We start from the raw sequence: 72,089 nt of genomic DNA on the forward strand, positions 1-72,089 counted from the left end.
CCCGACCCTCACCCACAACACCATACACACAAATACATGCATCAACATTACATATACACCCCGTAACCCTCTGGAAGAGTGCAAAGACAAAATTAAATGATTGTAACAAGTGTAATCATCGAAAATCCAGAGAGGGAAACAGGTCTGTAAAAGATCATTATATACAAATATGTGCAGCAACTACACAAGTCTGGATAGTGTTCCATTCATTCTCCGTGGACCAGTGGTCCCAAAATGCATGGGCGAAGCCCACACATGATACCTGCCTCAAAACGGAGAGAACACTGCTGGGGCATCAGGTCGAAAAAAAACAGGCACCTCAGGCGGAAGGGGAGGGGAGGCACCTCAGCCGGATGATGGGATGACGCCACTGCTCCACGAGGGGCTCCATGCCCACTGCTTGCTCCTGGGGAGTGAAAAGCCACAGCCCCACAAGTCTCTCAAGTACATCTCCCATGTGAATGCCAAGTATCCTGGCTCTGTGCATGACGCTTATATTTTGAGGAATAGCAGCATCCCTTATGTAATGGGGCAACTCCAGAGGCACCGTGTGTGGCTAAGAGGTGAGCTCAAGGTCCCAACACAGTTTGAATAGGTGTCTGGGTTTGGGAGAGTCGCTAAGGGTTGGTGTGTGTCTAACAGTTGTCCCTCGATATTTGCAGGTGACTGGTTTCCCCAACCTGTCATGGCTACTGACCCCAGTGAGGAATCCCAGGACAAGGGCAGAGGAACGCTACAATGAGGCACATGGGCGAACTAGGAGGATAATAGAGCATACATTTGCCTCCTGAAGGCCAGGTTCCGGTGCCTCCATCTGACAGGTGGCTCTCTATACTACTCACCGAAGAAGGTGTGCCAGCTCATCGTGGCATGCTGTATGTTGCACAACCTGGTGTTGCGACTCCAGGGGCCTTTTCTGCAGGAGGATGGGCCTGAAGTTGGTCTTGTGGCAGCTGTGGAGCCTGTGGACAGTGAAGAAGAGGAGGCAGAAGAAGAAGATATAGACAACCGAAACAACATCATCATGCAATACTTCCAGTGAGACACAGGTAAGAGACTGGCACTGCTCCTCTCATATCATACTACTGTTGGACATTGCATGATTCTGCCTTTTTACCTCTGTGTATGGACCCTGACAGTTCACTTTGGCTTTGCATTTCACAGATCTGGGCACCACTTTCTGCCTTCTGCTATGTTTACTGCTGCCCAACAACTGTCGAACATTGGTATGTGAAAATGAAGATTGACATTGTTATTTTTCTGAGAGGTTGCAATAACACATTTGTGAAGGTACAGGCTGACTCCAGATTGATTTGTGATCCAAAGGTGTTTATTTCTGTGCTAATAAGTGGAGGGGGCTGTGCAATGGGCTGGGTTGATGGTGGAGCAATGTCCATGGTGGAGTCCAGTCTATTGGTATCACAGGTGCATTGTCCAAGGGGGCATAGGAAGTGGAGGAATGGCATTTCAAGGTGGACAGGGAACAGAGTGGGACAGAAGGGTGACAATCAGGAGAGTCTTATTTCCTGGTGGGGGTCCTGCCAATGTTCTCTGTCTTGTTCCTGGATCTCAGGGACTGTTTGCGGGCTGGTTCTCCTTCTGCAGGGGGTGGGGTGCTGGTGGCCTGTTGGTCCTGTGGTGGGACCTCCTGTCCACTAGCGCCTGCGGAGATGGAGGGCTGTTCATCGTTCAGGCTAGTGTCAGGGGCCCGTTGGTGTGCCACTGTGTCCCTCATGGTGTTGGCCATGTCTGCCAGCACCCCTGCAATGGTGACCAGGGTGGTGTTAATGGACCTCACGTCCTCCCTGATCCCCAGGTACTGTTCCTCCTGCAGCCGCTGGGTCTCCTGAAACTTGGCCAGTACCGTGCCCATGGTCTCCTGGGAATGGTGGTATGCTCCCATGATGTTGAAGAGTGCCTCATGGAGAGTGGGTTCCCTGGGCCTGTCCTCCCCCTGTCGCACAGCAGTCCTCCCAGTTTCCCTGTTGTCCTGTGCCTCTGTCCCCTGAACAGTGTACCCACTGCCACTGACCCCAGGCCCCTGATTGTCTTGGGTTGGTGAGTTTGCCTGGGGTCCCTGTAGTGGTGGACACACTGCTGATTGACATGTCCTGGGGACATAGGGATGGGCCTGCTGGGTGGGTGCTGTGCTGGTGTTTCCTGAGGGGGAAGTTCAGTGGTGGTTTGTGACAGTGGCAGGGAACCGACTGTCCTGAGGTCCCTGATGGGCCGGTCATCTTGATCCAGGCATGCAGAGCTGCTGTTGTCACTGTGGGCCTCTTCTGTGAGGGGACTGGCTATGTCTGGCACCTCCTGTCTGGTGACGTTGGGTAGGGGTCCTGCTGAGGGGTAAATGCATAGTTATTGTATCTGTGTGTGCCATCTTGTGCAATGGGTGAGTTACCCTCTACACCTGTGCTTAGCTTATTGTCTTTGGCCTTGTGTGATTGGTGATTTTGGGGCCTGGGTGAGTATCTGTACTGGACATGCTTTGGTGATAGGTGTCCATGCATTGGTGTAACATGCAGGCTTTGGTTTTGGGATGTGTGAATTGTGATAATGGGGTATCTGTGGGGTGTCGGGGTGATGGGTGTGAGGGTTGGGCTAGGTGTTTGTGATAGCATGCATGTAGGGTGGGGGTGATATAGTAATAAAGATTTGCCTTACCATAGTCCAGGCCTCCTGCTACTCCTGCAAGGCCCTCAGGATGCATGATCGCCAAGACTTGCTCCTCCCATGTTGTTAGTTGTGGGGGAGGAGGTGGGGATCCACCGCCAGTCCTCTGTACTGCTCTCTGGTATCTTGCAACCACAGAACGCACCTTCCCCCGTAGGTCATTACACCTCTTCCTGATGTCATCCCGTGTTCTTGGATGCTGTCCCACTGCGTTGACCCTGTCGACAATTCTCTACCATAGCTCCATCTTCCTTGCACTGGATGTCTGCTGCACCTGTGATCCGAATAGCAATGGCTCTACCCGGATGATTTCCTTCACCATGACCCTGAGCTCCTCCTCAGAAAAACTGGGGTGTCTTTGAGGTGCCATAATGTGGTGTGGGTGATGTGTGAGGTGATGTTTGTTGTGCTGTGTGATGTGTTGTGTTGGTGTGTGTTCTTTGAGGTGTGTGGCTGTTGTATAAGTGATGGTGTTGTGTGCCGGTGGATGCTGGTGTTGTGTTTGCTATTCTCTCTCTCTCTCTCTGCTTCTTCCAAAAAAATCGTTGTAAGGGGTTGTGGGTAATTTGGGTGTGTGTTTTTAAGTGGTATGGGTGTGGTGGACTAAAATCCATCGCCGATTGGATGAACAACAGTCGCCTGAAACTCAACTCCGACAAGACGGAAGTCCTCATCCTCGGGCGCACTCCCTCGGCCTGGAACGACTCATGGTGGCCCTCCGTCCTCGGACCCCCGCCCACCCCTGCCAGCCACGCAAGAAACCTCGGCTTCATCCTGGACTCCGACCTCACCATGTCCAAACAGGTCAGCGCCGTCTCCTCCTCCTGTTTCAACACCCTTCGAATGCTCCACAGAATCTTCTAGTGGATTCCAACAGAAACCAGAAAGACGGTGACCCAAGCCCTCGTCAGCAGCAGACTTGACTACGGCAACGCACTCTACACAGGCATCCCAACCAAAGACATCAAACGACTCCAACGTATCCAAAATGCCTCCGCCCGACTGATCCTCGACATACCCCGCCGAAGTCACATCTCCCCTCACCTAAAGGAACTCCACTGGCTCCCGGTAGACAAGAGGATCACCTTTAAACTCCTGACCCAAGCTCACAAGGCACTTCACAACACCGGACCCTCCTACCTCAACACCAGAGTTAACTTCTACACTCCAACACGTCAACTCCGATCCGCCAACCTCGCCCTCGCCATCGTACCCCGAATCCAGCGCAAGACATCCGGCGGCAGATCCTTCTCCTTCCTCGCCGCCAAGACCTGGAACTCTCCCCCCACATCTCTTCGCCAGACCCAGGACCTCCTCGCTTTCAGAAGGCTCCTCAAGACCTGGCTCTTCGACCGCTAAATCAGCAGCGCTCCCCCCCCCCTCAGCGCCTCGAAACCCTGACGGGTACATAGCGCGCTTTATAAATGCTATGATTGATTGATTGGTGTGAGTCTGTGTATCAGATGTGTGTATTTTGAATTGTCCAAAGTGGTTGTGTTTTGAAAATGTGTGTGTATTTTGAGCGCGGCGGTGTGTGCCGCCAATGGATTACCGTGATTAAATGACTGCCACGTTGATTAGTGGGTTGTGATAGTGTGGGCGTAGTTCTGTTGGCGTGATGGTGTAGGTTTTGCTATCACCAGTTTATCACTGACCTTTGGTGTGGCGGACTTTTGTGGGTGTCTGTAGTGTGGCGGATTACGAGATGTGGGTCATAATACCTGTAGCAGATTTCCGCCACGGTATCTTGACAGACGTAAGCACGACAGTAAGCGGGATTTACCGCCACGGTTGTAATGAGGCCCTTAATATTAGTTTTACAGTGATATTTCAAGATATACTTATTGCATCTTAATTGTTTTGACCTGCATCTTACCAGATAAATATTATATATTTTTCTAAACACTGTGTGGTGTATTTTTGTGGTGCTCTGCTGTGTTATTGCAAGATTTATTGCACAAATACTTTACACATTGCCTTCTAAGTTAAGCCTGACTGCTCAGTGCCAAACTACCAGAGGGTGGGCACAGGATAATTTGGATTGTATAGGACTTACCCTGACTAGAGTGAGGGTCCTTGCTTGGACAGGAGGTAACCTGACTGCTAACCAGAGACCCCATTTCAAACAGCGATTGTGTAAAAATCACAAATTACAAATCTCAAAATTGAGTGTTAGTACATCTGGCCCATAGTTCTGAACCATTCAGAGCCTGTCAGTGAGTTAACCACTCCATATAGCTTTTAGGCTGTCAACAGATTTGTTGTGTTCATCCAACACTTTTTGTTTTCCGACCAAAAGTACATGTGCTCTGTTTCATGCCTCAATAGGACATGCTTTTGCTCTTACCATTAGGTCCTAACCATTCTTCACCCCTCTTGTTGGTGTGTTCTCAAATATCTCTCTGACTTCTTACTAGATAAAAGCTCTGGTCCCTCTTTTATTCCCCTTCTAGTGCTCACCTGAAAATGAACCCATAATGCTTCTTAAACGTTTTCCACTCTTCTTCAAGAATAAAGTTTGTTCCAAAAGATTCTGACAAGCTAAAACCTTACAAAGCCAGCATACTGTCAATTTTTCTTTTGTTTTGAAGATGCTTTTGTCAGTATGGATCATTTGGTCTAACAAGAGTGCAGTGTCAAACACTGACAGGGACCTGAATTTGTGGGGTTTACATTTTTTTTGTCCCTAGCTAAAGCATGATATAAAAAAAATACATCCTAATAAATATTTAATTACATCAAAAATCACCAAACAACCACATCATGGGTGTTCACATATGTATACCACAATGTAGTACAAATATTTCTGTTGATATTCAATTATCAATACATTTAGTTTCTGAATTCAAGTCATCTGTATCTTTGAAGTATATCATTGTTGCAATCCTTTTTTAATTCTTCCTCACTGCCCTTATAAAATAAACACATATAAAGACATTCAGACATTCTGTCCCTCATTACGTGTTTGGTGGTCTTTTCAGAACACCGCCATGCTGGCGGGTGCCAAAAGACTGCCAGTGTTGGCGGTATCACGACTGCCGTAATACGACTCACAAGCTGAAGACTGACTAAAAACGGCGGCAGGAGAGAGACGGTCCCACCACCCACACCTCCAAGCCGGCCCTCCAAATTACAACCTACAAATCAGCACAGTGGTCTTTGCATGGCGGTAAGCCAATTGTGGCCGAAACCGCCGTGGTCAAAAACTCAACTCCACCAGAACACATCACATTGAACAGTACGAATACCCCACACCTGACACACATACGCACACCACACACACACCTGACCGCTGCACTATAAAACACATCCCCACAATCCCCACAAGCTCTTGCATCATGCATTTTTCACAGAGAAAAGGAAGAACGCACAAATAGAAGGAACTGCACCTGGATAGCATAGGCACCACCACACCTACCACGCAGCACACGCTACACAACTGCAGCCCTGCATACTACAAACACGTTGTCACTGCATACAGCCATGCTACATACTATAAGCACACTGAACCACACCACCCCAACTCACCAAACAGCACAGCCCGCACCCCTGCACATTACACACCCCGCCACCCACAACACATTCACCATGTCACAAAGGAAACACCCACGATTCACAGAGGAGTTGCGTTCATGGTAGATTAAATCATCAAACTGGAGCCAAAGCTATTTGGAGCACAGATCCAGCATACATCCATAGACAGGAAAATGAAGTAATGGCAGAGGATCATCGACAGGGTGAACTCAGTGGGAAACCATCCACAGACAATGGTGGACATCAGGAAGAGGTGGAACAACCTATGTGGGAAGGTCCAGTCCATGGCAGCAAGACACCAGATATCCATCAACAAGAGTGGCGGTGGACCCCCACCTCCTCCTCCATAGTTATCATTATGGAAGGAGAAGGTCTTGGCAATCCTGTACCCAGAGGGCCTGACTGGAATAGCAGGATGACTGGACTCTGGTAAGTCAACAACACTCTCCGGGCACCAGGTACTCCTGCACAGCATGAATCCCCACCACCCTTACACCCCCTCACAACACCTTTACATGCACCAATCCACCCTGTACCCAATACCCTCCCTTGCATGCTACACCTCCCCAATACCACTAATCCCACATAGGCCACCCAAGTGCACAGATATCTCTAACTGTAGCAAGTACTACAACTACCACAAGGCAACACTCCCTACCCTTGTATAACTGCTACTTCCACTCCACATTAGGACACCTGCACGAATAACCATGTCACCTCCTTCACCTACAGGATACTTGGACTGCTCACTAGTAAATGGCAATGACAGCATTGATGACCACAACATTCTATACTACAAGCATACAACAGCGCTATCCATCAGCGCTTAAACATTGCCAGTGGACAACAGCTGTCATTGCCATCACTGGAAAGCATGTCATGGCTATGATTGCAAAATATGTATGTGAACAACAAGTACATTTCAACAATGTAACACACTTCCACTCCATCCACAGGTATCCCTACTACTGCCACCCAGCAGAGGATGCCAGAGACAGACAGTCACCCCCTGGAAGAGGGCCCAACTCTGGATTTCTTGAAAGGGATTCCTCACCTGGCCCACCCAGGAAGGCTGGTCAGTCCACCACCATCAGCCTCATCCTGCCCACATCTGAGTCTCCCACCCCTGTGGCTACTACAACACAGGAAATCCCTCCTCCCCAAACCTGTGACCCAAGGACAAATCAATCTATAGTGTGCCTTACAGTACAGGAATCTGAGTCGAACCCTAACATCCAAAACAATGAAGGTCCTGGTGTCAGTGGGATTGGGCACACTTTGACAGGGTCACAGGCAAAGGGGCAAGGGGCAGTGGGAAGACAACTGTGGGTCAAGGGGTGAGGCACCAATGGGACACGACTGGTGAGGGGGCCATCTCTACAGTCCTGGGAGCATACCAGCAATCCCAGGACAGGATGGGTCAAATACTGACAATCTTGCAGGAGAACCAGAGGCTGCAGAGGAATACCACCAGGAGCCCATACAGGCAGTGGCAGGCACACAATGCCACCAAGGTCTCCGTTTGTGTGGTGCTCACTGAACGTACCAGCATCCTGTGTGCATCCTCCACCCACCAGCAGGCCCCTACCAGTAGCCAATCAACACCTGTGACATCAATATCTGCCATAGCTACTGGAAAGGAGGCCCAGCCAGAGGACCCACATGCTAGTAGCACCCCTGCTCCTGAGGATCCCCGATGCAAAGAAGGTTGTCCATCCACACATCCTGCAGGATCTGAGGCCAAGACCAAAAACACCATCAGGAAGTGATCTCTCTCCTGAAAATTCTCCCTTGTGTGCCACTAAGACACTCAGTTGACTGTCCACTGCCAAAACTCCATTTCCCCTTGGCCTTTGATGACTGGACCTGTGGAACCAACAGCAGGGCCACCTACCCTGATATTTTCAGACCCCAAGACCCCACTCCTCAGCAAATGCACTTTTGAATCACAATTAACACATTTCAGCACAGTACTGGCTTATGTGTCATCATTGTCACAGTACCATTTATTGTGAAAGATATCATTTGAAATGTACAAATAGGTGTCACTGAGTCTGACAGATGGACAATTTTTGTATGAATGTCCAGCACGTGTGTCATGACATCCTTCCTGTACTGTTATTCTATGCCAAGGGTGCCAACAGTCATGTCAGAAAGCAGAGCGGAACCACACATCTGACCTGAAAATAGATCAAGATAGGCTAAAGCTTCAATGATGTCTCTCATGTTGCCCATCCCATATACGTACAGGACACAATGCAATCCACAAGAATCATGTTGCAGTGGGGAGGTCACTACATATCTACAAGGTAGGTCTGTAGGTCACACACATGCAGAGTATAACTGCTTCTTCCATTCCACATTAGGACACCTGCATGTATAACCATGTCACCATCTTCACCAATAGGATTCTTGGACTACTCACCAGTACATAGCAATGACAGCACTGATGACCACAACCTTCTATACTACAAGCATACAACAGCGCTATCCATAAGCCCTTAAACATTACCAGTGGACAAGCAGCTGTCATTGCCATCACTGGAAAGCATGTCAAGGCTATTATTGCAAACAATCATGTGAACAACAAGTACAGTTCAACAATGTAACACACTTCCACTCCATCCACAGGTATCCCTACTACTGCCACCCAGCAGAGGATGCCAGAGACAGACAGTCACCCCCTGGAAGAGGGCCCAACTCTGGATTTCTTGAAAGGGACTCCTCGCCTAGCCCACCCAGGAAGGCTGGTCAGTCCACCACCACCAGCCTCATCCTGCCCACATCCGGGGTCTCCCACCTCTGTGGCTACTACAGCACAGGAAATCCCTCCTCCCCAAACCTTTGACCCAATGAAGGTCCTGGTGTCAGTGGGGTTGGGCACACTTTGCCAGGGTCACAGGCACAGGGGGTAAGGGGCAGTGAGAGGGCAACTATGGGTCAAGGGATGAGGCACCATTGGGACACTACTGGCCAAGAGGCCATCTCCAGAGTCCTGGGAGCATACCATCAATCATGGGGAACCCTATGCTGAAGTCATGCCATGCCAACAAGAAGTACCACATGGCTTTGCCAGTATAGCAGTTACACCTCCCCTGATGGTAAGTCAGCATCCCCTCAAAATGCATAACACAGATGGATGGATGTAGTGAACTCATATCCCCTGATGCAAAACACAAGGAGGGACAATATCACTAGGCAGACAGGGATACAGGCTCCATTAACATGAGACCACACATACCTGGCATTCATTGGAAGAATTGCAGAATCAACTCAGTCCTGGAGTCAGCTGCATCCTCATCATCAGCCTCCTCGTCAGTTCCAAAGTCATAAGCCTGATCCACTGGTCCAGCTGCCACCTCCTCCTAATCCAACAGTGGAATGTGTTTTCTCAGGGCAAGATTGTGTAGCATGCAACATGCTACAATGATTTAGCAGACTTCTGTGGTCTGTACTATAGGGTACCACAGGACACATGTAGGCATCAGAATCTTGCTTTCAGTAGCCCAAATGTCCTCTCAATTACATGCCTCATTCATCCATGGGCCTCATCATAACCATCTTCCCCATCTGTTGTAGGGTACCTCACTGGTGTCAGGAGCCAGGGCAGGTTGGGGTAGCTGGTGTCACCAGTGTGCACAAAGGTACAAATCATTAGGGAACTATGAGAGGCATGGAGCTGACTGTGAAGTGAAGTAGCATACATGTTAGACATAGACAGTGGTACACTTACCAATGAGCCAGGCCCCCTCTCTCTGTGCGACATCATTTGTGGGACACTGCTGTTCCTCAGGATGCAACATACATGTACAGATCTCAAAATCTTTGCTTTCACATGGGATATGTATTGGTCGACAAGACATACCACCAGCACATTGATCGAATAGTGATGCTTCCTGTTCCTGTAGAATTACTTATTGGTCCTGGGAGGAACCAAAGCAATGTGGGTGCCATCAGTGGCCCCTATTACATGTGCAACATGTGCAATGTACTAAAAGGCAGACTTCACAGTGTACAGATCAGCATATTGTGGGAACCTGATGTAGCTGCTTGAGTAAGGCATACAGTACATCCTGTAACACTACACTGAACATCGGCTGTGACATTCCTGCAGCCAGTCCCACTGTCGCCTTAAAAGATCCTGAGGCGAGATAATGCAGGACAGATAACACCTGTACTGTTGATGGGATGGCATAGGGATTACGTATGGATGGCAGGCAATCCGGATCCAACTGGGTACACAGTTCCCTGAAGGTTTTACAGTTCAGACGATAGGTGTCTATAATGTGTTTGTCTTCCATGGTAGCAAAGTCAACCAGTGCATTTCTCAATCTCCCCATTGGACTGTATCTAGGTATAGGACAGAGCAAATTTCAGGACATCTGTTACACTATTGTTACTAAAGTACAGCACAAAAGTGGAAAACAGGACAAGTCATGTAGGGTATTTGAAACCTGACACAGGGAAACAGTTATTCACAAACTACACAACTAGGACATCCTGGCTGTCAATTCCATTGCTATACTTGTCACAAGGGGTCTGTACAGAGATGGAAGTCAGACACAGTAACCTCGTCCCTAAGTCGCATTCAGTTATCAAATGTCCACATAATGAAAAGATTATACATCAGACATATTGACAGGTGACACTCACTTCACTAGTGAGTTCACATGAGTTGGCATCGTACATCAAGCAACTAGTGATTAACATCAAGCTATGATGCACTAGGATGATATAGATATCTTTAAAATATATAAAATGCCAGCCACCTGTCCAGCATGCAGAGGACAGATGGAAGTGGTCTTATTCCGCCAGCATTAGTTGTCATGGCGGGAGGCGGTCAGAACCACCGTCCAAATCCTCATTGGTTAACATTGATGTCTATTGGAAATTGGGGCCAATGATGATCACCGCCTGCGGTGACAGTCATGACCGCGGCAGCCGTGACCACCATTTTCTATAGCCCAGCTCACTTGATTCCTGACACTCGAGCAAGCAAGACCTCCACTGCGTGAGTTGCTGTGTTCTGTATCTGGAAGCCACAATGGCATATCCTGCAGGAGATGGGCCCCAGCCTCCACCCCAGAGGAACTGGAGAAACTGGTGGAAGGGGTCCTACCCCTGTATGGACAGTTGTATTGGGCTCCAGATAAACAGGTCAGCACAATGTGGAATACTTATCAGCTAGGGTGGTGTTTGATGGCAAAAGTGAGTAAATATTGACATGCAATGATTGACTGCTGGAGTTGTGCTGTATGAAAGATAATGGCATTGTGGACTCTGTATGAGCATGCGCTGTGCATGCTGTGTGTGGGCCACTGCTGTAGGTGTACTGAAACTCAACATGAATATCTAATTTTGTCTGTGTTGCCCATGCAGGTCATTGCCCATCAGAAAAAGGGGTTATAGAAAGCCAATGCCAAGCAAGTGTGGACCCTGGGGGTCCATAGACGGCAGAGCACCCAATGTAGAAAGCGATGGAAGGACCTGAGGCGCTGGGACCAGAAGACTACTGAGGCCCAGCTAGGTACGTCCTTCCAACAAGGGAAGGGTTCCCGTCTGACCCTGACCCCCATAATGGCTTGCATACAAAGCAGTGGCCTACCCAGAGATAGATGGACAGAGATAGATAAGCACAGCAGCCATAAGGGGTTAGTACAGACTGTTTAATATCAGTTGTATGGGCCTCTATTGTGTCAGTTAGATTACTTAGGTACTAATGAGGTGTGTGTACATTACCTAAGAATATAGTCCTTGCTATTACTTCCACTGTTTAGAAGTGGTGTAAGTTACCTTTTAAACACCATGCAAGCAGTCATATGTTAGTGATATACCTCCTTGTCCAGTTACGTTTAGACACACTCCTATGTTGAGTGATTTCCAAACCCTAATTCCCTATCCCTGAGTCTTCTTTAGACTGTCAATGTCATCCAGTTAGGGCTGATATTAGGTTATAAGTCCTATGAGTAGGGAACTTCAGCTGTGAAATCATTGCATTGTCAATGGACTTCTGTACATCATGAGTCATTTACCAACCTGTCCTATATTTTGTGTGCAATGTACTTATCCAGGACAGTTGAAAAACAATGGGGGTGATTCCGACCGCCAGGGCCGGGGTCGGCGGGAGCACCGCCAACAGGCTGGCGGTGCTCCTAAGGGCATTCTGACCGCGGCGGTATGGCCGCGGTCAGAACCGGAAAACCGGCGGTGTCCCGCCCGTTTTCCGCTGCCCTGAGGAATCCCGCCATGGGGGATTCCGACCCCCTCACCGCCATCCTGTTCCTGGCGGTTTCGACCGACAGGAACAGGATGGCGGTGAGGGGTGTCATGGGGCCCCTGGGCCCAATGGCATGGGCACTGCAGGGGCCCCCGTAAGAGGGCCCCACTTTGAATTTCAGTGTCTGCTTAGCAGACACTGAAATTCGCGACGGGTGCTACTGCACCCGTCGCACACCTTCCACTCCGCCGGCTCCATTCGGAGCCGGCTTCCTCGTAGAAGGGTGTTTCCCACTGGGCTGGCGGGCGGCCTTTTGCCGCCGCCCGCAAGCTTGGAATGACCCCCAATGTGTCAAAAGTGTCAGATTGGTAAGTATATGTGGGTAGTTGGTAGTTTTTACCATTGTCGAATGACTGATGGCAGACTGCAGCATATCCAAACTAGTCATTTTGTTGGGATTAGGAGGTAACAGCTTGAATATCAGGTTATGTCTTCAAGACCAATATTTGGGGACAATGTGTCATAGCCATTCCTCGCCACGCCAGAGGAGGAATAGATTACTTGTTGGTATGTGTACTAGATAGGTAGGTACTGACCCTTTCCTCCCATTGTTTCTCTCCCACCCTCTCTCCCTGTTCTCTTCTATCCTTGTGTGCATCAGTATCATCAGGCAAAGGAAAAGGGGCACAGGCGAGTGGGGAAGCTGCAGCCCACAGGACCCAGGAGGCAGAGTCCACTGATGCTGAAGGGACCAGTGGGACGGATGGCGAGGGGAGCAACACGGTAGAGACCGGTACAGCTACATCATCTTCGGATTCCTTCTGCGATAGAAGCTCTCTGGTGGTGGCGGACCTATATAGGTCCATCCCAGCACCATCCTTGTCCGTCATCCCCTTACCAGCACCGCACTACCTGTAGCTCCCCACCCAGTTGTCTGTGCCCGCTCACCCAGGAAGGTTGGGCACCTCCTTCACTGCAGGCACCTTTGCCCCTGCCCCAGTCAGCCCTGCTGCCCTCAATGAGGAGGCTATTGACCTCCTGAGGTCCATCTCTGTGGGGCAGTCAACCATCGTGAATGCCATCCAGGGACTGGCATCCCAGATGCAACAAAGTAATGCCTACCTGGAAGGGATTCACAGTGCCTTGGCTGGCCTGCAGAGATCATTTCAGGGTCTGGCCTCCTCTTTGATGGCAGCCAGTACCCCTTCATCTTCCATTCCCCCCTCCAGATACCTGTGACCAATCCACCTTCCCTCTCCTCTCACCCATCCAGAGCACACATACAGACCAGCATTCACCCACTACAACAGAGAAGGTGCACAAGATGAACACAGGCACCACAGGACACACCACAAGCATGCACACGTCAAAACACATCTGCAGACACAACAGCCACAACCTACACTGTCTCCCCCACCTCCTCCATCACAGTCACATCACCACTTACACCTGCTATCACTACATCAATACTCCCTGACCCTGCCACCAGTCCTGTCATAACCACAGACACTACAAGAGCAGACCCGCAGCCCTCACCCCATACACCACATCCACACTCACCATGACAACCTTCACGACCACATGCAGCACATCCATCTTACTTGCAGTCACCAGCACAACATACACTCACACATCTTGTATACCATCTCCCTGCATCTCTTCCCTCTCTTCCCAAAAAACATAAACGCCCTCACTCACTCACCCAACATACACCCACCACACATAAGCACACATTGCACACACCTGCATCCACGTCAAGCACACCAACACCTCCTACAACCACTCCCTGTCCCTCCACCCCTAAACCTTTTACCCATGACCACCCCGTGTACCTAACAAAGTTTTCCTTGCCAGTCTTGACCTGTTCCCTGCTCCTGTCCCATCCTTTGATGCCCCTAAGCATCATGTCTACCTGCCTCAATTAACACCTTACACCTCACAGTCCTCCCATGGCCCATATAGTAGTACCCATGCCCCTCCCCTTCCAAAGAAACCACCCTTCCAAAGCATAAGGTCCCTACTCCTACCCCAAAATCCAAACCCCCTCCCAACAATCAAAATCTAAGCCTAAACCCCTCAGATCTTAATCCAAGGACCCCCAGTTCCAAGCCCAAGCTCCCACCACCGCCCTCTCACCCCTGAGGTGCTTGTCTGCCCTATTGGTGCCCCTGCCATGTGAAGGACACTTTGGAGGCAGGAGTCAAGTTGGGGCATGTGACTGTGCCCATTGTGCCTGGGGCAGTTCAGATATTTGCTGGACTGGCCAGTAGGCCTCACTTGTACATAGTTTTTAATATTTATTTATTCAATAAATCTTCCCACATAGATGTGGATGTCATGGTTGAGAAATTGTCCTGGATTTCCTTCAACATGATTGTGTTATATCTGTATAGTTTGATGTTGGTGGTGCTCTGTGCTTCAATGTGTATAGTGATGCATCTGTGATGTCCTTTGTATGTTGGTTGGGCATGGCGTGTCTCCTAAGGCCTTGTTGGATGTCTCTACTGTTTATATGATTGTGTGCTGTTGCTACGTATGGCTGCCAGTATGTGTTGTCGGGTGGAGTCTTTCAATGTGCTTTTCTGACAATGCATTTGTGGGTTTGTGTTGTTGTTGTCATTGTGTGATTGTGGGGTGTTGTGTATGGATGTGTTTGACAGTGGTGGTGGTATGCGGTGTACTGTGTGTATGGCACATGTCTGTTGGCCGTGGTGTGTGTATTTAGCATATGCAGTTGTGTAGTTAGTGTGTGTCTGTAGATGTGTGTATTTATATGGATGTGTGGGTGTGTAATACTGCCCTTCCCTCCAGTGTGTGCTAGGCGGGGTACTTATAGCTGTTGTCTTCGTCGTCGTCACTGGTCCTGGAGGTGTATGGCTAGATACAGCAGTGGGAAGACTTCCATTTCGGGTTCCATGGCAACCGCTGACCTGTGTGCGCACCTGGAGGTGAGTGTCTCCTTTTATACTGACCCATTCTGCCAGCGGTCGGCCCGCCCCAGAAATCCTGTCGGTCTGCTGACTCATAATATGGCTATCCCGTCCGCCAATATCTAAATCCCATAGGATATAATGTGACGGAGTAACTCGTTCACCAATATCTAAATCAGGCCCTCAGTCTTTTGCTTTTCTGAGAATCATAAGAGGACTATAAGTTTCAGTCATGAGCCAATGACAACAGTTTGGCCTTTTGCTAACAGGGGCTGGATTCCTTAACGGGCCACTAGTTCCATGTGCACTAGAGTAAGAAATTTGAAAGATCAAACTAAAAATAGTGTTTAGAAATGACTAGCTGTTAAAAGGCTACTTGAGATTACGAGGGACTGGTGCAAATCCAAATTTCAGGCTGACCACAATGGAAAGTACATCAGCTACAGAACCCACGCAGGGTCTGCTGAAACAGTGCCTTGGATGGAGCAACCGTCGACATTGAGGAGCAAATGCGAAGGTAATGCGTCAATATTTTCCATGCTGTGGGGTCACTGCATCATCGTCGGGCTTCGCTGAGTTAAATGCAATGCTTCATCATCGAGCCACACTGAGCATCGTCATCGGTCGGCACAGGCTGTGGATCTGCTTTTGTTGAGCAGCCTCTGCGTCAGCATAGAAGGGGCGTTGTGTTGGTTCCAACTGGTGCAGTGGTGATCAGTTTTTATCAGGAAACAAGCTGCAAAAACCACTGAGGCACTGGGCTGGAGGGGGCACCTCAGGTAGAATTCACAGATGGCAAAGTCCAGCAGCACCAGGAGAGCTGCAGGCAGTCTTTAATATCCCTGAGACAGCAGGAGAACAGAAGGTAAGCCAGCAAGCCCTTGGAGAAACATGGGTTCAAGGATAAAGAGAGCAAGTCCAGTCCTTCTCACTCCCAGGCAAGAAGCAGCAGGCAGCAGGCCAACATAGCAACGAAGGTAGCAGAGTGGCCATCATTCCTACAGCAGAGCAATCAGCAGGCCGTCAGGTAAGCCTTTGAAGTGGGAAGACTTCAAAGTGAGGCCTATGAAGTGTACAAGGTCCCTGCCCTTCCTTCCCTGGCAGCTTCCCTGCAGTGAAAGCAGCAAAAATATGTATTTGCCATATCAGAAATATAGCACAGGCTAAACTCCTTTCCTGACGCATGACACTGGCAGTTAAAATTATCACAAAAAGGCAACAATTGTTGTCCCTTACAGATTGCATATGAATGCAGCAAGTAGAACGCTTAAATTCAAAACTAAAAAATGGCATTGAACGTTCAATCAATCAATCAATCAGTGTATTTGTAGAGCGCACTACCACCCGTGAGGGTCTCAATGCGCTGGGGGGGGGGGGGAGGGTGCTGCTACTGCTCAAATAGCCAGGTTTCGAGCCTCTTCCTGAAATCAGCAGGTCTTCGGTCTGTCATAGGGGCAAGGGAAGGGTGTTCCAGGTCTTGGCGGCGAGGTGGGAGAAGGATCCACCTCTGGTAGTCGCTCTTCGGATGCGGGGGACGGTGGTGAGGGCAAGGTCGGCTGAGCGGAGTTGGCAGGACGGGTGTAGAAGTTGAGTCGTCTGTTGAGGTAGGCTAGACCGGTGTTGTGGAGCACCTTGTGTGCGCGGGTGAGGAGCTTGAAGGTTATCTCTTTGTTGACGGGGAGCCAGTGTAGGTCTCTCAGAAGGGGAGTGATGTGGCTGTGGCGGTGGGCATTGAGGATCACGCGTGCAGAGGTGTTTTGAATGCGTTGCAGTTGTTTGAGGAGTTTGGCCAGGGCTCCTGCGTAGAGAGTGTTTCTGTAGTCAAGTTTGCTGCTGACGAGGTCCTGCGTGACTGTTCTTCTTGTATCTGTGGGGATCCATCTGTAGGTTTTGCGGAGCATGCAGAGGGAGTTGAAGCAGGATGAGGAGACGGCGCTGAGAGTGTCGAGTCGAGGATGATGCCCAGGTTGCGTGCGTGGTTGGTGGGTGTTGGGGCTGCTCCCAGAGCGGTCAGCCACCAGGAGTCGTCCCAGGCTGAGGGGTTGCTCCATCTTATCTGAGTTCAACTTCAGTTTGCGTTGTGTGGCATTGTTTGGTGGTGCTCTGTGCGTCAATGTGTATAGCGATGCATCTGTGATGTCCTTTGTATGTTGGTTAGGCGTGGCGTGTCTCCTAAGGCCTTGTTTGGATGTCTCTACTGTTTATATGATTGTGTGCTGTTGCTACGTAATGCTGCCAGTATGTGTTGTCGGGTGGAGTCTTTCAATGTGCCTTTCTGACAATGCATTTGTGGGTTTGTGTTGTTGTTGTCATTGTGTGATTGTGGGGTGTTGTGTATGGATGTGTTTGACAGTGGTGGTGGTATGCGGTGTGCTGTGTGTATGGCACATGTCTGTTGGCCGTGGTGTGTGTATTTAGCATATGCATTTGTGTAGTTAGTGTGTGTCTGTAGATGTGTGTATTTATATGGATGTGTGGGTGTGTAATACTGCCCTTCCCTCCAGTGTGTGCTAGGCTGGGGTACTTATAGCTGTCGTCTTTGTCGTCGTCACTGGTCCTGGAGGTGTATGGCAAGATACAGCAGTGGGAAGACTTCCAGTTCGGGTTCCATGGCAGCCGCTGACCCGTGTGCATACCTGGAGGTGAGTGTCTCCTTTTATACTGACCCATTTTGCCAGCGGTCGGACCGCCCCAGAAATCCTGTCGGTCTGCTGACTCATAATATGGCTATCCCGTCCGCCAATATCTAAATTCCATAGGATATGATGTGACGGAGTAACTCGTTCACAAATATCTAAATCAGGCCCTCAGTCTTTTGCTTTCCTGAGAATCATAAGAGGACTATAAGTTTCAGTCATGAGCCAATGACAACAGTTTGGCCTTTTGCTAACAGGGGCTGGATTCCTTAACGGGCCACTAGTTACATGTGCACTAGAGTAAGAAATTTGAAAGATCAAACTAAAAATAGTGTTTAGAAGTTACTAGCTGTTAAAAGGCTACTTGAGATTACGAGGGACTGGTGCAAATCCAAATTTCAGGCTGACCACGATGGAAAGTACATCAGCTACAGAACCCATGCAGGGTCTGCTGAAACAGTACCTTGGATGGAGCAACCGTCGACACCGAGGAGCAAATGCGAAGGTGATGCGTCAATATTTTCTTTGCAGTCGGGTCACTGCATCATTGTTGGGCTTCGCTGAGTTAAATGCAATGCGTCGTCATCGAGACGCACTGAGCATCGTCATCGGTCGGCACAGGCTGTGGATCTGCTGTTGTTGAGCAGCCTCTGCGTCAGCGTAGAAGGGGCGTTGTGTTGGTTCCAACTGGTGCAGTGGTGATCAGTTTTTATCAGGAAACAAGATACAAAAACCACTGAGGCACTGGGCTGGAAGGGGCACCTCAGGCAAGGGTAGAATTCACAGATGGCAAAGTCCAGCAGCACCAGGAGAGCTGCAGGCAGTCTTTAATATCCCTGAGACAGCAGGAGAACAGAAGGTAAGCCAGCAAGCCCTTGGAGAAACATGGGTTCAAGGATATAGAGAGCAAGTCCAGTCCTTCTCACTCCCAGGCAAGAAGCAGCAGGCAGCAGGCCAACATAGCAATGCAGGTAGCAGAGTGGCCATCACTCCTACAGCACAGTAATCAGCAGGCCGTCAGGTAAGCCTTTGAAGTGGGAAGACTTCAAAGTGAGGCATTTGAAGTGTTCAAGGTCCCTGCCCTTCCTTCCCTGGCGGCTTCCCTGCAGTGAAAGCAGCAAAGATATGCATTTGCCATATCAGAAATATAGCACACGCTAAACTCCTTTCGTGACACATGACACTGGCAGTTAAAATTATCACAAAAAGGCAACAATTGTTGTCCCTTACAAATTGCATATGAATGCAGCAAGTAGAACGCTTAAAATCAAAACTAAAAAATGGCATTGAACGTTCAATCAATCAATCCCTCAATAGATCTTGCGGAGCATGCAGAGGGTGTTGAAGCAGGATGAGGAGATAGCGCTGAGAGTGTCGAGTCGAGGTTGATGCCCAGGTTGCGTGCGTGGTTCTTGGGTGTTGGGGCTGCTCCCAGAGCGGTCAGCCACCAGGAGTCGTCCCAGGCTGAGGGGTTGCTCCATCTTATCTGAGTTCAACTTCAGTTTGCTGTTCCTCATCCATTCGGCGACAGCCTTCATTCCTTCGTGGAGGTTGGATTTGGCAGTGAGGGGGTCCTTGGTGAGGGAGAGGATCAGTTGGGTGTCGTCGGCTTAGGAGATGATGTTGAGGTTGTGCAGCCGGGCGACACGGGCGAGCGAGGCCATGTAGACGTTGAAAAGTGTAGGGCTGAGGGACGAACCTTGGGGAACGCTGCAGATGATCTTGGAGGCTTCAGAGTGGAAAGGGAGGAGGCGGACCCTCTGGGTTCTGCCAGAGAGGAAAGAGGTGGTCCACTCCAGAGCTTTGTCCCGGATCCCTGCATTGTGGAGGCGTGCACGTAGGATGCGGTGGCAGACGGTGTCGAAGGTGGCCGAGAGGTCCTGGAGGATGCGGGTCGCAGTTTCGCCGTTGTCAAGCAGGGCCCTGATGTCGTTGGTGGCGTCGATGAGGGCTGTTTCAGTACTGTGTTTGCTGCGGAACCCTGACTGGGATGGGTCCAGGACATTGTTTGCTTCGAGGTAGTGGGTCAGTTGTCTGTTGACGATCTTCTCGATGACCTTGGCCGGGAATGGGAGCAGGGATATCGGGCGGAGGTTCTTGAGGTCTCTCAGGTCCGCCATGGGTTTCTTGAGTAGGGGTTTGATCTCAGCATGCTTCCATCTCTTGGGGTAGGTCGCGGTCTCGAAGGAGATGTTGATGACTTTGCGGAGGTGGGGTGTGATGGTGGCGCTTGCTTTGTTAAAGATGTGGTGCGGGCATGAGTCTGATGGAGATGCAGAGTGGATGGTGCCCATAGTTTTGATTGTGTCATTTTCGTTCACGTTAGCCCAGACAAGCAGGGGGTCGTAGTTAAAAGTGAGTGGAGAGTCTGAGGAGTTGGTGATTGGCGGGGTGGTCTGGCTGTTGAAGCTGTCATGGATGTCTGTGATCTTGTGGTGGAAGAAGGCGGCGAGGGTTGTGAAGGTGGGATGTTGTTTGTGCTGGAGCTGGGTTGGAGAGTTCATCCACAATGTTGAAGAGCTCCCTGCTGTTGTGTGCATTGTTGTCCAGGCAGTCTTTGAAGGAGGTTTTCTTGGCAGATCTGATGAGGTGATGGTGATTGCGGATGGCGTGCTTGAAGGTGGCATGGTTGTCCGGTGTCTGTTTGAGGAGCCAATTTCTCTCCAGTTTCTGACAGGTTTGCTTGGAGGCTTGAAAGTCCGAGGTGAACCAGCTGGCTCTCTTGTTGGCACCTTTGTTGGAAGGTTTATTGAGCGGGGCAAGAGTGTTGGCACAGTCGTCGATCCAGCGCCAGAGGTTGCAGGCTACGAGGTCGGGATTGGTGGGTTTGGTGGGTGGTTTTCGGGCGAGGCTGGTGTTCAGCTGGACTTGGCTGATTTTACTCCACATGTGGCGGGGGATCTGTTGGGTGCGGTGGTGCGTAGTGGGTTTCTGGAAGGTGAAGTGGATGCAGCGGTGGTCCGTCCATGGGAGTTCGGTGGTGTGGCTGAAGGTGACGTGGGGGCTAGCGGAGAAGACGGGGTCCAGCGTGTGGCCAGCAGATTGTGTTGGGGTAGTGACGAGTTGTCTGAGTCTGAGGGTGGCGAGGTTGTCGATTAGGGTGATGGTGTTGGGGTCGTTGTTATTCTCCAGGTGAAAGTGCAGGTCGCCGAGGAGGACGTAGTCGGCGGAGGCTAGGGCGTGCCTGCTGACCAGGTCGGTGATGGAGTCGCAGAACTGAGGCCATGGTCCGGGAGGTCTGTAGATGCGGGTTCCTCTGAGGGTGGTGTTGAGGTTGGTGTGGATCTGGAAGTGCAGGTGTTCGGCGGTGCTGAGGGTGTCGTTGGTACAAGTCGTGACCCTGATGGCGTTCTTGTGGATGATGGCAATTCCACCTCCGACTCCGTTGGTGCGATCCCTGCGGGTGATGTTGTAGCCATCCGGAATAGCTATTGCGATGTCTAGGGCCGAGGAGGTGTTCATCCAGGTCTCCGTCAGGAAGGTGACGTCCAGGGTGGAGGTGTCGAGCACGTCCCAGAGTTTGACGGCCTGTTTGTGTGCAGAGCGGGTGTTAAGTAGGATGCATCGGAAGTAGTTGCGGTCAGGCTCAGCAGGAGGTTTGGCGATTTGGAGGCTGGTGAGTCTGCAGTTCCGGCAGGTGAAGGGTCTCTGGGTGTGCTTAGGAGAGGCCAGGAAACAGGGGTGTGCTCTTCCGGTGTTGAGTGCGCAGAGGGTGCTGGCGGTGTAATGGCGTTGCTGGCCGTGCTGGTCTTGGGGACCAGGGGTTATGGTGCTGGGCGTGGTCTGGGCGTGGTCTGGGCGCGGACGGGCGCAGACGGGCTTGCCTCAGGCGCGCCCGCTGCGGCTGCCATATAAGGTGAGGTGGGAGGGAGGGGAAGCAGGGAGGAGGGAGGGACAGCGAATGGGCGAGCAGGGGGACGGGGCCGCAGGGACGCAGCGGCGGGACGAAGGGAAATTGAAGTGGAGAGAGTGGGGCTGGGCCGCAGGGACGCAGCGGCGGGAAGAAGTGAAATTGAAGTGGGGCTGGGCCGCAGGGATGCAGCAGCGGGCCGTAATAAGCAAAAAACAAAAGGGAACTTTAAGCAGCGGCAGCACCGGCACGCAGAGTAGGGGAGCAACCTGCCAGAAGCAGGTTCAAGGTTCGCTCCCTTCACTGCGCAGCAGCTGCCATATAAGGGGAGGGGGAGGGAGGGGCAGCAGGGAGGAGGGAGGGACAGCGAATGGGCAAGCAGGGGGGCAGGGCCACAGGGACGCAGCGGCGGGAGGAAGGAAAATTGAAGTGGAGGGAGGGGGCGGGCCGCAGGGATGCAGCGGCGGGAATAGTGAAATTGAAGTGGAGTGGGGCCGCAGGGACGCAACGGCAGGAAGAAGTGAAATTGAAGGGGGCGGGTCCGCAGGGATGCAGCGGCAGGAAGAAGTGAAATTGATGGGGGGCGGGGCTGCAGGGACGCAGCAGCGGGGCCGAAAAAAGCAAAAAACAAAAGGGAACTTGAAGCAGCGGCAGAACCGGCACGCGCTTATACACAAAAAAAGTCATACATTTAAGAGTTAAAGTTCTAGGGGTAAATTGTAGCAATAGGAATGGCAGTGATAGGTGGCAAGTAATGGTGCATTGGTACTTCTAATTTTCTTCCACAGGTATTTGCACAATTCACACAGAAATCTAACATTCTTTATAAAGACACAGATCGCTGAGGAACTCCTGGCCACTGGAATAATGTGAATAAATTATGCAGCAATAAAAGGCATTTTATGCGATATGATGAGACACATTCTATGATGGCATTACTTTGTTATTTGTACACTTGGTAACAGTGTCTGGTAAAAGAGTTCACATTATTACTTAACAACTTAACATCCAAAATACATCAACAAGCAACTGCCATATTCCCAGTCAACCTTTGCAAAAAGCCTTCCAGTGCACAGGAACCCGAGTTGCCATAGTCTTTTTAACTTTTGATCTGTTTGAGCTACAAACAGGTTTTTGCAAAAATCTGCAGATTAAGCAACAGATGATGAATTTTGCGGGAGAAGCAGCAAATTTATAATTATGCAAAAATTGCTGCAGACGCAGAATCACATAATTTCAGTGGCCCTGCCTCAGGGTAGGAAAGTGCATGCAGTGCCATAATTCTATTGTATATTTGCCAGTAAAAATTAAATATATATAGAACTATCAAGAAGAGGAGCATGACGTCTGTTCGGAGCTTATCCTATGTCCATCAAGGCAGGCAGATACTCCTCTTTCTGTAGGCTTTAACCCTGTTATGTCTTGTATGTCAAGTGCATACCAGTAGCAAATAGACCACTGACCACTGAAACAGATGCAGAGAGAACTCCAGTCAGACTGAGGCAACCTCGTAGAGAAGTCTACTCACCACCAAAAGTCCTGCTGTCATGGGTCACAAGAGTCTTATGTCTGCCTAATGCCCCAATGGCAGCTCACTGAAATCAACAGAAAGAGACAGTTTGTAAGTAAAGGCTCAACATCTAACTCATTAAATGAAGGATATCCAGTATGCTCACATCACAGAACCTATCCGCTCATTGAATGCAGGATGTGCAACAGTGAACAACTGAACCAGGTGCATATGCACTCAGTTGGACCCCAGAGTCAATGATAAACTGCCAACTATTTCTTTAGAGAGTTTGCTCATCCAAACCTATGCTATCACTCTCCCCAACTAATCCAAAGTAGAATATGGGGGTCATTCCGACCCCGGCAGGCCGGGGATGCGGGAGCACCGCCAACAGGCTGGCGGTGCTCCTCAGGACATTCTGACCGCGGCGGTTCAGCCGCGGTCAGAACAGGAAAACCGGCGGTCTCCCGCTGGTTTTCCGCTGTCCTGCAGAATCCTCCATGGCTGCGCCGCCATGGGGATTCTGACACCCCATACCGCCATCCTGTTGGCGGTATGGGGTGTTGTGGGGCCCCTGGGGGCCCCTGCAGTGCCCATGCCAATGGCATGGGCACTGCAGGGGCCCACGTAAGAGACACTGAAATACGCGATGGGTGCCACTGCACCCGTCGCACATACCCACTCCGCCGGCTCCATTCGGAGCCGGCTTCCTCGTGGGGAGGGGTTTCCCGCTGGGCTGGCGGGCGGCCTTCTGGCGGTCGCCCGCCAGCCCAGCGGGAAAGCCAGAATGGCCTACGCGGTCTTTCGACCGCGGAGCGGCCATATGGCGGCTCCCTCCAGGCGGGCGCCTCCCGCCGCCCGCGGGGGTCAGAATGACCCCCCATGTGTCTATACAACTGATTAGTTGTGCACAACAAGACTTCATTGTTGTATTTGTATTTTAATTTTCCCAAAGTTTTGTGTAAAAAAAGGCAGTTCTGGGAGCACCCGGGAAATCAAATTTTACGGGCTCCTTGTATAAATGAGGGCCTTTGGTATCCTTGGGATTTCATACTGTAAGCCCTCAAACTGAAGGACAAGCACCCTTACCTTAAGCACCTGGCTCTCAGGCTAGTGAGGCAGAGCACTCGAAGACTGCCTCAGAGAGATGCTTTATACTGGAAGCTCAGAACTCACAAAAGGTGTTTTAACACACACATAACCAAATATTACATATTGAAAATTGAAAACACATAAGCCTTTTAATAAAATTAGCGTGTTTAACCCCCTCTTAAAGTGGTCTCACAGAAAAGCTAGGATGCAAATTACCTCCTGTAAAGATTATTCACAAGAGTAAACTAGTCTCAAAAAGTTTGGCCCTCATTAAAATCCTGGCGGTCGGTGGTAAAGCGATGGTAAAACCGCCAACAGGGCGGCGGTAAAAAAAATGGAATTATGACCATGGCAGAAACCGCCAACATAGACAGCCACTTTAACACGCTGACCGCCACGGCGGTACAAACAAACAGCATGGCGGTCACCGCCAACAGACAGGCAGAATACAATGTACCGCCCACACTATTGTGACAGGCCAATCCGCCACCTTTTCTGGGGTGGATTCAACGCGAACAAAAACACGGCGGAAACAGGACTTGGAAGGGAAAACACTCACCTCTACACAACCCACGAGGAACCAGGACGCCATGGAGCCTGAACTCCAAATACTCCCTGCGATTGCCTTCCTGCTCCTCTACCGGGAGCACGACCGATGGCGGCAATGACCACGGTGAGTACAGCACCTACGACACAGGGGAGGGAAAAGAGAGTGACACACACATGCAACACACAACACCCCCACCCCCACCCTCACCTACAACAACACACACTCCAATACATGCTGAAACATTACATTTAGACCCCCCAATGCCCCCGGAAGAAGGCAAGGACAAAAGGAAATGATTATAACCATTGTACTCAATAAACATCAATTAGTCAAAAATGTGTATACAGTATAAACAAATATGTACACCTAGAATTCAAGTCCAGGTTCTGCACCTATATAGTCCGTGGACCACTGGGCCCAAAATGCATGGGCGAGGCCCACACAAGATACCCAATCGAAACGGAGATAACACTGCAGGGGCATCAGATCGAAATAAAACAGGCACCTCAGGGGGAAGGGAAGGGGGGCACCTCAGCCGGATGAGTGCACGACGCCAGCTCCACGAGGGGGCTCCATGCCCATTGATGTATCCTGGGGAGTGCAAAGCCACAGTCTCTCAAGTCTCTCCAGTGGGTGGTTTGCCCACTGCTTTATCCTGCGGAGTGCAAAGCCACAGTCTCTCAAGCCTCTCCAGTGGGTGGGTTGCCCACTGCTTTATCCTGGGGAGTGCAAAGCCACAGTCACTCAAGTCTCTCCAGTGGGTGGTTCGCCCACTGCTTTATCCTGGGGAGTGCAAAGTCACAGTCTCTCAAGTCTCACCAGTGGGTGGTTTGCCCACTGCTTTATCCTGGGGAGTGCAAAGCCACAGTCTCTCAAGTCTCTCCAGTGGGTGGTTTGCCCACTGCTTTATCATGGGGAGTGCAAAGCCACAGTCTCTCAAGTCTCTCCAGTGGGTGGTGTGCCCACTGCTTTATCCTTGAGAGTGCAAAGCCACAGTCTCTCAAGTGGATAAAAGTCTCCACTGGTTCTGGAGGGGGCTTTCTGCCCAGAGTGCTTCATCCTGCCAAGGACTGAGGTAGTGGATGCCTTTCTCCACTGGTTCTGGAGGGGGCTTTCTGCCCAGAGTGCTTCATCCTGCCAAGGACTGAGGTAGTGGATGTGATACTCCACGGACGGTGGGGCAACATGGAAGCTGCCCAGCCCCTGGAACTGACCACCAGCCACATACGGATGACCACTGGGGATGGCAGCCATGTCTGCGGTGGTGCCACTGGCTCAGTTTGTCGCGGGCCACTGGCGGGGCTGGCAGCGGTATCATTAGCGGCAGTGCTTGCGGCGGTCATTGTGGCGGTGGTGCTTGCGGCGGTCATTGTGGTGGCGATGCTGGTTGTGGTCTCACTGACTGCGGTGCTGGTGGCTGGCTCACTGACTGCTGTGCTGGTGGCTGGCTCACTGACTGCCGTGCTGATGGCTGGCTCACTGACAGCAGTGCTGGCGGCGGTGTCAGTAGCGGCAGTGCTGGTGGCGGGCTCACTGACTGCGGTGGTGCTGAAGGGCTCTGTATCTGGGCTGCTGGCGGCGGTGCATGTGGCGGTGCCGGTGGCAGTCTTGTCCACCGTACAGGTTGGCAGCGACATTGACTTGCCTTTCTGCTTCAGGCCCTTCCCCACCATGGATGCTGGCGCAGCTGTCTTGCCACTCCCCACACTTGTCTTGGCTGAGCCCTTGGTGGCAGGTGTTTTGGCCTTATCCCTCCGGGATGTGGACAACATTTTCTGTTTTGGGGGTGGGTGAATGTCCTTGGCCTCGCTCCTTGGGACACTGGCAGCCCTGTTGCTTGGCACACTCCAAAAACCGGGTATTGCTGGCACCACTGTGCCCGGTGATGTGGTGGCTGAGGTGCTGGGTTGGGACCTAGAAAGGCGGGCCCTAAGGGACGGACGGGGTGGGGGAGGTGTAGAGAAGAGGTCAACATTTAAGAGGAAAAGTTTTTTGGACACACTGGGCCTGGTAGATGGAGGGGGTTTGTGAGTGGAGGAAGAGGTAGTGGTTGTAGGAGGTGTTTGTTTGCTGACTTTGGGTGAAGGTGCATGGGCTGGAGGCTGTCGTGAGGTGGATGGCTGTTCGGTCGTTGTGTGACTGCGTTTGTGGAGTTTGGGAAGAGGGCTCACAGACACACTGGGAGAGGACACTGGGGATGTGTGAATGGTAGTGGGGGTGGTGAGTGCATGTGAGCGGTGTGTGGTGATGGGCGTGTTGGTGATGGAGGTAGTGGCTGAAGATGTAGTGCATGCAGGTGTGAGTAGAGATGTGACAGGGAGGGAGGAGTGAGACGTGGAGGAGGGGGACACAGTGGAGGCAGTGGATGTTGGTATGTGTGCATGGGCATGATGCTTGTGTGAGTGCTTGTGGGATGTATGGTGCTTATGTTTGCCAGAGCCACCCTTGTGTGTTGAGGTGTGTGCATGCTGGTCTGATGGTGTGCTTGGGATAGGCTGAGGTACTGGGGATTGGGTCTTGGTGGAGGATGTTGGAGGGGGGAGGCTGGACACAGGGACAATGGCTGCCATCAGTGCAGAGGCCAGAGCCTGAAATGCTCGCTGTTGGGCTGCCTGACCAGAATGAATGCCCTCCAGGTATGCATTTGTCTGTTGCAACTGCCTCTCTACACCCTAGATGGCATTCAGAATGGTAGACTTCCCAACAGTGAGGGATCTCAGGAGGTCAATAGCCTCCTCACTTAAGGCAGCAGGGCTGACTGGGGAAGGGCCTGAGGTGCCTGGGGCGAAGAAGATGCCCACCCTCCTGAGTAAGCGGCCACAGGACACACGCTGAGGGGCTGCTGGGGGGGCGGTGCTGGTAGGGGGGGTGGCGGCTGTACCTGTAGATGCGGTGGGCACAGAGGGTCCCGCCACCGCAAGGGAGCTCCCTTCAGAGGAAGAGTCGGTGTTGCTGGTCTCAGCTCCTGTCCCCTCCATGGAGCTCCCCTCGCCCTCCGTCCCACTGGTGAATTCAGACTCCGTTGTCTGGCCCTCCAGGGCCATGTGGGATGCAGCTCCCTCCTGCTCCGGTGGCACAGCTCCTCCGCCTGATGATGCTAATGCACACAAGAGCAGGGAGACCACAAAAGGGGGGGAAGAAAGAAGAAAGACATGTTCAGTGCATACAATACCGCTACCGTCGGCGGACACTACAGACACAGCAGCCCTCTGCACTACGCAATGCACTTGGAGTTCCCTAATTAATCACAGGGACATGGGGTGCATGGGCTATGCCCGATTGCTGCACACATGGAAGTCACAGGAGCCTGACTAGGTGTAGATGGCTCTTACCACAATTGGGGATGGGGTGCCACTTAGCCTGCCTCACAAAGGGTCCTCCACCTCCCCCACCCAGAAACCTCCAATGCATGCAGAGTTAGCTGAATGTGAGTGTACTCATCCCCTTGTGGCCCTCAAGCGCCCATCCAACTTCAGATACGCCACCGCCCGGATCCGGAACATTAGGGGGGGTCATGGTGCGACTGGCACCCCTTCCACGTTGGGAGGCCATCCCCAGCTGGGCCTCTGCCGTCTTCTTGCTCCAGCGGCGAAGGTCCTCCCATCTTTTACGGCAGTGGGTGCTCAGTCTGTGGTAGACCCCCAGGGTCCGGATGTCCTTGGCGATGGCATGCCAAATATCCTTCTTCTGGTGGGCGCTGACCTAGAGGAATAGTACAGGGGAAAATGCAACACTTTTACTGTCTGGACCATCACAGTCATTGTCCCACGTTCCCACCCTTGCCCTGACGCACATACACTCACTGTCCAATCATGCAGGCCTCATCTCCCCCCCATATCTTCCATCCACACCACTCCAAACAGGCATTGCCCATACAGCATGCTCACAGCATACTCACCTGTTTGTCTGGAGGACCGTAGAGTAGCGTGTACTGGGGGAGGACCCCATCCACTAATTTATCCAACTCCTCCGATGTGAAGGCAGGGGTCCTTTCCCCAGACACATGAGCCATCGTCGCTTCCAGACTGAGGTCACAGCAGCACTTGCAGTGTAGGCCCTCTGCTGTTGAATATCAGGTATCAAGTGAGTGAACAAAGAGGAAATGGCGGTCACGTCCGCGGCGGTGCTTACAGTCACCGCCGGCGTACATTGTCATTGGCTCCTGGGACCCATAGGACCCAATGTTAACCAATGCAGGATTGCGCTGCGGTCTTCGACCGCCTACCGCGACGGTGCAGAACGCCAGCGCAGTTACCTCATATCCCTTTGTCCCACATTACAGGTCAGGCAGCCGCCATTTCAGGTGGCCACATAGCATTATTTTTTAATGCGTCACACATATATAGGCCTGCATACACACAGAGACAGGCACATAGCATATTGACAAATGAGTGCAATACAATTGTTTTTTTCCTACCTCAGTGTTGGCTGACTCTGTGCTCGCTGTTCTCATCCATGGGGCACATCCGCTGGGGCAAGTGAGGATATGGCGGCATCCTCCGGTGTACAGACCGCTGGTGGACCTGTTGACAATGGAAGAGCGACATGTAATAGTCACCTACAGACTAGATCGTGCCACAATCCAGAAACTGTGTGCCCAGTTGGAGCCAGACTTGATGTCAGCTATCCGCCATCCCACAGGAATCCCCCCTCTAGTGCAGGTCCTGTCAGCACTTCATTTCCTGGCAAGTGGGTCTTTTCAAACAACAGTGGCCATTGCATCAGGGATGTCCCAGCCTATGTTCTCCAACGTGTTGTCCAGAGTGTCCTGCTGAAACACATGCACAGCTACATCTTGTTCCCTCAGGTGGAGGATTTGCCTACAGTGAAAGGTGACTTCTATGCCCTGGGACATATCCCCAACATCATAGGTGCCATTGATAGTACACATGTGGCCTTGGCACCCCCCCAGGAGTGAACAGGTGTACAGAAACCGGAAGAGCTACCATTCTATGAATGTGTAGATGGTGTGTTTGGCTGACCAGTACATCTCCCATGTGAACACCAAGTTTCCTAGCTCAGTGCATGACGCTTACATTCTGTGGAATAGCAGCATCCCTTATGTAATGGGGCAACTCCAGAGGCACCTTGTGTGGCTATTAGGTGAGGACAAGGACCCTATACTGTGTGAATAGTTGTCTGGGGTTGTCCCTAAGGGTTAGTGTGTGTCTAACAGTTGTCCCTCGACATTTGCAGGTGACTCTGGGTACCCCAACCTGTCATGGCTACTGACCCCAGTGAGAAATCCCAGGACAAGGGCAGAGGAACGGTACAGTGAGGCACATGGGCGAACTAAGAGGATTATTGAAAGAACCTTCGGCCTCCTGAAGGCCAGGTTCAGGTACCTCCATATGACAGGTGGTTGCCTATACTACTCACCAAAGAAGGTGTGCCAGATCATCGTGGCCTGCTCTATGCTGCACAACTTGGCTTTGCGATGACAGGTGCCTTTTCTGCCGGAGGATGGTTCCAGAAGGAGGTCTTGTGGCAGCTGTGGAGCCTGTGGACAGTGAAGAAGAGGAGGCTGAAGAATAGGACATAGACAACAGAAACACTGTGATCCAGCAATACTTCCAGTGAGACACAGGTAAGAAGACATCACTGCCTCCTACATCTGATAAAATTGTTAGACCTATCATCTGTCTGTCACTTTCACCCAGTGTATGGACCCTGATTTGTCACTTTGCCTTTCAATTTCACAGATGTGGGTCCCACTGTTTGACCTCCGCTATGTTACCTCATGGACTAGAGCTGTGTGACATAGATATGTAGACATTAGAATGGACATTGGGTTTTCCTCAGTTATTGCAAATACACAATTGTAAAAGCACAGACTGACTCCAGATTGTTTAGTGATTCAAGGGTGTTTATTTAAGTGCAAAATGGTGGATGGGGTTGTAAAATGGTCAGGGGTGATGGTGGTGGAATGTCTATGGCAGAGTCCAGTCTATTTGTCTCAGAGGTGCATTGTCCAAAGGGGCATAGGAAGTGGAGCTAGGGCAGTTTAAGGATGGACAGGGTGACAAAGTGGGACAGAAGGATGACATTCAGGGTGGTCTCATTTCTTGGTGGTGGTCTTGGCATTTTTCTCTGTATTTTTCATGGATCTCAGGGACCACTTGCAGGGTGGTTCTCCATCTGCAGGGGGTGGGGTGCTGGTGTCGTGGTCCTGTGGCAGTGCCTCCTGTCCACTAGCGCCGGTGGAGATGGTGGACAGTTCATCATCCAGGCTAGTGTCAGGTGCCCCTTGTTGTGCCACAGTGTCCCTCCTGGCGTTCACAAGGTCCTTCAGCACCCCTGCAATGGTGCCCAGGGTGGTGTTGATGGACTTGAGTTCCTCCCTGAACCCCAAATACTGTTCCTCCTGCAGCCGCTGGGTCTCCTGAAACTTGGCCAGTACTGTTGCCATTATCTCATGGGAATGATGGTATGCTCCATGATGTTGGAGAGGGCTCGTGGAGAGTGGGTTCCCTGGGCCTGTCCTCCCGCTGTTGCACAGCAGACCTCCCAGTTCCCCGGTTTTCCTGGGCCTCTGTCCCCTGAACCGTGTGCCCACTGCCACTGCCCCCAGGTCCCTGCTGTTTTTGGGGTGGTGGGTTTGCCTGGGGTCCCTGTAGTGGTAGACACACGGCTGCTTGAGGTGTCCTGGGGACAGAGGGATGGGCCCGCTGGGTGGGTGCTGTGCTGGTGTTTCCTGAGGGGGAAGGCTCTGTGGTGGCCTGTGAATGTGTCAGGGAACCGACTGTCCTGAGGTCCCAGATGGGCCAAGCTGGTCATCTAGATCCAGTTGGACAGAGCTGCTGTCATCACTGTGGGCCTCTTCTGTGCGGGGAGTGGACATGTCTGGAACCTCCTGTCCGGTGACGTTGGGTAGGGGTCCTGCAGGGGTGTAAAGGCATGATTATTGCATCTGTGTGTGCCATGGTGTGCAATGGGTGGGTGAACCTGTACCCCAGTGCTTACATTCTTGTGTAGGACCTTGTGTGATAATTGTTTTGGGGTCTGTGTGGGTATCTGTAGTGGGCATGCATTGGTGATGGGTGTCCATGCTCTGTTGTTGCATGCAGGGCTGTGTGTTGGTATGGGTGGTTTGTGATAGTGGGAAATATGTGAGGTGTTGGAGTGATGGGGGTGAGGGTGGGGTATATGATAGCATGCACATAGGGTGGGGTATATGGTAGTTAAAGATTTGACTTACCAGAGTCCATTCCTCCAGCTACTCCTGCGAGGCCCTCAGGATGCAGTATAGCCAAGACCTGCTCCTCCCATGTTGTTAGTTGTGGGAGGAGGATGTGTGGGTTCGCCGCAAGTCCTCTGAACCGCAATGTGGTGTCTTGAGACCACGGAACGCACCTTCCCCGTAGGTCGTTCCACCTCTTCCTGATATCATCCCGTGTTCTTGGGTGCTGCCCCACTGCATTGAGCCTGTCCATGATTCTGCACCATAGCTCCATCTTCCTAGCTATGGAGGTGTGCTGCACCTGTGATCCAAATAGCTGTGGCTCTATCCAAATGATTTCCTCCACCATGACCCTGAGCTCCTCCTCACCCTGGGGTGGTGTGGGTGATGTGTGAGGTGGTGTGTGTTGTGATGTGTGGGGTAATGTTTAGGGGTGTGTGTTGTTTTGTGCGTGGATGTGTATGAGTGATGATGTTGTGTGCCTCTGAATGCTGGTGTGGTCTTTGCTTTTCTGTCTCTCTGCTTCTTCCAAATTTTTCTTTGTAAGGGTTTGTGGGTAATGTGGGTGTGTGTTTTATATTGTATTGGGTGTGTGGAAGTGGTGTGTGTATGTGTATCAGGTGTGTGTATTTTGATTTGTCCAATGTGGTAGTGTTTTGTAAATGTGTGTGTATTTTGAGCGCGGCGGTGTGTACCCCCAATGGAATACCGTGGTTGAAAGACTGCCACGTGGATTCGTGGGTTATGATAATGTGGGCGTATTCCTGTTGGCGTGACGGTGGAGGTTTTGTTTTCGCCAATTTATCACTGACCTTTGGAGTGGCGGACTTGTGTGGGTGTCTAGATTTTGACGGATTCCGAGCTGTGGTTCGTAATAGCTGTGGTGGAATTCCACGGCCGCGGCGGTGTGTTGGCGGTCTTCTGCACGGCGGTCAGCGGGATTTACCGCCAATGTTGTAATGAGGGCCTTTGTGTGTTCCCGTCATCTGTGAAGGGCCATGTGATCAATTCCATGCCTGTCAGGCCTGACATTGGAAACCAGCAATAGTCTGTAAAAAGGCCACTTGTAATACCATTTGAGTTTTCATACTCAAAATGGTTTGTTAGGTGCTTACCAATTAAAATAAAAGCCTGCAGCCTTCGGAAAAGTGATTCACAATGAATAAAACAAGTCTATTGGCTTGATATGACAATGAGGTCCCCAGGGCGCAGGGAACACCTAAAGCAAAATTTAGGTGACTGTAAAATAGAGCAGAATATACTTATATGAAGTTTCCAGCAGGAGACAAACATTTCTTTTGGACAGACCCACAAAGAACACTTTTAGCATCATGTCGCACATAGTTGACACACTATGCATGAATTATCAGGCTCAATCCTGGCTATTCAAAAAAGTAGCTTACAGCAATGAGTAAATGAATATGTGTAAGTTACTCTCTAATTTTTGGTATTTGCAAAACCAGATTGTAAATGTACTCAAAAGTGTGGTATCACATGTCACCTCCCCCTAGGGTTAGGGGCGGAGTCAAAATATTTGTAAATTGCATCTGTATAGTTACTACATGTTAACTTTTGACAAAATCTTATGTCTGATGGAATCTCTGTACTCAGGCAGAAACTCATCCCACTAGGTGGAGACTCCTCATGGTAGTGACATCTGTGCACTCATAGTGGAATCTCCACTCCTGGGATGGAGATCTCTGCAAGTCTGTAAATAAGGATATAGGAAAAGTAAAAACTCCGTGGCAGGAATCCAAGATGGCGGCCGGATTTCCCGGCTGATCGCCACTACCGCTCTAGCCCATCCCCAGACCACACGCGGCTCTCGCTCACCTGCGGCCGCGGATGCCGCGGACGCTGTGCGACGGCAGCACGGACCACTGCGGGCGCTTTTCGGCTTTCTGGTGGTCCCTGCCAGGATCGGGTCCGCAACGGCAGGCACCGGTGGGCCCCGCAAGAATATGCGAGCGTGACGCTCGCTCCAGACCCGCGCTCTTACCCCTCTCGGCTAAGCGCGATTCCCGCCGCTTCCTGGCATTATTAGTTAGTGTTTGGGGCGTGTGGGACGCTCGGATGGCGCCGAAGATAAACAGGACCCCTCGCTCCTTACGGGCACGGCAGAACCAAGACCCAGGAGGAACCAGAAAGGATAAAAAGCTACCGGTCCCCGGATCAAAGGAGCACAGCAATCTTCAAGTGAAAGGGGGCCTGCACAAAACAACCGACATGGAAAAAGACGCACGGTACTCTGTTCCAACAATGTTTTCTAGCGTGATGCGGCCTAAGCAAAGGTCCACGGAAAAGGCAGCTTGTGATGCGCAACCAAACGTGTTAGGAGTCAATGATGAGCATGTACCTGTTGCATTTACATCTCCTGAAGTATTCACTCCTATGTTCGATGCAGGGGGGAGGGAGCCACCCTGTCAGGAGACCGCCAGTACAAGCCCAGGAAATAGCGGGGAGGGGGTGGCCCTCTCCCCAATGGGGTGTGCGAAGCTATCCGAGCAGGAACTTAAGGAGTCAAATCAGAGGTCTCAGGAATCCATTCCAGAGAAATGTGTAGTACAATCTAGTCCATCAAGCTGCAAGTTAAATTTGCAACAAATTGACGATATGGCCAAGTCCTCAACGATATACGAGACTACCTCCCCAGCTCCTGCCCAGAGGGGAAAAGAGGCGAAACCAACAAACATCGATCAGGGGCCATTTGATACAGCAGAGAGTTTTTTTTCTCTCTCTGATCAGTCTAAGGACTCAGATTTGGACGAAGAAATTCCTTTAACAGATTCAGATATCGAGAGTAGCTCTGCTGCAAGTATCTGGGTATCGAACTACTTAACATGCAGAAGAAAATCAGCTGAGCAAACTGAAGCCAGGAGCTGCTCAGGGGCCAAGCTTAGGAGAGACCCGATCAAGCCTCAAGAGGAGGATGGTGAAATGCAGTGGGATTATACGGCCACCCAACAGGCCTTTTCGAAAAGGGATTCGGCCTGTAGTACTCTGGTGCCCCCCCCCCATGGGCGACCTTGCAGAACCTCCTTCTTTGGATCTTATCTACAGGACAATGGTTCAGAATCATGAACAGACTCAGAGGGAGAGCAGGAAAATGAAAGCAGCTAGCAGACAGCTACAACTATCTATTAAAAAAGTGGTCAAATCCTGTCAGGATATTGGTGTACGCATCGCCACCATGGAGACTCGAACGGAGGAGCTGGAAATCGAAGTTAAAGCAGCAACAGCACAGACGACGACAGAAGGGCAGCAGATCTCAGATATTCAATGGAAACTGGAAGATGCTGAAAACCGTCAGCGGCGGAATAACTTGAGGATCTTGGGTATAGCAGAGGACCTCGAGGGGCAGGATACTAGGGCTTATATAGTTTCACTTTTTAAGCAAGCATTCCCAGACTTGAATGGTTGGGATTGGGAAAAGGAGATTCAGAGAGCACACCGTTTTCCGCTAATGAAGAAAAAACAAGCTTTGACTGCTACTAATAGAGACCAGAGTTATCCACGGGCCATTATAGTGTATTTTGGTAATTTTTTACTGAGACAGGCTGTGTTTGAAAAAGCCCGCCCCAACTCAAAGGTGACGGTGGGAGGTGTATCATTCTTTAGTAGGCCAGACTTCGCACATGCCACTGTAGAAAGACGGTGGCGACTTAGGCAGATGATTGCTCAATTTCAAGAGTTGGGGGCGGAAGCCTACTTGCTAAGCCCTGCGCGTCTAAAAGTTGTCTACAAAACAACTACAAGATTTTTTCTTTCAGAAATTAAGGCGGGGGAATATGTACAGCAGTTGAAAACTGGTCAAGTGCAGGGGGTACGGGAGAAGGGGGGGAGGGACTGCTGTGAATAGTTGTTTATATGTAAATGTATGTGATACTGATTGGGGTGTTTTTTTGAACATCTATCGGTTAAGGGTTTTGATCGGGAGGGTGAAGATGAGGGGCCGCGTGTATTGATTGGCAAGCCATAAGTGTGTGAAGGTGTTTTATGTATGGGTGGGCTAACGGGACTGGCAATTACCATCTTACAGGCTCAGAAGCCTGGCGATTCCATTTGTAGGGGTATGGGTTGGGGGGTGGGTTAGAGGAGGGCGGGGGGGCCACAGGGACAAAAAGGATAATGGGACACGCAGTAGGGGGTGCGGGGATGGCTCTTATCAGCGGAAAAGGTGTCAGGGTGTGAAAGCAGCAAAGTTGAATAAGGCATACAGGGGAACTAGAAGTATCAGCATCCATAAAAAATGGGACAGCAAAGTGAAATACGTATCGCTACAGTGAACGTTTGTGGGCTCAATAATAACAAGAAGCAGCAGTTTGTAGGAGAGGTTTTCAAGTCATGGAATGTCGATATTATTTGTATGCAGGAAACACATATTCCAGGTACACAGAAGCAGCTAATGGAGTTTTATGGGTGGAAGCTAGCGGTTTTTACACGACAACACACAACCACTAGAGGGGTAGCGATATTAACTCGGATCAGTACTCTGGTTATACATAAACAATTTGCTGATAATCTTGGCAGGCTTGCTCTGTTGGAATGCTCGGCTAAGGGACTAAGGTTCACTCTATGTTCTATTTATGGATCTAACACAGATGATCCTGAGATACTGGACTGGCTTAATTTAGAACTTACGAATTGGGCAACACCTATCATAATGTGTGGAGATTTCAATATACATTTAGATAGTAAAGAACCCATTCAGGAACAAACACTCTACCTGGGTAGAAAAAACAAAGTTTTTAGGGCACTTCAGTCATTGGCCATTAATCATGGCTTGATCGACGTCTGGCAGTTGTGTTGCCCGCAGGATTCAGGGTCCACCTTTTTCTCTGCTCCGCATAAGAAATTAGTCAGGTTAGACTACTTTTTTGTGACAGCCTCTCTACAAAACCAAATAGGGGTCAATAGACTTCCTAGAATTATATCAGACCACAACCCATTGGTTTTGGCTTTGGAGACAGGGAGAAAGGGCCCGCAGCCGAGATCTTGGACATTTGTTAGGACACTATTAGCTGATCCAGTGTATATCCATAAAATGAAGGAATGGATCCCTGAATTTTTTAAGATAAATCAGGGTTCTGCTTCTTGTCAGATAGTTTGGGATACTTTTAAAGCTGCTGTCAGAGGAGAAACCCTGAGTTATGGGTTAAGAAAGGAGAAAATACGCATGGATCAGCTAAAATCAGTTCAGACAAAGCTGGTTAAAGCTGAGCATCGACTAGGGGAAGTGATCCGTAGTGGGGTAGATATCTCAGACATTCTGTGCAATGTGAATATCATCAAGGCAGAAGCCGCCAAGATTTTCATGGATAAGGCTGCTGCAAAATTTTTAGTATACCGTCAGAAATGCTATGAGTATAGCGGGAAAGTGGGCCAACAGCTGGCCTTAAGAATAAGACAAAAGCAGGTATTTGGGAGTATTAAAAGCTTAGTGAATGAAGAAGGGCGGATGGTACATAACGGTCCTGAGATTATGGAAGTCTTTAGACAATTCTATCAAAAATTATATACCCAGGAAGAACAACCCCAAGAAGAGGAAGGGATCGATGCTGCGGGCAATGAGATATCAGGTCAGTTAAGAGAGGAAGATAAGGCAGCTTTAGAAGCACCTATGACACTGGAGGAATTGGATGTAGCAACTCGTGCCTTGGCAAGTGGGAAGGTGGCAGGGGGGGATCTAATTCCACTAGAATTCTATAAAGTTTTTTTTGTGGAGATATGTAAACAGCTACTTAACTTATTTATTGAAGTACAAGCAGGGGCTCCTCAACCGGCCTCCTGGGGGGAGGCTAAGATAGTAGTTTTTTAAAAAAAGGACAAGGAACCCACTCAGCCTGGTTCATATCGCCCAATCTCTTTAATTAACAGCGATGCCAAAATCTACGCTAAAATACTTGCTAGCCGCTTGAGTTTGGTAATTTCAGGCTTAGTATCTCCATGGCAGCATGGCTTCATCCCGGGGAAAAGCACGGCAGATCATATAAGATGAGTTATTACGTTACTTGATGTTAGTGCAATAGCCAGGCTTCCCATGGCAGTAATCTTGTTAGACGCGGAAAAAGACTTCGATCGGGTCCATTGGCCCTTTTTATGGTCTGTCCTGCGTAAAAATAACATTGGTCCCGGGTTTGTCAAGGCAATTAAACAGCTTTACCAAAACCCAACGGCTACGATACAAGTTGCCGGGCTAAAGTCGTCCTCAATCAATATTCAGAGAGGCACGCGACAAGGGTGTCCGTGTTCACCACTGCTTTTTGCGCTATATATTGATCCCTTGATCAGGAATATGATCCGGAATGGTCGGATCATGCCAGTCTCATTGAAAGGGGGGTGTACTAAGATTTTAGCATATGCAGACGATATCGCGGTGGTGACCACGGACCCCAGGACTGCTATATTGGAAATAGAGCAGGAAGCCCTGCAGTTTGGGAAAAGATCTGGTTATTTGCTGAACAAGAGTAAATGCCAAATATTGGTGAACGAATCAGTAGATTTTAAGGACGAGCGGGTGCTGACACAGGTACAATATTTAGGTGTTAAACTTACAGCAAACCTTGACAAAGTGGTGAAAATAAACATGGGCCCAATTTTAACAAAGACTAGGAAAGATCTTGCTCGCATTAACAATCTACACTTGTCACTCATGGGACGCTGTAATATGATAAAAATGGTGTTTTTACCCAAAATACTCTAGCTCTTTAGAACAATCCCCCTGGAGATTGGGCAAGATTGGTTTAAATTAATAGAGGGATTGGTTAATAGCTTCATTTGGTCTTATACAAAGCCGCGCCGGGCTTTCCATTATATGACTCTCCCAAGAGAGCAAGGGGGGTGGGCACTTCCCAATTTTAAACTTTATTATTTGGCAGCAGTGCTTCAGTATGCACAGATACTTTATGTTACGGATAGACCCGGGCAAGATGCCCTCCCTTCGATATATACCCTGATTCTGGGCAAAGAAGCAGACGCAGTCTTCCTGCGGATTCTGGAACCCAGCTACTATAAAAAGGTTAAATTTAAGATAATTTATGCTGCATTTAAGGCATGGACCCAGGTTAAGTGCAAGATAGGTATAGGACGAATCTGCCACTACACTCCCTTGTGGATTACCCCCACGCTTCCAGCAATATTTAAAGATCACTATTGCTTGAGGTGGAGTAATCGGGGTATTCACAAAGTCGGGACTTGTTTCACTCTGGCAGCCACCTCAAATCTTTTGAGGAATTTAGTGCGGAATTTGAGCTGGAACAAATAGACTTTTTAAATTTTTTACAGATTAGAGCCTTTTTATTAACTAGTATGACCCAAGGTTGGCACACGGATAAGATTAAGCTAATGGAAGTCTCACGACACCCCACTAGCTGCGGTATTAAAAATCTGTATCCACTGCTTTTAAATTCTATACAAGATGACCTGGCGACATTGGTTAAAAAATGGGAAGCACGGGTTGGAACTAAAGAGACAGAGGTTTGTGAGTCTATGGAAATGGCACGGACTGTTTTAGTGTCTGCTGGCCCGCAAGCTCAACACTTTATGGTATTGTATAATTTATATTATACACCTGCTAAGATTGCGAGCTGGGGCAAAGCGGCGGGAATTATGTGTCCACGATGCGGTTGCCCGAAAGCAGATCTCTGCCATATGTTCTTTCAGTGTGTAAAACTGGGAAGTTTGATTACTGGGATATCCGATATATTGAAGAAAATCTTGAAACAGTCTATCTATCTGACACCTCAAATGGTTTTACTGGGAGTTGATCATTCAGTCTGCAATAGTCGAGATAGATACTTTCTGTTCATAGCAATGTCAGTATTTCGTAACTGCATAGCATCTCTGTGGCGTGATGTCGATCCCCCACGGTTCAATCAATGGTTTTCACAACTCTTATCTATGTATCACCTGGAGAATAGCCTGTATGAACTAAAAGGAGCAGCGGCTTGTAAAAGATTCACTAGAGCTTGGGCACCTCTCTCCGTATGGCTCTTGGGCCCCGAGAATGTGCCGACTATATAAGTAAATTTATGAGATTCCTAAGAGTAGAAACTATTATCATTGACTCTTGTTCAGAATGTTTGCTTCACCTGTACGACAATATTGATGTATTTATGCTTCCTTTTTTTTGCGTTTTTTTCCTCTTTATTATTGCAAACATGTAACCCGCTGCGTGTCCTTAAAATAAAAAATAAAAAAAAAGAAATAAAAAAAAAGGAAAAGGAAAAACTCCTGAAAGAAATCAGACATACCTGACACACATTCTTTATGAACACATAAATACTACCACAACCATAGCATTTGTTTCTTTCCACTTCAACTTTGGGTTAAAAAAACCACTAATGCACCTTGGACACTCCACAATGTTACCAGTGTTGAAGAGGAAGATAAATCTCGCTAGGGAGGAAACAATCTTTGTAGTTTGTGGTTAAATACTACAAACATCTACGTCTCAGTTGGCCGTCAGTGGAACCCAGAGGGCAACCTCATGACAAGAAGTCACTGACATTGACAAAAATGGCAAAATGAGAGGAGGTGGTTGAAGATAAGATTCTGCTAGATTCAGCTTGTGAAAATTCTTCCTGGACGGCCAGCTGGAGCCTGTCTCCATCTCACCCTCCCTTTTACTTGCTATATATATATATACTTACTGCTACTTCAGGACAACATTAATGTGGTGCCAGGTAAGATCATAACCCCTAACCTACTTTCCATAGCTGGCAAGTTTTCCAGCCCCATGCATGGTTAGGCATGGCAGTCCTAGGTTGTTCTTTGAATTATGTAACTTGAAGTCTTGTGTTTATACTGGGTTTAATAGGAGCACAAATCCCAGAGTTCTAAGAGAAAAATGTCACTGACCTAAATAGTCATGAATGGACCTGAAACATTGGCAGCAATGACTATCTCTTTGAAAACAAGCCTACAGGCACTTATTTATATCTGTCCTTCACTCCTATCTGCATTGTGAGTTGTACATCACATATACACCCCTACTAAAAGCCCTATAACACAAGCCCTAAAATGTGCATATGTTGTGTTAATGTTTATTTTACTACTGTCTATACAGCTGGATTGATTCCTTCAGCTGGGGCAGAAGTTAATGTAGCTGCAGCCTGCAGGGCAATGCACAGGGCACGTTTTACAACAAAGCCCATCTAAACAGTCAGGTATTTTTTTATGCTAACAAGTTGACTAACACACTATAGAGGATTGCTCCCACTTTTTGGCATCCAAATCAGTAATTTCAATATGTGTTTTGCCATGCTATAGAGGATTCTTCTCACTTTTTTCATATCCAAAATCTAATTGTTGTAGGAAAGTTCTCCTTTTTGCCCTGGTCACCCCAAACATTTTGGACAGATTCTGGTGGTTACTGACTCTTGGCTGTGCCCTGTGTACTGCTTACCAGTCCCAGGACCAGTGTTCTGTGTAAATTGGATATGCAAATTAGGTTAATTATAATTGGCAATATTAACCTACCTCAGTGCCCAGTGTCATTTTAAAGTGAGGCCTGCCTTGCTGACTTATTTTAAACTAAAATGATATGCAAATTCAACTTTAGAATTAAAAGTACTTCCAAAGTCTTAAACTACCTGATTTTTACATTTGTCACCATTAAACTTTGCCCCATGTGCCCCTAGGGTTTGGGTGCCATGTAATTATAACAGGAACCTTATTAAAAAAAATTATAATCCCTGGTGAGTTTAAATAGGCAAATTTGTTTTTCCCTCATCATAGTGAATGGCCTCCATAGGCTAGAATGGGGAGACTTTATTTTAAATCAAAAAGTCCCCCTTATTGTCAGATACCTCAAGTTTAGTATCAAATTAATTGTTATAATAAATCCCATAACATACAATTGTTGGATTTAATATAACTTGTTCAGATTAAAATAACGAGTTTTTAATGCTACCTAAAATGTTGCCAACCTCAGCCCTGTGATGCTCTTCTCTGATTGGCCAGCCTCTGGCAGCCTGGTCAGGCTGCCTTGATGAGGTGTGAAGTGGCCTGGGCTGAACACAAAGAGATTTGCCTGTGGGAGGAGAACACCCTTCAGCAGATGGGGAAGCAGGAAGGGGGGGCTGCCAAACTGGATTTCAAAGGAAGGGAAGGACATTTGGAGCATTCTATCACCTCCCCTGCATCCTGCAACCCCAGACAATTATGTGCCCCTGATTAGATTAGGGGAGGGCAGGAGAGGGGCGTGTTTAGGATTCATAGCCATACCAGTGGGTGGGCTCAGCCAGCTGTAACCTCCAAAAATCAGTTTCAGCCATGATGGATTTTTGAGGAATGTTGCTCCCTGGGATTGATGTTTTCTACACTTCTCAGATTCTTCAATCAGTGGTGTATCTGATTGAAGAACCAAGACACCCCTGTTTTTCACCCAGAAGCAAGGATAAAACTGGCAAAGCTGTACCCACACCTCAGATCCCTACAAGGAAGAACATTAGGAGAAGAAAGACTGCCCTGCTGGACCCCTGATGTGCACCTGGACACTGCACTCAGAAAGACTGCACCAGCTGCACACTTGGGCTTCACCACAAGAAGGACTTTGCCTGGCTTCAACTGGTTCAAGGAGGGACTCCCAGTTTGCTACAGGTGAAAAATTGCTAACCGGAGTCCCCGGCACTAACTCCTGAAGAAACTGACCAGCTGACCACTGTCCAGTGGCCAATTTGGAGTTTGTACTAGGTGCATTCTGGGAGTTGTAGTTCGCAACCTCCAGGAGCAACTCAGAGCTTCTGGAACTTTGGGGTGAGCTGTGGACTAGTAAAAGATCTTAAAAGACCTTCTGGAAGAAGATCCAGAAGTTAAGAAAAGTTTGGAGAACTTTTTGGAAAAATTTCAGTTAAGGGACAGACTCACCATGGCAACCCTAGCCGGCTTGCCTCAACCGCGACCCGGCCTGACTTGCAGGTTCATCCCAGTGAAGAAAATCTCAGAAAAAGTGACTGAGTCCAAACATAGAAAGTTGACCGAGACCTCCCACACAGGGTGTCCGAAGAGGGCTCCAGAAACGTAGGATCACGATTCAGGTCTGCCCTAGTCGAAGGATTTTCACCTCGAAAAATCATATAAATTCGAACATAGAAATCTTCACCAAGGGCTCCCGCGATGTGTGTCCGAGGAAGGGCTCCAGGAGGTCCGATCGGACTGGCGACTTCATCCCACTGAAGAAAATCACCAAGAAAACGACTTAGTCCGAAGGTTAACTTTTGACCCAGGCCTCTCGCTTGCTGTAGCCAAGCAGGGCTCCATTGCGGTCAGCCTTCAACTTTGCCCTGGTCGAGGTGCGACCAGTTGACCAGATTGGTGCTATTTGTTTCTAAGCGCTAAAAAAAATTTTGTTATTTTTTTTATTCATGTTTCTGGCTCCCTTTATCTGATTTTATTCATTTTGGTGTCATTTTAAAGATAAAAATATGTTCTATTTTTATAAATTGGTTTTGGATTTTTCAACTGTTTCCTGTGTTTTATTTAATTACTGTTCTGTGGTACTTGAATGCTTTCCACTTTGTCTCCTAAGTTAAGCCTTGTCACTAGTTGCCAAGCTACCAAGGGTTGAGCTAGGGTTAATTTATTGAGAGCTAACTGAACCTAGTGGGGGTTAGTGGCCTGTTGCTAAGTGTAGGTATTTACCTGCCCTTACCAATAATACATTTTCCAACAATTGTCCATTTGTATTTCGTCATGTCTTTTGAATGTACTCAAATCTCATCTCCTCATGTATACTAGTACACTTAAATAAAGTAAAGATTTTTTTCTCTCCCCTAAAGGTTCAGCGTTATTGTCCCCTCCACCATCTGCGACAAAATTGACTTCTGGTTTTCGTTGTTATACAACCGAGCATTGGCATCACATTGGTAAGTTCACTCAACTCTTTTTTCTAAGGACCTAATATCTTTATTTATGACTGGCAAGGTAGCTTAAATTTTTTTTCTCCTACATCTTTATTAGCACAATGTTCAATATGTCTGCTATTTTTTTTAATGTCATCCAAATTAGCTTGCAATATGCCAGTGCAAAGGTAGCACTACAATATGTTAGGCCATTGTGTTAACTATCACAAAATCAATTTGTGTGCCTCTCAAAATAAGTAGTGAACATGTATCAAGCATCCTATTCTTCACTATTGCTCCCCTATGTGTATCTCTCTCAATCTCTAATCTCATCTTCTGTAATAAAATAGCTGCTGGCGTCAATCTTCAAGACAGCCTGAGCTTGGGCACCAGCGGACATCTTATCAACAGCCTTTAGGCCTTCTACCATCCATCCATTAGGTAAGTTAAGGAACCTGTGTTCTTAACTTCTACGTAAGATAAGATTTTGTCAAAAGTTAACATGTAGTAACTATACAGATGCAATTTACAAATATTTTGACTCCGCCCCTAACCGTAGGGGGAGGTGACATGTGATACCACACTTTTGATTAAATTTACCCTCTGGTTTGCTCGAATGGGGAGACTTTATTTTAAATCACAAAGTCCCCCTAATTGTCAGATACCTCAAGTTTAGTATCAAATTAATTGTTATAATAAATCCCATAATATACAATTGTTGGATTTAATATAACTTGTTCAGATTAAAATAACGAGTTTTTAATGCTACCTAAAATGTTGCCAACCTCAGCCCTGTGATGCCCTTCTCTGATTGGCCAGCCTCTGGCAGCCTGGTCAGGCTGCCTTGATGAGGTATGAAGTGGCCTGGGCTGAACACAAAGAGATTTGCCTGGGGAGGAGAACACCCTTCAGCAGATGGGGAAGCAGGAAGGGGGGGCTGCCAAACTGGATTTCAAAGGAAGGGAAGGACATTTTGAGCATTCTATCACCTCCCTTGGATCCTGCAACCCTAGACAATTATGTGCCCCCGATTAGATTAGGGGAGGGCAGGAGAGGGGCGTGTTTAGGATTCATAGCCATACCAGTGGGTGGGCTCAGCCAGCTGTAACCTCCAAAAATCAGTTTCAGCCATGATGGATTTTTGAGGAATGTTGCTCCCTGGGATTGATGTTTTCTACACTTCTCAGATTCTTCAATCAGTGGTGTATCTGATTGAAGAACCAAGACACCCCTGTTTTTCACCCAGAAGCAAGGATAAAACTGGCAAAGCTGTACCCACACCTCAGATCCCTACAAGAAGAACATTAGGAGAAGAAAGACTGCCCTGCTGGACCCCTGATGTGCACCTGGACACTGCACTCAGAAAAACTGCACCAGCTGCACACTTGGGCTTCACCACAAGAAGGACTTTGCCTGGCTTCAACTGGTTCAAGGAGGGACTCCCAGTTTGCTACAGGTGAAAAATTGCTAACCGGAGTCCCCGGCACTAACTCCTGAAGAAACTGACCAGCTGACCACTGTCCAGTGGCCAATTTGGAGTTTGTACTAGGTGCATTCTGGGAGTTGTAGTTTGCAACCTCCAGGAGCAACTCAGAGCTTCTGGAACTTTGGGGTGAGCTGTGGACTAGTAAAAGATCTTAAAAGACCTTCTGGAAGAAGATCCAGAAGTTAAGAAAAGTTTGGAGAACTTTTTGGAAAAATTTCAGTTAAGGGACAGACTCACCATGGCAACCCTAGCCGGCTTGCCTCAACCGCGACCCGGCCTGACTTGCAGGTTCGTCCCAGTGAAGAAAGTCTCAGAAAAATTTACTGAGTCCAAACATAGAAAGTTTACCGAGACCTCCCACACAGGGTGTCCGAAGAGGGCTGCAGAAACGTAGGATCAAGATTCAGGTCTGTTCTAGTCGAAGGATTTTCACCTCGAAAAATCATATAAATTCGAACATAGAAATCTTCACCAAGGGCTCCCGCGATGTGTGTCCGAGGAAGGGCTCCAGGAGGTCCGATCGGACTGGCGACTTCATCCCACTGAAGAAAATCACCAAGAAAACGACTTAGTCCGAAGGTTAACTTTTGACCCAGGCCTCTCGCTTGCTGTACTGCCATTTGATAAGTTTTGTTTTGACCAATGACTTTGTGTTTCACCACTGCGCATATTAGTTGCTCAATGTTCACCAGTAGCACATGGTATGTTTTGTTCAGTTTAGCCACCTATTGGCTTTGACATGGCATTAGCCATTACTTTCTGTATTCAGTTGAGCCGCCTATGGGCTTTGACATTGCATTAGCCATTACATTCTGTATTCTGCCTATTGGCTTTGACATGCTGTATCCAGTCTAGCCGCCTATTGGCTTTGACATTGCATTCCTATTGGCTTTGACATGATGTATTCAATTTAGCTGCCTATTGACTTTGACATGCTATTAGATATTCTGCCTATGGGCTTTGACATGATATTATATATTGCATTTTGTATTCAGCTTAACTGCCTATTGGCTTTGACATGATATTATACATTACATTTTGTATTCAGCTCCGCTGCCTATTGGCTTTGACATGATATTATACATTGCATTTTATATTCAGCTCAGCTGCCTATTGGCTTTGACATGATATTATACATTGCATTTTATATTCAGCTCAGCTGCCTATGGGCTTTGGCATGATATAAGACATTGCATTTTGTATTCAGCTCAGCTGCCTATTGGCTTTGACATGACACTAGACATTGCATTTGATATTTAGGTTAGCTGCCTATTGCCTTTAACTAGACATTGCATTTGATATTTAGGTTAGCTGCCCATTGCCTTTAACGTGGAGTTAGACATTGCAGTTGAGAATCCAAGCTGTATTTTTCCAAGCTGTGTTTTTGCACAAGATGAACCAAGATGTTTTGTTCTCACAGTAGACTAGACATGATAAGAGAGAGTACATGGGTGTTGTTTTTCTTCGCTAGAGCTTGGGAACAGGAGTAGTCTTGGAGACCTGGCCAGTCTCCAAAAGGCTTGCTCAGTTTCCCAGGTCTGAGAGGAGGGGGCACACCTTTGTAACGAATGTAACAGGCTGCAGAGAGTTAGATTCAAATCTGCCGGACCTCGTGCTGGAGCTTGGCGCCAGCTGGCAGCAATCCCGTGTGGGTAGATGAATCTCTTTCTCGCGGCTGACAGGGGTCATCAGCTTGCAGACCTTAGAAAGATGAAGCTGTAAATAGTTCCCACACGGTGAAGTATTTGTTTTGCTTTGCATTCAATATCTTATAAATATAACCTGCTGTGTATATTGCAAACTGATATATTTTGTTTGATTAACGCGGACTTGAAAGCTACTAATTCGTCATACATAAAAATTGTGGTTGGTGAAGAATTAACAACAATAAAAGTCTTCTTTGAACTCAGAAGTGCATTTCTAATGTGTGTTATGTTAGTGCTTTAGAAACTAGATAAGAGGAAAGCACTACAATTGGTACCAGAAGGCGTGGGGTCGGTCATTAAGAGGTGATTAAGAGGGTGTTGACGAGTTGGTAGATTTCTAAGTGCACACTTTAAAAGTGTAATTGTTTTTGTTGTTTGAAGAATTACAGAAATTGTTTTTTTTTGGAGAATCACAGTAGCACGGCAGACCATGTCTGAGAATGCATGTGTTGGTAAACTGCCCGATGGTGCTAAGAAAAACTGTGAATTGTTTTCTGTTTGGAGAATTACAGAAGCACAGCAGACCATTTTTGAAAATGCATGTGTAGCTAAAATGCCTGATAGTGTTTTGAGAAATAATTTCTGTTGTACATATGTAGAAAAAGTGTCTTTTGGAAGTAATGATGACAGAAAGGTCTGGATACCTTTATCTGCTTACAGAGAAATGCAGGAGAAATGTAGGAAGTTGGAACATGAAAATAGGAATTTACGTGAGCAAATTAGCCAGGATACAATAATTCGAAATAAGACTGAAAGTTATAAAACTGCTGTTTTTGAAGAATCTTTCTTGTCCCATTCCAGTAATGAGGGGGTTAAGACAGCTCCGAGCTGCACTGAGTTTTCGTGTGAGCCAGGGTTTTTGGCAGCCAAAATGCATTCCTTAACTGATAACACGGACGAGAGAGACCGAGTTACCGTTGCAAAATGCACAAGTAAAACGAAAGATTTTAGAGCAAGAGCCGACTTTCATTAGCTTGTTTGATTTTTGGAAAAAGAATAGCCCTCATTTGAGTGAAATCCTAACACTTTTGTATATGGTCACTGTGAAAAATTATATGCAGCTGCGCGCTTGTGATTTGGCAAATGAAATAATGCAGACTTTAGGTTTCTGCGCAGTGCAAGAAGGAAATACATATGTACATGTAATTCAAGAACAAGGAAAGAAAATAGTGCCCCTAGATAGAATCATACAATGGATCTGGTACTTGCAAGACAGGGCTAGAGTACCACAGGTAAAAGAGTTATCAATGAAGTTGTGTGCACCATTTGAATTCGTGTCCACTGAAGATAAAAAGCATGTTTGTTTTACTAATGATTCATTGACTGAAATGTTGTTTTCTGGCACAGGAGAAGGAACAGCGTTGTATAATGTGTGTCAGATTTTAAAGCAAGAGCTACGTGAGATGTGTCATTTTTACGCTGATTTTTGGTTTATATGCTAATGTTTTAGCTGTTTGTTTTTACATATGGCTTGTACCTAACTGGTTCAATTACCTTGCAGATGTTAATGAGAAAAATTCAGAGAGAGAAGTGTTCACCCAGAATTCTGCCTTAGTGGGGATGGCTAAGTGGGTGCCCCAGAAAAGTGAACAGCTGAGAGAAAAAGCCACTTACAGGTGGGCAGAGATGAGAGAGATGCACATTCCCCTAGATTTGATAAAAACTGTGCAGCACGCACAAAAGCAATCTGTCATGCAAGCAGTCACAGAGCAGTTGGGGAGAGGAAAGTTAACAGATCAGAAATGGCAAATTGATCAGGTTTTAGGGAGAGTGATTGCTGCAAATTACCAAGGAAAAATCGAAATTATGCTGATACCTAGAAAAAAATCTGATTCATTCATACAAATTGGAGACAGAATGGCCCAAATTGGCAAAAGTGCAGTGAATGGAGGTTTGTTAAAGAAGGAGTCTGCCCCAGCCCTTCTGACAGTGCAAGAAAAGGGAAGCTGTGGCGCAGCAGATAAAAACCTCATTGCTGATGTGTGGGCTGAAGCCCTAAGTGACCCTCCAGAACCTGCAGAAAATATAACAAAGGGCCCCAAAAACGTCCTGCTGATTATAATACAGGGAAAGAAAGAGGAAGGGTGCAGTTTAAATGAAAAATGTTATTTGCAAGAAAAGTCATACTAGTTTCTTTTGCAGATCCTACCACGTTTTGCCACTGTCCCTGAGTGTGCTGTGTGGTCCCCCTTCCGGTGTGTGCGTGTGGGGTCGGGGAAGGGACCGAACCCCCAACCTGAACCTGGCTGAGTAAAGTGCCAGCACCATGGATCCATTTTGCGCAAACTGCGCCTTCAGTTCAAGTTTAACTTGTTTGATTGCATTCTTCCACTGGAACTAAGCTGTGTTTTTTTTTTTCCCTTCTCGTATGGAACTCTGACTTTTGCTTACCTTCCAGAAAACCTTTCAGGTGGACCGTGCACCTTTACATGAGCAGAACTCATGCCACATCAGATTGCTAACACTGTTGAATTAGAGACTCATTCAGAGTACAAATTGCCCAGTCTTTTCTATGTAGATGTATCTGATGTGAAAGGTTATGAAATCAATGTGTTAATTCACTTCTATTGCTTTACAGGGATTGCTTTGATCATTCAAATCTGACTTGCTGATAATGTTTTTTTTTTTTTGTGCTGATGTTTTTTGTTTTTGTTTGAAACAAGAGATATGTGAAACAAAAATTCATTGATCAAAGGGCGGAATGTACTGCCATTTGATAAGTTTTGTTTTGACCAATGACTTTGTGTTTCACCACTGCGCATATTAGTTGCTCAATGTTCACCAGTAGCACATGGTATGTTTTGTTCAGTTTAGCCACCTATTGGCTTTGACATGGCATTAGCCATTACTTTCTGTATTCAGTTGAGCCGCCTATGGGCTTTGACATTGCATTAGCCATTACATTCTGTATTCTGCCTATTGGCTTTGACATGCTGTATCCAGTCTAGCCGCCTATTGGCTTTGACATTGCATTCCTATTGGCTTTGACATGATGTATTCAATTTAGCTGCCTATTGACTTTGACATGCTATTAGATATTCTGCCTATGGGCTTTGACATGATATTATATATTGCATTTTGTATTCAGCTTAACTGCCTATTGGCTTTGACATGATATTATACATTACATTTTGTATTCAGCTCCGCTGCCTATTGGCTTTGACATGATATTATACATTGCATTTTATATTCAGCTCAGCTGCCTATTGACTTTGACATGATATTATACATTGCATTTTGTATTCAGCTCAGCTGCCTATGGGCTTTGACATGATATAAGACATTGCATTTTGTATTCAGCTCAGCTGCCTATTGGCTTTGACATGACACTAGACATTGCATTTGATATTTAGGTTAGCTGCCTATTGCCTTTAACTAGACATTGCATTTGATATTTAGGTGAGCTGCCCATTGCCTTTAACGTGGAGTTAGACATTGCAGTTGAGAATCCAAGCTGTATTTTTCCAAGCTGTGTTTTTGCACAAGATGAACCAAGATGTTTTGTTCTCACAGTAGACTAGACATGATAAGAGAGAGTACATGGGTGTTGTTTTTCTTCGCTAGAGCTTGGGAACAGGAGTAGTCTTGGAGACCTGGCCAGTCTCCAAAAGGCTTGCTCAGTTTCCCAGGTCTGAGAGGAGGGGGCACACCTTTGTAACGAATGTAACAGGCTGCAGAGAGTTAGATTCAAAACCGCCGGACCTCGTGCTGGAGCTTGGCGCTAGGCTGCCAGCAATCCCGTGTGGGTAGATGAATCTCTTTCTCGCGGCTGACAGGGTCATCAGCTTGCAGACCTTAGAAAGATGAAGCTGTAAATAGTTCCCACACGGTGAAGTATTTGTTTTGCTTTGCATTCAATATCTTATAAATATAACCTGCTGTGTATATTGCAAACTGATATATTTTGTTTGATTAACGCGGACTTGAAAGCTACTAATTCGTCATACATAAAAATTGTGGTTGGTGAAGAATTAACAACAATAAAAGTCTTCTTTGAACTCAGAAGTGCATTTCTAATGTGTGTTATGTTAGTGCTTTAAAACTAGCTAAGAGGAAAGCACTACACTTGCTGTAGCCAAGCAGGGCTCCATTGCGGTCAGCCTTAAACTTTGCCCTGGTCGAGGTGCGACCAGTTGACCAGATTGGTGCTATTTGTTTCTAAGCGCTAAAAAACATTTATTTTTATTTTTATTCATGTTTCTGGCTCCCTTTATCTGATTTTATTCATTTTGGTGTCATTTTAAAGATAAAAATATGTTCTATTTTTATAAATTGGTTTTGGATTTTTCAACTGTTTCCTGTGTTTTATTTAATTACTGTTCTGTGGTACTTGAATGCTTTCCACTTTGTCTCCTAAGTTAAGCCTTGTCACACGTTGCCAAGCTACAAAGGGTTGAGCTAGGGTTAATTTATTGAGAGCTAACTGAACCTAGTGGGGGTTAGTGGCCTGTTGCTAAGTGTAGGTACTTACCTGCTCTTACCAATAATACATTTTCCAACAATTGTCCATTTGTATTTCGTCATGTCTTTCGATTGTACTCACATCTCATCTCCTCATGTATACTAGTACACTCAAATAAAGTAAAGATTTTTTTCTCTCCCCTAAAGGATCAGTGTTATTGTCCCCTCCACCATCTGCCACAAAATTGACTTCTGGTTTTCGTTGTTATACAACCGAGCATTGGCATCACAATGGTAAGTTCACTCAACTCTTTTTTCTAAGGACCTAATATCTTTATTTATGACTGGCAAGGTAGCTTAAAAAAAATTTCTCCTACATCTTTATTAGCACAATGTTCAATATGTCTGCTATTTTTTTTAATGTCATCCAAATTAGCTTGCAATATGCCAGTGCAAAGGTAGCACTACAATATGTTAGGCCTTTGTTTTAACTATCACAAAATCAATTTGTGTGCCTCTCAAAATAAGTAGTGAACATGTATCAAGCATCTTATTCTTCACCATTGCTCCCCTATGTGTATCTCTCTCAATCTCTCATCTCATCTTCTGTAATAAAATAGCTGCTGGCGTCAATCTGCAAGACAGCCTGAGCTTGGGCACCAGCGAACATCTTATCAACAGCCTTTAGGCCCTCTACCATCCATCCATTAGGTAAGTTAAGGAACCTGTGTTCTTAACTTCTACGTATCATCCTTCGTACTGTCACTAACTCTTTCTCTTTTTTGTTAGATTTATTTCATTTGGTGAATATTCTGCTGTACATCCCTCCAATGTACCTACTTTTGAGGTCATGATCACTTATATAGATGACAATAGTATTTGAAGCTATATCTTACCTCTGTGGTGCTAGAGACATACTTTGGAAACTGTCAGTAAGGACCATGGTTCAGCACCTGACCTCATGGGGGATCTCCAAAAATCTCATCTCTGTCAGTGGAGCTGGTCAGTTTACTTTGCAAATATATGAAAATATCATCCATGGATCAACCCTTAATAGTATATGTTGTCTTAGGCTGACTTGGTACTAACATCATTCTTTATTTGCAGAACAATGAGTACAGAATTTGACACAAAACGTGATGCGATGTACACCATCTGTTGAAATATTCTTCCAATTAGTGGGGACATTGAGCTGTCTGCTGATGCTGCACCATCTACAAGCACATCCAAAACGCAGGAGCCAGACTAGTCATCAACCTCCCATGCCATGCCTGCATGCCTGTTATGCTAACTTGGAGGGTCTACTGTCCAAAAATAAGGGCAGACCCCAAAGCCAGAGAATGTGTCCAAGTCAGGTGCAGGGCTTACGGACAAAAATTACTCGCCATCAGTACAAAATCGGTTTTCACTATGATGTTGAGAATGAGATCTCCCTCTGAGGGGGGTGTAAATTGCCTGGTAATGGCAGAGAAAGATACATGAAGAAAGGGTGGTAGCAGGGGAAACAGCAAGGAAGCAAACTTTTCATAGATAGGACTACAGGAGTTGCCAGATAATTTTGTAGATGCACAGAGATCATTTCTCTGAGCATTCAAACTTCCTCCATTAAGTTCTAGATATCCTGGAAAAACACTACAGAACCTGTTCAGTTGCCATCAGGGCCTCCTTGAAATCAGCTGCTAACACAGATTCTGGAGGAGGGGACTGGGCAGCACAAGACGGGAGTTGTTGGGGCAAAAGTGCCGCTTGACTGTAATAGATGTCCATATTTCATCATTGACAAGAGACTGTCCAACCACATAAATGCAGTAACCAGACTAGCAGCTCCAGAGAAAATGAAGTTGACCAGCTGATCCCGCACCTGCATACGCTGAAATTTGTTCTGGGCTCCAGTCAAGGTGAAAGGACATTGATGGAGATAAGGATCAACCTCTACATGTAAGCCTTTTTTCATCATCAAGTGCAACACAACAGGCTTCAACAATCTTTCAGACAAATTCTAAGGAGTACACAAAAAAACCCTGTAGAGTCAAGACACCTGACTCATGGCTTGAGGACCCCAAAAGTGCATTCAATAATGGCTTATGTACATGTGCCCTAGTGCAGTGGTTCCCCACTTGTGGTCTGGAGACCCCTGGGTATCCGAAAAGCCGCCTCAGAGTGTCCGCGACTGCTTTGAAAAAAATAATATTAACAGATTAGGGGCCAGATGTAGCAAATTCCGAGTTTGCGACTCGCAAATTGCGAGTCGCAAACCGGGATGCAGGATGGTGTCCGTAACACCATCTGCGAATCGCAAGGGGGTCGCAAAGACCTTGCGATTCGCAGCACTCACAGGGATGGTGGCCCGCTGGAGACATCAGACCACCATGTCTGTGACTGCTTTTAAATAAAGCAGTTTTTTTTTGTTGGTATTGCAGCCCGTTTTCCTTAAAGGAAAACGAGTTGCAATACAAAAGAAAAAATGAAACGTTTTTGTTTAATTTTTTCAGAGCAGGCAGTGGTCCATAGGACCACTGCCTGCTCTGCAAAAAATGTTTTCAGGGCCATTCGCAAAGGGGAAGGGGTCCCATGGGGACCCCTTACCTTTTGCTAATGGGTTACCACCTGTGTGACACTGGTGATAACTGCGAATTCCTTTGTTACCGCGTTCACGGTCACAAAGCAATTCTGCATTGCGATGCGAATCGCAAATAGGAAGGGGAGCACCCCTTCCTATTTTGCGACTCACATTCCCATTATGCGAGTCGTTAACCAAGTTACCGACTCGCAAAATGGAAATGAGCATCTCAATGTGCTTTTTGCATGTCGCAAAACTGCACACTATGCATGAATTATCAGGCTCAATCCTGGCTCTTCAAAAAAGTAGCTTACAGCAATGAGTAAATGAATATGTGTAAGTTACTCTCTAATTTTTGGTCTTTGCAAAACCAGAGGGTAAATTTACTCAAAAGTGTGGTATCACATGTCACCTCCCACTAGGGTTAGGGGCGGAGTCAAAATATTTGTAAATTGCATCTGTATAGTTACTACATGTTAACTTTTGACAAAATCTTATGTCTGATGGAATCTCTGTACTCAGGCAGAAACTCATCCCACTAGGTGTAGACTCCTCATGGTAGTGACATCTGTGCACTCATAGTGGAATCTCCACTCCTGGAATGGAGATCTCTGCAAGTCTGTAAATAAGGATATAGGAAAAGTAAAAACTCCTGAAAGAAATCAGACATACCTGACACACATTCTTTATGAACACATGAATACTACCACAACCATAGCATTTGTTTCTTTCCACTTCAACTTTGGGTTAAAAAAACCACTAATGCACCTTGGACACTCCACAATGTTACCAGTGTTGAAGAGGAAGATAAATCTCGCTAGGGAGGAAACAATCTTTGTAGTTACATTTGTGGTTAAATACTACAAACATCTATGTGGAATGTCTCAGTTGGCCGTCAGTGGAACCCAGAGGGCAACCTCATGACAGGAAGTCACTGACATTGACAAAAATGGCAAAATGAGAGGAGGTGGTTGAAGATAAGGTTCTGCTAGATTCAGCTTGTGAAAATTCTTCCTGGAGGGCCAGCTGGAGCCTGTCTCCATCTCACCCTCCCTTTTACTTGCTATACCGGCTGCTACTTCAGGACAACATTAATGTGGTGCCAGGTAAGATCATAACCCCTAACCTACTCTCCATAGCTGGCAAGTTTTCCAGCCCCATGCATGGTTAGGCATTTTAGTCCTAGGTTGTTCTTTGAATTATGTAACTTTAAGTCTTGTGTTTATACTGGGTTTAATAGGAGCACAAATCCCAGAGTTCTAAGAGAAAAATGTCACTGACCTAAATAGTCATGAATGGACCTGAAACATTGGCAGCAATGACTATCTCTTTGAAAACAAACCTACAAGCACTTATTTATATCTGTCCTTCACTCCTATCTGCATTGTGAGTTGTACATCACATATACACCCCTACTAAAAGCCCTATAACACAAGCCCTAAAATGTGCATATGTTGTGTTAATGTTTATTTTACTACTGTCTATACAGCTGGATTGATTCCTTCAGCTGGGGCAGAAGTTAATGTAGCTGCAGCCTGCAGGGCAATGCACAGGGCACGTTTTACAACACAGCCCATCTACACAGACAGGTATTTTTTTATGCTAACAAGTTGACTAACACACTATAGAGGATTGCTCCCACTTTTTGGCATCCAAAACAGTAATTTCAATATGTGTTTTGCCATGCTATAGAGGATTCTTCTCACTTTTTTCATATCCAAAATCTAATTGTTATAGGAAAGTCCTCCTTTTTGCCCTGGTCACCCCCAAACATTTTGGACAGATTCTGATGGTTACTGACTCTTGGCTGTGCCCTGTGTACTGCTTACCAGTCCCAGGGCCAGTGTTCTGTGTAAATTGGATATTCAAATTAGGTTAATTATAATTGGCAATATTAACCTACCTCAGTGCCCAGTGTCATTTTAAAGTGAGGCCTGCCTTGCTGACTTATTTTAAACTAAAATGATATGCAAATTCAACTTTAGAATTAAAAGTACTTCCAAAGTCTTAAACTACCTGATTTTGACATTTGTCACCATTAAACTTTGCCCCATGTGCCCCTAGGGTTTGGGTGCCATGTAACTATAACAGGAACATTATGAAAAAAAATTATAATCCCTGGTGAGTTTAAATAGGCAAATTTGTTTTTCCCTCATCGTAGTGAATGGCCTCCATAGGCTAGAATGGGGAGACTTTATTTTAAATCACAAAGTCCCCCTAATTGTCAGATACCTCAAGTTTAGTATCAAATTAATTGTTATAATAAATCCCATAATATACAATTGTTGGATTTAATATAACTTGTTCAGATTAAAATAACGAGTTTTTAATGCTACCTAAAATGTTGCCAACCTCAGCCCTGTGATGCCCTTCTCTGATTGGCCAGCCTCTGGCAGCCTGGTCAGGCTGCCTTGATGAGGTATGAAGTGGCCTGGGCTGAACACAAAGAGATTTGCCTGGGGAGGAGAACACCCTTCAGCAGATGGGGAAGCAGGAAGGGGGGGCTGCCAAACTGGATTTCAAAGGAAGGGAAGGACATTTTGAGCATTCTATCACCTCCCTTGGATCCTGCAACCCTAGACAATTATGTGCCCCCGATTAGATTAGGGGAGGGCAGGAGAGGGGCGTGTTTAGGATTCATAGCCATACCAGTGGGTGGGCTCAGCCAGCTGTAACCTCCAAAAATCAGTTTCAGCCATGATGGATTTTTGAGGAATGTTGCTCCCTGGGATTGATGTTTTCTACACTTCTCAGATTCTTCAATCAGTGGTGTATCTGATTGAAGAACCAAGACACCCCTGTTTTTCACCCAGAAGCAAGGATAAAACTGGCAAAGCTGTACCCACACCTCAGATCCCTACAAGAAGAACATTAGGAGAAGAAAGACTGCCCTGCTGGACCCCTGATGTGCACCTGGACACTGCACTCAGAAAAACTGCACCAGCTGCACACTTGGGCTTCACCACAAGAAGGACTTTGCCTGGCTTCAACTGGTTCAAGGAGGGACTCCCAGTTTGCTACAGGTGAAAAATTGCTAACCGGAGTCCCCGGCACTAACTCCTGAAGAAACTGACCAGCTGACCACTGTCCAGTGGCCAATTTGGAGTTTGTACTAGGTGCATTCTGGGAGTTGTAGTTTGCAACCTCCAGGAGCAACTCAGAGCTTCTGGAACTTTGGGGTGAGCTGTGGACTAGTAAAAGATCTTAAAAGACCTTCTGGAAGAAGATCCAGAAGTTAAGAAAAGTTTGGAGAACTTTTTGGAAAAATTTCAGTTAAGGGACAGACTCACCATGGCAACCCTAGCCGGCTTGCCTCAACCGCGACCCAGCCTGACTTGCAGGTTCGTCCCAGTGAAGAAAATCTCAGAAAAAGTGACTGAGTCCAAACATAGAAAGTTGACCGAGACCTCCCACACAGGGTGTCCGAAGAGGGCTCCAGAAACGTAGGATCAAGATTCAGGTCTGCCCTAGTCGAAGGATTTTCACCTCGAAAAATCATATAAATTCGAACATAGAAATCTTCACCAAGGGCTCCCGCGATGTGTGTCCGAGGAAGGGCTCCCGGAGGTCCGATCGGACTGGCGACTTCATCCCACTGAAGAAAATCACCAAGAAAACGACTTAGTCCGAAGGTTAACTTTTGACCCAGGCCTCTCGCTTGCTGTAGCCAAGCAGGGCTCCATTGCTGTCAGCCTTAAACTTTGCCCTGGTCGAGGTGCGACCAGTTGACCAGATTTGTGCTATTTGCTTCTAAGCGCTAAAAAACATTTTTTTTTATTTTTATTCATGTTTCTGGCTCCCTTTATCTGATTTTATTCGTGTTGGTGTCATTTTAAAGATAAAAATATGTTCTATTTTTATAAATTGGTTTTGGATTTTTCAACTGTTTCCTGTGTTTTATTTAATTACTGTTCTGTGGTACTTGAATGCTTTCCACTTTGTCTCCTAAGTTAAGCCTTGTCACTCGTTGCCAAGCTACCAAGGGTTGAGCTAGGGTTAATTTATTGCGAGCTAACTAAACCTAGTTGGGGTTAGTGACCTGTTGCTAAGTGTAGATACTTACCTGCCCTTACCAATAATACATTTTCCAACAATTGTCCATTTGTATTTCGTCATGTCTTTTGATTGTACTCAAATCTCATTTCCTCATGTATACTAGTACACTTAAATAAAGTAAAGATTTTTTTCTCTCCCCTAAAGGTTCAGCGTTATTGTCCCCTCCACCATCTGCCACAAAATTGACTTCTGGTTTTCGTTGTTATACAACCGAGCATTGGCATCACATTGGTAAGTTCATTCAACTCTTTTTTCTAAGGACCTAATATCTTTATTTATGACTGGCAAGGTAGCTTAAAAAAAATTTCTCCTACATCTTTATTAGCACAATGTTCAATATGTCTGCAATTTTTTTTTTATGTCATCCAAATTAGCTTGCAATATGCCAGTGCAAAGGTAGCACTACAATATGTTAGGCCTTTGTTTTAACTATCACAAAATCAATTTGTGTGCCTCTCAAAATAAGTAGTGAACATGTATCAAGCATCTTATTCTTCACTATTGCTCCCCTATGTGTATCTCTCTCAATCTCTCATCTCATCTTCTGTAATAAAATAGCTGCTGGCGTCAATCTTCAAGACAGCCTGAGTTTGGGCACCAGCGGACATCTTATCAACAGCCTTTAGGCCCTCTACCATCCATCCATTAGGTAAGTTAAGGAACCTGTGTTCTTAACTTCTACGTATCATCCTTTGTACTGTCACTAACTCTTTCTCTTTTTTGTTAGATTTATTTCATTTGGTGAATATTCTGCTGTACATCCCTCCAATGTACCTACTTTTGAGGTCATGATCACTTATATAGATTGACAATAGTATTTGAAGCTATATCTTACCTCTGTGGTGCTAGAGACATACTTTGGAAACTGTCAGTAAGGACCATGGTTCAGCACCTGACCTCATGGGGGATCTCCAAAAATCTCATCTCTGTCAGTGGAGCTGGTCAGTTTACTTTGCAAATATATGAAAATATCATCCATGGATCAACCCTTAATAGTATATGTTGTCTTAGGCTGACTTGGTACTAACATCATTCTTTATTTGCAGAACAATGAGTACAGAATTTGACACAAAACGTGATGCAATGTACATCATCTGTTGAAATATTCTTCCAATTAGTGGGGACATTGAGCCGTCTGCTGATGCTGCACCATCTACAAGCACATCCAAAACGCAGGAGCCAGACTAGTCATCAACCTCCCATGCCATGCCTGCATGCCTGTTATGCTAACTTGGAGGGTCTACTGTCCAAAAATAAGGTCAGACCCCAAAGCCAGAGAATGTGTCCAAGTCAGGTGCTGGGCTTACGGACAAAAATTACTCGCCATCAGTACAAAATCGGTTTTCACTATGATGTTGAGAATGAGATCTCCCTCTGAGGGGGGTGTAAATTGCCTGGTAATGGCAGAGAAAGATACATGAAGAAAGGGTGGTAGCAGGGGAAACAGCAAGGAAGCAAACTTTTCATAGATAGGACTACAGGAGTTGCCAGATAATTTTGTAGATGCACAGAGATCATTTCTCTGAGCATTCAAACTTCCTCCATTAAGTTCCAGAAATCCTGGAAGAACACTACCTGAACCTGTACAGTTGCCATCAGGGTCTCCTTGAAATCAGCTGCTAACACAGATTCTGGAGGAGGGGACTGGGCAGCACAAGACGGGAGTTGTTGGGGCAAAAGTGCCGCTTGACTGTATTAGATGTCCATCATTCATCATTGACAAGAGACTGTCCAACCACATAAATGCAGTAACCAGACTAGCAGCTCCAGAGAAAATGTAGTTGACCAGCTGATCCCGCACCTGCATACGCTAAAATTTGTTCTGGGCTCCAGTCAAGGTGAAAGGACATTGGTGGAGATAAGGATCAACCTCTACATGTAAGCCTTTTTTCATCATCAAGTGCAACACAACAGGCTTCAACAATCTTTCAGACAAATTCTGAGGAGTACACAAAAAAAACCCTGTAGAGTCAAGACACCTGACTCATGGCTTGAGGACCCCAAAAGTGCATTCAATAATGGCTTATGTACATGTGCCCTATTGCAGTGGTTCCCAACTTGTGGTCTGGGGACCCCTTGGTGTCCAAAAAGCCGCCTCAGAGTGTCCGCGACTGCTTTGAAAAAAATAATATTAACAGATTAGGGGCCAGATGTAGCAAATTCCGAGTTTGCGACTCGCAAATTGCGAGTCGCAAACCCGGATGCAGGATGGTGTCCCTAACACCATCTGCGAATCGCAAGGGGGTCGCAAAGACCTTGCGATTCGCAGCACTCACAGGGATGGTGGCCCGCTGGAGACATCAGACCACCATGTCTGTGACTGCTTTTAAATAAAGCAGTTTTTTTTTGTTGGTATTGCAGCCCGTTTTCCTTAAAGGAAAACGAGTTGCAATACAAAAGAAAAAATGAAACGTTTTTGTTTAATTTTTTCAGAGCAGGCAGTGGTCCATAGGACCACTGCCTGCTCTGCAAAAAATGTTTTCAGGGCCATTCGCAAAGGGGAAGGGGTCCCATAGGGACCCCTTACCTTTTGCTAATGGGTTACCACCTGTGTGACACTGGTGATAACTGCGAATTCCTTTGTTACCGCGTTCACGGTCACAAAGCAATTCTGCATCGCGATGCGAATCGCAAATAGGAAGGGGAGCACCCCTTCCTATTTTGCGACTCACATTCCCATTATGCGAGTCGTTAACCAAGTTACCGACTCGCAAAATGGAAATGAGCATCTCAATGTGCTTTTTGCATGTCGCAAAACTGCACACTATGCATGAATTATCAGGCTCAATCCTGGCTATTCAAAAAAGTAGCTTACAGCAATGAGTAAATGAATATGTGTAAGTTACTCTCTAATTTTTGGTCTTTGCAAAACCAGAGGGTAAATTTACTCAAAAGTGTGGTATCACATGTCACCTCCCACTAGGGTTAGGGGCGGAGTCAAAATATTTGTAAATTGCATCTGTATAGTTACTACATGTTAATTTTTGACAAAATCTTATGTCTGATGGAATCTCTGTACTCAGGCAGAAACTCATCCCACTAGGTGTAGACTCCTCATGGTAGTGACATCTGTGCACTCATAGTGGAATCTCCACTCCTGGAATGGAGATCTCTGCAAGTCTGTAAATAAGGATATAGGAAAAGTAAAAACTCCTGAAAGAAATCAGACATACCTGACACACATTCTTTATGAACACATGAATACTACCACAACCATAGCATTTGTTTCTTTCCACTTCAACTTTGGGTTAAAAAAACCACTAATGCACCTTGGACACTCCACAATGTTACCAGTGTTGAAGAGGAAGATAAATCTCGCTAGGGAGGAAACAATCTTTGTAGTTACATTTGTGGTTAAATACTACAAACATCTATGTGGAATGTCTCAGTTGGCCGTCAGTGGAACCCAGAGGGCAACCTCATGACAGGAAGTCACTGACATTGACAAAAATGGCAAAATGAGAGGAGGTGGTTGAAGATAAGGTTCTGCTAGATTCAGCTTGTGAAAATTCTTCCTGGAGGGCCAGCTGGAGCCTGTCTCCATCTCACCCTCCCTTTTACTTGCTATACCGGCTGCTACTTCAGGACAACATTAATGTGGTGCCAGGTAAGATCATAACCCCTAACCTACTCTCCATAGCTGGCAAGTTTTCCAGCCCCATGCATGGTTAGGCATTTTAGTCCTAGGTTGTTCTTTGAATTATGTAACTTTAAGTCTTGTGTTTATACTGGGTTTAATAGGAGCACAAATCCCAGAGTTCTAAGAGAAAAATGTCACTGACCTAAATAGTCATGAATGGACCTGAAACATTGGCAGCAATGACTATCTCTTTGAAAACAAACCTACAAGCACTTATTTATATCTGTCCTTCACTCCTATCTGCATTGTGAGTTGTACATCACATATACACCCCTTCTAAAAGCCCTATAACACAAGCCCTAAAATGTGCATATGTTGTGTTAATGTTTATTTTACTACTGTCTATACAGTTGGATTGATTCCTTCAGCTGGGGCAGAAGTGAATGTAGCTGCAGCCTGCAGGGCAATGCACAGGGCACGTTTTACAAAACAGCCCATCTACACAGACAGGTATTTTTTTATGCTAACAGGTTGACTAACACACTATAGAGGATTGCTCCCACTTTTTGGCATCCAAAACAGTAATTTCAATATGTGTTTTGCCATGCTATAGAGGATTCTTCTCACTTTTTTCATATCCAAAATCTAATTGTTATAGGAAAGTCCTCCTTTTTGCCCTGGTCACCCCCAAACATTTTGGACAGATTCTGATGGTTACTGACTCTTGGCTGTGCCCTGTGTACTGCTTACCAGTCCCAGGGCCAGTGTTCTGTGTAAATTGGATATTCAAATTAGGTTAATTATAATTGGCAATATTAACCTACCTCAGTGCCCAGTGTCATTTTAAAGTGAGGCCTGCCTTGCTGACTTATTTTAAACTAAAATGATATGCAAATTCAACTTTAGAATTAAAAGTACTTCCAAAGTCTTAAACTACCTGATTTTGACATTTGTCACCATTAAACTTTGCCCCATGTGCCCCTAGGGTTTGGGTGCCATGTAACTATAACAGGAACATTATGAAAAAAAATTATAATCCCTGGTGAGTTTAAATAGGCAAATTTGTTTTTCCCTCATCGTAGTGAATGGCCTCCATAGGCTAGAATGGGGAGACTTTATTTTAAATCACAAAGTCCCCCTAATTGTCAGATACCTCAAGTTTAGTATCAAATTAATTGTTATAATAAATCCCATAACATACAATTGTTGGATTTAATATAACTTGTTCAGATTAAAATAACGAGTTTTTAATGCTACCTAAAATGTTGCCAACCTCAGCCCTGTGATGCCCTTCTGTGATTGGCCAGCCTCTGGCAGCCTGGTCAGTCTGCCTTGATGAGGTGTGAAGTGGCCTAGGCTGAACACAAAGAGATTTGCCTGGGGGAGGAGAACACCCTTCAGCAGATGGGGAAGCAGGAAGTGGGGCAGCCAAACTGGATTTCAAAGGAAGGAAAGGACATTTTGAGCATTCTATCACCTCCCTTGAATCCTGCAACCCCAGACAATTATGTGCCCCGATTAGATTAGGGGAGGGCAGGAGAGGGGCATGTTTAGGATTCATAGCCATACCAGTGGGTGGGCTCAGCCAGCTGTAACCTCCAAAAATCAGTTTCAGCCATGATGGATTTTTGAGGAATGTTGCTCCCTGGGATTGATGTTATCTACACTTCTCAGATTCTTCAATCAGTGGTGTATCTGATTGAAGAACCAAGACACCCCTGTTTTTCACCCAGAAGCAAGGATAAAACTGGCAAAGCTGTACCCACACCTCAGATCCCTACAAGGAAGAACATTAGGAGAAGAAAGACTGCCCTGCTGGACCCCTGATGTGCACCTGGACACTGCACTCAGAAAGACTGCACCAGCTGCACACTTGGGCTTCACCACAAGAAGGACTTTGCCTGGCTTCAACTGGTTCAAGGAGGGACTCCCAGTTTGCTACAGGTGAAAAATTGATAACCGGAGTCCCCGGCACTAACTCCTGAAGAAACTGACCAGCTGACCACTGTCCAGTGGCCAATTTGGAGTTTGTACTAGGTGCATTCTGGGAATTGTAGTTCGCAACCTCCAGGAGCAACTCAGAGCTTCTGGAACTTTGGGGTGAGCTGTGGACTAGTAAAAGATCTTAAAAGACCTTCTGGAAGAAGATCCAGAAGTTAAGAAAAGTTTGGAGAACTTTTTGGAAATATTTCAGTTAAGGGACAGACTCACCATGGCAACCCTAGCCGGCTTGCCTCAACCGCGACCCGGCCTGACTTGCAGGTTCGTCCCAGTGAAGAAAATCTCAGAAAAAGTGACTGAGTCCAAACATAGAAAGTTGACCGAGACCTCCCACACAGGGTGTCCGAAGAGGGCTCCAGAAACGTAGGATCAAGATTCAGGTCTGCCCTAGTCGAAGGATTTTCACCTCGAAAAATCATATAAATTCAAACATAGAAATCTTCACCAAGGGCTCCCGCGATGTGTGTCCGAGGAAGGGCTCCAGGAGGTCCGATCGGACTGGCGACTTCATCCCACTGAAGAAAATCACCAAGAAAACGACTTAGTCCGAAGGTTAACTTTTGACCCAGGCCTCTCGCTTGCTGTAGCCAAGCAGGGCTCCATTGCGGTCAGCCTTAAACTTTGCCCTGGTCGAGGTGCGACCAGTTGACCAGATTTGTGCTATTTGCTTCTAAGCGCTAAAAAACATTTTTTTTTATTTTTATTCATGTTTCTGGCTCCCTTTATCTGATTTTATTCGTGTTGGTGTCATTTTAAAGATAAAAATATGTTCTATTTTTATAAATTGGTTTTGGATTTTTCAACTGTTTCCTGTGTTTTATTTAATTACTGTTCTGTGGTACTTGAATGCTTTCCACTTTGTCTCCTAAGTTAAGCCTTGTCACTCGTTGCCAAGCTACCAAGGGTTGAGCTAGGGTTAATTTATTGCGAGCTAACTAAACCTAGTTGGGGTTAGTGACCTGTTGCTAAGTGTAGATACTTACCTGCCCTTACCAATAATACATTTTCCAACAATTGTCCATTTGTATTTCGTCATGTCTTTTGATTGTACTCAAATCTCATCTCCTCATGTATACTAGTACACTTAAATAAAGTAAAGATTTTTTTCTCTCCCCTAAAAGGTTCAGCGTTATTGTCCCCTCCACCATCTGCCACAAAATTGACTTCTGGTTTTCGTTGTTATACAACCGAGCATTGGAATCACATTGGTAAGTTCACTCAACTCTTTTTTCTAAGGACCTAATATCTTTATTTATGACTGGCAAGGTAGCTTAAAAAAAAATTCTCCTACATCTTTATTAGCACAATGTTCAATATGTCTGCAATTTTTTTTTTATGTCATCCAAATTAGCTTGCAATATGCCAGTGCAAAGGTAGCACTACAATATGTTAGGCCTTTGTTTTAACTATCACAAAATCAATTTGTGTGCCTCTCAAAATAAGTAGTGAACATGTATCAAGCATCTTATTCTTCACTATTGCTCCCCTATGTGTATCTCTCTCAATCTCTCATCTCATCTTCTGTAATAAAATAGCTGCTGGCGTCAATCTTCAAGACAGCCTGATCTTGGGCACCAGCGGACATCTTATCAACAGCCTTTAGGCCCTCTACCATCCATCCATTAGGTAAGTTAAGGAACCTGTGTTCTTAACTTCTACGTATCATCCTTTGTACTGTCACTAACTCTTTCTCTTTTTTGTTAGATTTATTTCATTTGGTGAATATTCTGCTGTACATCCCTCCAATGTACCTACTTTTGAGGTCATGATCACTTATATAGATTGACAATAGTATTTGAAGCTATATCTTACCTCTGTGGTGCTAGAGACATACTTTGGAAACTGTCAGTAAGGACCATGGTTCAGCACCTGACCTCATGGGGGATCTCCAAAAATCTCATCTCTGTCAGTGGAGCTGGTCAGTTTACTTTGCAAATATATGAAAATATCATCCATGGATCAACCCTTAATAGTATATGTTGTCTTAGGCTGACTTGGTACTAACATCATTCTTTATTTGCAGAACAATGAGTACAGAATTTGACACAAAACGTGATGCAATGTACATCATCTGTTGAAATATTCTTCCAATTAGTGGGGACATTGAGCCGTCTGCTGATGCTGCACCATCTACAAGCACATCCAAAACGCAGGAGCCAGACTAGTCATCAACCTCCCATGCCATGCCTGCATGCCTGTTATGCTAACTTGGAGGGTCTACTGTCCAAAAATAAGGTCAGACCCCAAAGCCAGAGAATGTGTCCAAGTCAGGTGCTGGGCTTACGGACAAAAATTACTCGCCATCAGTACAAAATCGTTTTCACTATGATGTTGAGAATGAGATCTCCCTCTGAGGGGGTGTAAATTGCCTGGTAATGGCAGAGAAAGATACATGAAGAAAGGGTGGTAGCAGGGGAAACAGCAAGGAAGCAAACTTTTCATAGATAGGACTACAGGAGTTGCCAGATAATTTTGTAGATGCACAGAGATCATTTCTCTGAGCATTCAAACTTCCTCCATTAAGTTCCAGAAATCCTGGAAGAACACTACCTGAACCTGTACAGTTGCCATCAGGGTCTCCTTGAAATCAGCTGCTAACACAGATTCTGGAGGAGGGGACTGGGCAGCACAAGACGGGAGTTGTTGGGGCAAAAGTGCCGCTTGACTGTATTAGATGTCCATCATTCATCATTGACAAGAGACTGTCCAACCACATAAATGCAGTAACCAGACTAGCAGCTCCAGAGAAAATGTAGTTGACCAGCTGATCCCGCACCTGCATACGCTAAAATTTGTTCTGGGCTCCAGTCAAGGTGAAAGGACATTGGTGGAGATAAGGATCAACCTCTACATGTAAGCCTTTTTTCATCATCAAGTGCAACACAACAGGCTTCAACAATCTTTCAGACAAATTCTGAGGAGTACACAAAAAAAACCCTGTAGAGTCAAGACACCTGACTCATGGCTTGAGGACCCCAAAAGTGCATTCAATAATGGCTTATGTACATGTGCCCTATTGCAGTGGTTCCCAACTTGTGGTCTGGGGACCCCTTGGTGTCCGAAAAGCCGCCTCAGAGTGTCCGCGACTGCTTTGAAAAAAATAATATTAACAGATTAGGGGCCAGATGTAGCAAATTCCGAGTTTGCGACTCGCAAATTGCGAGTCGCAAACCCGGATGCAGGATGGTGTCCCTAACACCATCTGCGAATCGCAAGGGGGTCGCAAAGACCTTGCGATTCGCAGCACTCACAGGGATGGTGGCCCGCTGGAGACATCAGACCACCATGTCTGTGACTGCTTTTAAATAAAGCAGTTTTTTTTTTTGGTATTGCAGCCCGTTTTCCTTAAAGGAAAACGAGTTGCAATAGAAAAGAAAAAATTAAACGTTTTTGTTTCATTTTTTCAATGTTTTCAGGGCCATTCGCAAAGGGGAAAGGGTCCCATGGGGACCCCTTACCTTTTGCTAATGGGTTACCACCTGTGTGACACTGGTGGTAACTGCGAACTGCTTTGTGACCGCGTTCACGGTCACAAAGCAATTCTGCATCGCGATGCGAATCGCAAATAGGAAGGGGAGCACCCCTTCCTATTTGCGACTCACATTCCCATTATGCGAGTCGTTAACCAAGTTACTGACTCGCAAAATGGAAATGAGCATCTCAATGTGCTTTTTGCATGTCTCAAACAGCAAAATTCTGTACATCTGGCCCTAGGTCCCCAGCTTTCAGTAATGACCCAGTGGGGCTCCCTGGATTCCGATAAATATAAACATTCAGTGGGGATTCCCGAGCACCAATAATGATAAAGTAGGGGTCCACAGAAGTTAAAAGGTTGGGAACCACTGCCTCATTGTACCTCTTCTTAGATAACTGTGATTGAACAACTATAGGGTGTGAGGAGATGAGGAGAGAGAGAGAGAGCACACTCTATATCAACCACAAAAATAAAACGTGATTTTTTATTATTAAAGGGTCATCTCTTGTAATTGTACCACATCACACCTACCTACATGTAGCCTGTAGGATGCTAATATTTGTGCATTGTGTTGTAGTGATTAATGATTGTTTTTGAGATGCCACCTTCAGATACAAATGTAGGTTCAGTGTGAGATGTTGTTTACTTACCAATAAGCCACTTCACCAAAATCCCCAACAACCAAATAAAGTCCTGGAAGCAATTGTTGGAAAATATAGCTGTCATGCTTCAAGTAAAGGCAGTGTACACAGCAGTGAAACAGCTCCGACATTGCAAACAGTCTGCATGTTACCAGCACAGTCCATTGCAAAAAAGGTGGCTTTGTGGTGAGGTGGGTGAAGTGCCATGTGAGAACAGTCAATGGCACCTAGCTAACGGGGAAAGGAGGCAAAGGCATAAAATTCCCATGCCACCCTTTGCTTTCCCACGAGTGACTTTGGAATGACAATAATCTGGTGCACTCTTCTATTGATGCATCTCAGTACATGATGCAACTATTTGCCTGCCCAAGCGTGCGTGATACCAACAAAGTCCCTCTGGAAAGTTGAGTGGCCATGGAATGGAGTTCAGCCAGTATTTTTAGAAAGGCTGAGATAGCCGATAGCCTGGGAGTGGGCTGCAGATTAATGCAACTCCTGCTACCAACCAGCAGCCAAGTCCAGGATGACATCGGGTGAGAAGTGGTATCTGTGAATGGCCTCTTCACTGGACATACCAAAGATGTTGATCCTTTGACTTTAAACACTCTCTCTCCTCTTCTTCAAATTATGTCTCATCAAAAGGAGAGGCAAACCAACAGAGACGTTCAATGCCATAGTGAAGGTTTGGTGTGGGTTCCTTTTTTCTGTGGTTAGCCTGCTGTGATTCGTTTTTATTGAAATGTGTTTCATCTGGGGATGGATGGCAGAGTTGAGAAAAAAAGCACTCTTGTTACTAGCAGGTGTGTTACAAGTGTTGTAATCCATGTAATGCACATCCCAATCATTTGGCTTTAAGACAAAATTAGCAAACATGTACAACCATGCAGTTCCCCAGGTTCAAACATTAAACAACCTTTTATTTGTAGAGCCTCCCTATTTCCTCCTTATTTCTAAATTTAAATTTAAAAGAAATATATAACATATTTTACAATAATATTTAACATATAATCTGTTGCCAATTATTTTAACAAGTGTAATAAACTTTTTTTTCTTTCCTATACACTTTACCTTACAGAGATCTCTGCCCCATCTGCGAAGTCTTGCTGTGGTAAATTAAGAGAAAAGTAAATACGATTATTAAACTTCTAAAAAAAAATTAAAATATTTTATTAAAAATATCAATACATTTCCATATACTTCATGAAAAATCGATTTTAAATGTACAACTAGTGAAAAATGCTACAGCCATTTAGGTAATTAAAGTATAATTCATAAAATCCCTTGTTATGTTAATTTTATATTAAAAAAGGTGATTCAAATATTACAAGTAATAATTATGATCTGTGTTTAAACATTTAATTATATTTATTTATACTTTAACTAGTTAAATGAATTTCATTTAACATTTGAAGTCACTAACTCCATCAAATTCTATGGCAGTTCAGTATCGGTGGTTGGCCATGTGTGGTGTTAGACTTACTTCATGTCAGTGGCGTAACAAAACTTGAGGGCCCCCCGCAAGATATGTGGAAGTGTTCCACAAACTCACATTAGTAGGGGCTCAGAGGGGCCCTCCAATGTGGGTAAGCATGGGGGAGCCCTGCACCATAAGGGCTGTGGGGAGCCTCTGTTACACCCCTACTTCAGTTCTGAGCTTGAGTAATTTACTACTGTTTTGTGTCCCTTTTCCCTTGTAGTAACTTTAAAAGTAAAGTTTGTCAATAACAATGGGCCTAATGTTATATGGGAGGCTAGATGTCTCTCTCTAAGAGGCTTATTACGAGTCTGGCAGTCAACCGAACTCCAGACTTGTGGTGGCTGTCGGACCGCGACATTATGAGGTTGGTGGGCAGACCCGCCAAGCTCCTGCTATCCCTGCCAGGATCAGTGATCCCAACAGGTTGTTGGAGGTGCAGGTTGGAATCAACCAGGGCAGCGTTGAACTTGGCGCCGCCCTGCTGATTACAACCTTGTTTTCCACTACCCTTTCATGGCGGTTCAACCACCATGAAGATGCTGGTTGAGAACAAGTGAAGGGGCTACAGGGGGGATCCCTGCACTGTCCATGCCCATGCCCAGCACCCTTGACATGTGCACTGTCCCCTGTCCAGACAGTGTGCATTTCGAGGATGTTGGGGGGCCCTGAGTGCAGCAGCATTGTCGCCAGCTCTATTATGACCAGTTAGCCCAGGGGGAAAGTTATAATGGGGCTAGCGGGGTGGTCACCAGCATGGTGGCGAACCCTCCATCGGGAATTTGGCAGATGGGTGTTCCTGTCCGCCAAAGTCATAATGGGCCCCTAAATCTCTTCCTGGTACTCACTTAAACCCTTCTTTCTCCTCTCTTAACTCCTCCATGCCGTGGGGGATACCACAGGTAACTGGTGTGACACAGGAAGTGCAGTTGCCAATTTTCACTACCAAGTAGCATTGTGTGAGAGGTGTGTAGAGTCAATGAACTATTCGACTCCGCAAGTCAATTCTGGATTCAAGAAGATTCATGAGTTTGTGATGATTAATGTGTCACAGGCTGTTGATAAGTCTGATGGGTAGTTGGTGATTTTTAGAATTGTGTTTGTAAGTTGTTCAGACACATGTTGCTCATTGGCTTTACCTAACCAATGTAGGTTAGTAATGGGTCAAATGCTGCTTGGATGTTTGTATTGAAGTTTGACTTTTTCAAAATGGTCATGATATAGGGAATTGGGCAGAATGTCTTTCAAAAGAAATGCATTGATCAGGAAATGCTTCCTTCGTCAAGAATAGCCTTCACACTTTCTAGACGTACGCCCTACCCCCTTGACTCTCTTCTTCTCTCAGCCCTCTTCAATGTTCACATCTCTTACCACACTACTTCTACTAGATCATATTTGTCAGCACCCTTTCATCTCCTTCCTTACCATGCCTCTCCCATACATCCTTCAAGGAACCTTCTAGAATCCCAGCCACTTCTGGGCCACAATGGAGCCCTTCATTAACTCACACCGTCTAGGTTCCGAGATCTGAATAAACAGAAGACTTTTGATGCCCACTTTCAAGGAAATCCTGTGCTCTGTTACTGAATGATCATGAAGAAGCACTTTCCAATGTATCATCAGATTTCTAAGCCTGTTCCGAAAATTTCACATTTCTCCAAATTTTCTCAGTCAAGATTCCAGTCCTTCAACATCACATGAATCACCTCAAATTCTTCAAAATCAAGCACTTGCTGAAGAAGCCAAGGCTCTACATCAGTAGCCATTCCAATTATAAATCAATCACTAAGGTACATTCCAAGGTCAAGCAAATTAAAAGTGCAGTCTATTTTTAGCTGATGGACTTAATTGAAAACTGAAACATCAGCACTTACACTGAAGTTGGCCCCTGTAAATGTCACAGTGTAGAATTTTTAGAGACTGGATACTAGGAAGGTATAGTGAGTCTTCATTTGCAAAGGAAAAGGTGACTGCTCCCAGTAGCCACAGTTTAATTCAGCACACACTGGCCCTCATTATGACTTTGGCGGTCTTTTGCACAGACTGCCGAAGCCGCGGGTGCCCGAAGGTCATATCATGATTACTGAGGGATTTCCGCCACATTTTGGGTGGAAATCTATAGTAGGCGTGCTGGCATTCGTAGGTGCAGGGGTGATTCCACCACCAGCTCCACCCCGCTAAAAGGACTCCACCAGCCGGATTGCGAGCAGTAATATGGCCTGGCGGTGTCCTAATGGCGGGGTGCTCCTGCGGTGAAAGCGCCCATTCCCGTGCCCTGCCAGACAACCTTCTTGACGGACACAGTAAGTCAATTGTCCGACAAGGGAGGGGAGTGGGAGGGTGGAGGGGTGTTGTGTGTGCGTGTGTGTATGCATGTGTGTGCATATAGGTGTTTGTATTTATGTTTGTAAGCATGTTTTAATGCGTGTATGCATGCCTGTGTGCATGGGTGTATGAATGCATGTATGATTGTTGAAGTGAGTGCGTGTTGGAATGTCTATGTGAAAGCGTGTATGGATGCATGTGAGTGAATGCGAGTAGGCAAGCGTTTGTGAATGAGTGTATGCAGGGTGTGTGTGAGTGTGTGTAGGGGAGGGGGGTCTGAAATGGAAGGGGGTGGGGGAGAAGGGTCTGGAATGAAATGGGGTGGGAGAGGGGGTTCCGGTATGAAAGGGGGGATGGAGTGTTGGG

The sequence above is a fragment of the Pleurodeles waltl genome, chromosome 12, assembly GCF_031143425.1.
Source record: "Pleurodeles waltl isolate 20211129_DDA chromosome 12, aPleWal1.hap1.20221129, whole genome shotgun sequence".
In the NCBI taxonomy this organism is placed as follows: domain Eukaryota; kingdom Metazoa; phylum Chordata; class Amphibia; order Caudata; family Salamandridae; genus Pleurodeles; species Pleurodeles waltl.